The sequence below is a fragment of the Alosa pseudoharengus genome, unplaced genomic scaffold (assembly GCF_046254945.1).
Source record: "Alosa pseudoharengus isolate Yale_2024_CS ecotype anadromous, Long Island Sound unplaced genomic scaffold, YU_APseudo_1.1 YU_APseudo_1.1_scf_5, whole genome shotgun sequence".
Taxonomy (NCBI): Eukaryota; Metazoa; Chordata; class Actinopteri; order Clupeiformes; family Clupeidae; genus Alosa; species Alosa pseudoharengus.
Genome location: NW_027468837.1, coordinates 10,016,939 through 10,077,886, shown reverse-complemented (window position 1 = coordinate 10,077,886; position 60,948 = coordinate 10,016,939). Strand labels below are relative to the sequence as shown.

Sequence of the window (60,948 nt, the reverse complement as noted above, 5' to 3'; positions counted from 1 at the left end):
ATTCCTCTTTCTGCTAAGTTGAAAGAGTTCAGCAACATAGTGTCTCCTTTCTGTCTGTAAGCTCGGTTAGCAATCAGATAAATTTGGCATCTTGCCGTGGGTGGACATGTTCAGGAGCATCACTTCATCTCACATGGCAGATTGCAAACATGATGGTGACTGCACTGATTGATCTTGTTGAAGTTTTGACGCCATGGTCCAGTTGGAACTTGTGCTTTGGTCTTCTTCATATCTTATTCAAGAGACAAAATCCTCTTTTATTGCAGAATGAATATCTGAATGATAAGCTTTAATGGTGTAGGATGTACGTCCAATGTTTCTCGCAGCGACAGTAAAAAAAAAACGTAAACTCAAACAAACAAAAAGCATAATAGCACACTCAAAAGAATCCTGTCAAATCATCTTGTTGCTTTGCCTCAGTTAAGTTTTTACTAGCGTTGACATTCATTGGATTCTTTTTGTCAACTCCCCCATTTCTAAGTTTACTCTGTCATACACGCTCTTGTTTTTAGACTAACAGTTGCAGTTATTATGCCCTGGACACTCAGAACAAATAATGTTTTATGCTGGATGAGTGGAACTAAAGATGAAACGTTAGGTAGCCTTGAGCCAGTTGCTGTATGCAGACAACTCACCCATCAGTGAAAGCTCCCTTTGTGTAGCAAAAGAGCTGACGTCAAATGGACTCCATAAAGACATAAATTCATCGTTTGGGTAGAACAACACAACATGAGGAGAATGATCTCTCCTTCTGGCCCCTAATATGCATAACTAATTAGCCTGTTCTCCACGCCAGTGCCTTATAAGTTCAACTGGCCACGGCTTTTCTCTTGATTGTACATGTAAGCTCTGCAGTCCATAAGGAGTCCAGCTCATAGAAGACCTCATAAAGGGAATATCTGCTGAACACTTAATGCTCTGAGAAAATAAACACATCTCTCTGACAGAATGCTGGAAATGCTTGAGTACAGTCATTACCAGGTGAGCCTTCATGGTTGTGTGTTTGGCACAGTTATTTATTGCAGTTTGGGCAGTGCATATGTTTGAGTTCTGGAGTTATGAATTAAAAATCAGGCTCCCTGATTTGTTTGATGAAGGAGTGTGACGTTTTAGAGAACAGTGGATTTTAGAGTACGCAGCAGGCAATGAAAATGTTTTACCCTTGATGAAAAGATATTTTTGGATGCTTAACGTTACAGAGAAGCGCAGAAAAATGGACCAGGTTTCCATTTGAACATAACCCTACATGTGGATATGATCTTTGAGAAAACAGCAAAATTCTTACATTTGTCTCATTTGGAACTTCACTGAGATGTAACATGGTGGTTGTGGTTTCTGTCCAGGTTCAAAGCCATCTTGAGAGCCCGTCCAAGTACCACCTCCAGCAGTCTCAGCGGCAGCAGGTGAAGCAGTACCTCAGCTCCACTCTGGGTGCCAAGCTTGGAGGGCCGAACGGCAGCGGCCCAGCTTGTGCCAGCCAGACCCCGGAGCACGGGATGCCCCCGGGCCCAGGCACCAGCGCTCCCAACAGCCCCATGGCCCTCCTGACCTTAAACTCCAACTGCGAGAAGGAGGTAAGGACAGACACAGATACGCTATACCTCTGATTTCATAAAATCTATCTGATGATTTAACTGTGAAAAGGAGGTAGGTTAGACACAGAGATAGAATAGCATAGGCTACTGCCATGACATATTTTTGATGATTTGCGGTGTTTCCTGTGTTATCACATTTGTTTTGGTCTGGTTAGCAGCCTTCCCTGATGAAAAGAAAGTTGATGGACACAGTTACTTTGTTAAAATAATTATGAATTACTGCATTTTTGGTTTTGCTAAGTGGTGCCAATTAAGATCAAATCACAATTCTTCCACAACCCCCATAATTGCAGTATTCTACTGTCATTGCAAAATGTCATGTTGTGTGATTCATGTTGATCTCATGCTATGCTATTGTCTTACCAAGGAATTGATTACAAGTTTGGTAAACATAAGTAACTTACAGCCTCTATAATTGGTAAATTGAGCAAATGATTTGGTAGATCATGTTATTAAATGTCAATACTACCTTACAAAAATACAGTGTGTGTCAATTGGTTGACCATACTGAATGCAATTTCAAGTCAATGTATCAGTATTAGTTTTTGTTGACAAATGTGAAAACATTCATAGACAAACAATAATGCAACTCCACAAGGAGATGCCTCAGTACTTACATATATACTAGGCTACTGTAATGTTAGAATAAGAAGTTATAATACATACTTCCTGATACTCACTATAAATAACTGAACAAACAGGGTTCTTTGCGAGCAATTGCTGGGTAGTTCATTAACCCAGATGGCTCAGCACACCCACTCAAATAAACATCAAAGATGTTCAGACATGCTTTTCAGACACAAAGCAAATGTTTTCTCCATGATTGGGCAACATTATGGCAAAGTTATTTCTTCACTTTTTCATTCACTCCCCATATCTGAATACGGTCAGATCAGACTGACATTTAAGCTGATGTTTGCTACAGGGCAGAGTGATATTGAGCACAAATTTAACAGGCAGAGTGACACTGAACACATCCTTGAACCCAAAACACTGATCAATGTGATATTTATAGAAACCCTCTGATCTAACTTTATCAGAAATCCTCTTATATAACTGAGATCTCTAGTGAATCTTGAGTACAACGCTATGCATCTTGAGTCTTCTATAGGGTTATTTAGGGCATTTATTTACATTTGTCTGAATACAGAAAATCTATTTACTCCCCTGGTACGAATAGCCTTGGCCACACAGCTGAGCTTTTCACACCCTGTGACATAACAACAAAAATACGTTGCTCACGTGCACAAAAAACATGGAGGACATTCGTTTTTGCCTCTTTATTCAGAGTGTCTATTACTCAGCTGAGCTATTCACACCTTGTTACGTAACAACAACAAAACATGTTGCTTGTTCTTATTATTATTATTACATTGTGTGATCAATATGCCAGAATAAATGCACAAGGGTGCAAATAGCATACTCTGATATTTGTACCAGACAGGGTATTAATAGAACACATTACTGTGTGCACCGAGGCACAAATAGCATACATTGATATTTGTACCAGACGGGGTATTCATAGAACACATTTCTGTGTGCACCGGGGTACGAATAGCATACATTGATATTTGTACCAGACGGGGTACTAATAGGACACATTGCTGTGTGCACCGGGGTACGAATAGAATTCACTTCCAATTGCACCAGGGTACAAATAGCATACACTGCTAATTGTACCAGGGGTGCAAATAGCCTTACCCTAAAATAAATTGCAAATAAAATTCCCAAACCTGTATATTTACTAACTGCCCAACAGTGCAAAAGTTGTGTAGACACTAACAGCTGAAGCCTAGTATAAGTATAAGTATAGGTATAAGTATAAGTACAAGTATAAGTATATATACTCTTTTGATCCCGTGAAGGAAATTTGGTCTCTGCATTTATCCCAATCTGTGAATTAGTGAAACACGCACAGCACACAGTGTACACACAGTGAGGTGAAGCACACTAACCCGGAGCAGTTAGCTGCCTGCAACAACAGCGGCGCTCGGGGAGCAGTGAGGGGTTAGGTGCCTTGCTCAAGGGCACTTCAGCCGTGGATGTGGGCATGGGAGAGCAGTGCTCCACCACTTCCCCCGCCCACACTGAGTAGTCTTGGGCATTGCCTTAGGGGTGCATAAATGGCTTCAACCACATACTATATAATGTGACCTTATTTTAGTGGTCGGCGCCCAAAAAATGGTCGAATTTCAACATTGTGCTGCATTAATTGCCTTGACAGATGGACGATGTAATTGAAGACATTATTAGCCTGGAGTCAAGCTATAATGATGACATCCTTGGCCTTATGGATGCCGGTCTTCAGATGACCAACACGGTATCCTCGCTTGACATTTCCTTTACCAGAGAACACACATTTTCATTTATTAAGTATTATTTATTTTTTTAATTCATTTGAGGCCTGACGTGAGATGGCTTGTCTTTCGCCAGATTCCGGTGTCTGCTAATCTCCTGGACATGTATAACAACCATGCCATTCCTCCACCCGGCGTGGCCATCAGTAACTCCTGCCCGGCCAGTCTACCTAACGTCAAAAGGGAATTCTCTGGTAAGTCCATCTCCCCACCTCTTTAAGCCTCTCAAGACCGCTGCTTTAGCATCTGAGAAAAGACCCACCTATGGGGTTGTTGAATGAATGGGCTACTTTTCTCCTCACTGCTGAAAGCAGATTTTCTCGGAAAGCCATTAAAGAGCAAACTTGACACATTTAAGGATACATTCGCAGCCTGCACAATCCAAATAAAGAGATTAAGGCAAGCAGTGCTTTGGGCTCTGATGTACAGTGACCCTATAGGGTAAGTCTGTTGTACTGTAGATGCCTGAACAGTCTCGCACACAGTCAGATCCCATTACCCATTGCAAATGTAATGTATAGGATAAATGTATCATAAGGATACATCTTTAGTCTTCTATGCATTTATGTCCATATCCATATTGTGTACAATTTAATATGCACAATATAGGTCACATATGATATTATAATGAAATATAATATTGTACCAAATAGTGGCGCCTGCTGCGGGAATGATGCACATTCTGGACAAACCTGGATCCTGTGGCAAGTTTGAAAGCTTTCAAAGGCAGGAAGGTTTTCCAGTAGGTATGTCACCATCTCCATAAATTATGAATTCTAAGATATGTACACATACTCAAACGTACACACACATAACTAGCATTACGCCTCACACCGAACTGGGCTTTAACCCAGCAGATTTATAATACAGCACCTCAGATTGGGAGGCGCGTTGCTAGCAAGTAAGAACCTTAAAGTGGAGGTTTGTTTACGGCACAGCTCCTGCACCCCGTGGCTACCGTACACACACACACACACACACTCATAACAAAGTTAGAAATTCTCTCTCACACACAAACTCATAAACAAGAGTACTCTTGTTTAGTCTAGTATACAAGGAATACTGAAATCATATGGTCTTTAAAATGATAGGGATCAGGATCTGGCATATTTCAATTGCACATCATATGAACCTTTTAATGTACAAACCATAATATGTCCCAAAATGAAACGTTCAAACAGAAGTTAAGTTGTGTGGCTTGGCATTCAACTTCATGAGATGAAGGTTTCACATGATTTTTTATTGGCCTTGTGCCTCACAAAATGGCTAAACAATTGACTATTCTTCAAGACTGTCTCCATGTGTTGAGAACACATAACAACCTCTAAATCACAACTATCACAATCACTAACTTGGGATTTTGCATTAATGCTTCTAATTTTGCTTAGTCAGTGACTCAATGTTGTCTTACTTATTTCAGAAGCTGAGGTCAGGGCTCTTGCCAAGGAGAGACAAAAGAAGGATAACCACAATTTAAGTATGTCTGACAGCCACACCAGTCAATAATAAGCATGCAATGCTTATAAACAGTTATGGAAAACATTCATTGTTTTTTCTCTTTAGTTGAACGAAGGAGAAGGTTCAACATCAATGATCGCATCAAAGAACTGGGAACTTTAATCCCCAAGTCAAATGATCCGTAAGTACCGGTAATAAACAATTATCAAAGAGAAAAATCCATAGATCTGTATTCATATGAAATAAAAATGCATGACAATTCTGTGTACAATCTACAAAAAAGGAAAAAAAACATTTCCTACACATATCCTATACAGACTGTAGCTGTAAATTAGGTTAACTCAAGTACAATGCATCAAATGGCAACATTTATGTTTAAAAATGTACATGGTCCCTAACAAACAAAATGAATAAAATGAATCTATAAACGATTTTCTCTATCTTAATGATAACTTCCTAGTTTGCTTTCCTCCGTGTTGGTCCTGACACAGAGATCATTGTTTTTTAACTGCTGCTGACAGTGACATGAGATGGAACAAAGGCACCATTTTGAAGGCTTCTGTGGACTACATCCGGAAGCTTCAGCGTGAGCAGCAGCGTGCCAAGGAGCTGGAGACCAGGCAAAAGAGGCTGGAGCATGCCAATCGACACCTGATGCTGCGCATCCAGGTGCACACACTTCTGCTTTGGAGTTTGTCAATGTGGCTGTTTGTGTGGGTTCTGCTCTTCCCATTCGAAAATTAACGAAACCTTAACTGTGTATTGTGTGTGTGTGTGCGTGTGGGCTCTCCATATTCAGAAAGCTACAAACTCTAAGCGTCTGAGACTCAGATTAAGATTAACTGTACATTGTGTGTGTGTGTGTGTGTGTGTGCGTGTGCGTGTGTGTGTGTGTGTGTGTGTGTGTGTGCGTGTGCGTGTGCGTGTGCGTGTGTGTGTGTGTGTGTGTGTGTGTGCGTGTGTGTGTGTGCTCGCCCCCATAAAGGAGCTGGAGATGCAGGCTCGGGCCCACGGTCTGGCCGTGGTGGCCTCCTCCACCCTCTGCTCCTCTGAGCTGGTGGCGCGGGCCATCAAACAGGAACCCGGCCTGGACGACTGTGCCGCGGCCAACCTCTACGCCACTCAGCCGCACTCCTCCCCTGACCTGTCCCGGCCCACCACCCTGGACCTGAACAACGGCACCATCAGCTACAGCGACAGCCACTGCGACGTGGACGACGACTCTGAGGCCTATGGCAGTCCACCCAGGGTCTCGGGCAAGCTGGAGGATATTTTCATGGACAACGGCCTGTCGTCGGTGACCTCTAGCGATCCCCTGCTCTCCTCCATCTCCCCCGGGGCGTCCAACAGCAGTGGCAGTCGCCGTAGCAGCACCAGTATGGAGGAAAATGAGAACGGGCACGGGTGTTAGCGGGGGTGAACCCCCCCCCCCCCCTCTCTCTTGAGGTGATGATGCTAATCTCCGAGCTGAGATGTGTTTAAAAATCGCAAACAAAAGCAACTTTTTGCAACATGGACATTTGCAAACAGTTTTTCATGTTTTGAGTTTGCTGCAAACATTCGTTTGTAAACACTCGCAAATGGCCTAAGGAGGTAGTCCTTTAAGAACATACATGGACATTGCGTGAAAGGTTAGAGTTGAAATTTAGAATGTTTACACAGAAACTAAAATTTAACTGTTCCAAGAAAACATACTGTATGTTCACCACAAACGCTTGTCTCTGTTCAAAGAATTTCAACTCACCCCTAAGGTCAGCTCTCATATCTCAGCAGAGAGAGGCGCCATACGACAATACCAGTTTACTGATGATAAGACATGCACTGGAAGGCTCTCATTCTTAAAATAGATTTTTATATTTTTGTTATTTTGGTAAATGATATGTCAAAGGTTGCATTGAAAAAGTATATTTCATTGGGACCATGAAGTTGTTAGTTTTTCATAGAGTTTATATTGTATGTTACCAATATAGAAATGATTTGTGCGTAAACGTTCAGGAAAGGATATGTGCCAATACATGCTTGCTACATGTTTACAGTGTAGTTGTATTGAAATACGAGTGCATTTTACAACTTGCGGGTAATGCTTTGTGCAATTAACTACTGATTTGATTACATACGGTATATTGCTCTTATTGATTAATATGTTTCAAAACCTTCCAATGCCCTGGAAGGATGACAACATAACTGTATTCTTTTTATTTAGCTGTAACCATGTAACCATGATCTGTTTTTTTTTTTTATGTAAAGACTGTATGAAGGATATCTCCTCTGGTGATTATGGCAATCAAGCATACATCATGCTATTATAGTAAAATGTGTAAAGACCAGACTGTCTGCAGACCCTCTTTTTTATGACTGCCCTCATAAAATGTTTAATTAAACACTTTACAACTTTCTAAACAAAGTCCATGCGGCTGGACTGTTACACAAACTGTTAATTAAGCAAAACCCTAGTGGCCCATGTTTATTCTCCGATAAATGTTATCAAATGAAGATTAGCCTTGTGCAGATATCTCACAGTTTTGATCATTTATTTGGAAATATAGGCTAAATCCCAAAAATTGGAAAACTGGTTAACTGAAGCAGTATCTTAACAGGATAGCCATTTAAGCTTAGAAGCACTGACTTGTATCGATTGTCTTTGCAGTCAGTCCTGTAATAATGATGTGCAAGGTGTTACTGCAGGGGCGTAGCCAGGATTATTTTATAGGGGGGGCCAGCTGGGTCCAGACTTTTTATTGGGGTGGCACAATTTGAAAACTACTCAAAAAGTTTTGAAGATTAGGATAGCCTATTTTAATAATGGCAAGAAATTGTGTAAAGCCAACACTTATACACAGGTCAGTTTGTTGTCCACTCCAACACATTTTCCATAAATAGGGCAATGCTATAAAAAGGTACATTATGATAATGCACCTTACTTAATCATTCTTATTCAAATTATGTTAACTCAAAGAACAATAATAAATACTACAAATATTGTATGCAGATATTTAATCTTATACTGATGGCCAAACTATATTTCTTTCTGATATCCACTCCAAGTACTTGGCTGTAAGTAACATGGCTCTGAATTAAGAAATTAACCCATAGAACCCTAGACTTCAGCAGAGTCTAGGCTACCCAGATTCCATGTATTAATACTTGCATTGATTTTGATTTTTAAATAATAAAAATACAAAAAGTGTATTATAAAAATTCTTATATTTTGACATGTATCTCAGCTGGCACGTGTGTGTGTAGGGCAGACTGTCCTGAATCTGGCAATATCATTGCCATGGTGGAGGGATTCTCTGGGGCTGAGCAAATGTGAAAAATATATGGCGCATGCCTTACGGATATAAATGCCATTTTTTTTATTTAGCCCTATGAGCCCTACTCTATTTTTGGCCATTCTCACTAACTTTAGTTATAAGCATTTATCCTGGTCATTGTAAGTGCCATTTACACATGCTATATTTTTCAGAACAGTCTAGGCTACCCAGATCTGCCACCAATTCATATTAATTTGATTTTTAAATAATACAAAGACAAAAAGTGTATTATACCATTCTTATTTTGAAATGTATCTCTGTCAGCTGGACATGACTTTCATGTATGTAGGGCAGACTGTCCTGAATCTGGCAATCTAAGAACCATGGTGGAGGGGGGCTTTGGGGCTGAGCAATTTACAGACACATGGTGTGCGCCTTACAGAAATAAATGCCATTTTTTTTTAATTTAGCAATGAAAAATGACCTTTCTGCGCTCTGTGAGACGAACTGATCTGACCTGACTGAACCTGAGTTTGTGTGTTCTGTGTGTACACTCATGATGATTCTAGAACAACTTTTTACTGCATTGTCATGAACAAAGTGAAGGCAAAAAGGTATTTCTTTGTCAGATAAATTAGGATGCAATGTGAGTTTCGAATTGGATGCCATGCAGGAATTTTCTAGGATCTCAAAACCTGATTATGAACATGCTTTGCCATAGAGAAACACATGATAGCGTTGGATTATGAACATGCTTTGCCACCACAACACACAAAAACGTGGGGTAAGTTGAGCTATATGAAGTTATTATTTTGATGTCATTTCGTCTGTTTTATAACCTAGGTCCGGAGGATACGTGGTATCAAATGATAGCTCTGTGTCTCCTCTTTCATCTGACATGCGTGGCACATCTATCCGATCACGGGTTCGTGAGTAGGGCCTAATTCAAACGAGAGTAATGGGTGTTGGTTTTTGTACATGATGTTATTTTGCAGTCACGTTGTCTGTTTTTATAGCCCAGAAGCATCGATATACTTGGAACCAATGTATAGCCTAGCCCTGTGTCTCCTCTTTCTTCTGATATGCTTGCCATATCTATGCGATCACGGGTTCGCAAGTAATTCGAAACGAGAGTAGAAACTACTCACGATTTGATCAGAACCGTAGGCTACACTTCCTGACTGGGCCAATGGTCGTAGTCGTAGATAGGGTGCAGTAATTGTTCAGTCAAAGGTTCAGTCCTTGCTTTGAAAAGTGTTGGCAAAGTGCAGTCGAAAACGGCAGCAATTTTTTTTTTACTTTTCACTGAACGGAGCTGGGGGGGGGGGGGGGGGGGGCAGCAGGGTGGCCAAGCTTTGACCAGCTCCGCCCCTGTGTTAGGCTACTGACCCTCTACAGGACCGAAAGGAGCACTCAGGGCCGTTTCAAGGAATTTGGGGGCCCCAAGCAAAATGGACATGGAGCCCCCCCCCCCCCCCCCCCTTACTGCACGCAAAGCCTACAGGAACCACCGCATAGCCATACAGCTTAAGTTCACCCACATTTTGACAGTGCAAATACTGCAGTTGCATATATATACTGTGCATTAGTTTTGAACATTTTGAACATTTGAACATTTGCAAAAACACCACCGTACCATAAAATCCAATATAAATGTAAAAAAGTGCACAATAACTAAATTCAACATACTTAAACACACACACTCACATTAACATTTTTTAGTTCTCACTGCCATCTTATGCAGAAAAAGGATGCATTGTTCAAACTATAAAGAGTGCAGGTTGTATGGCAATTTAAAAATCCAACATGAATACAAATACACACACACACACACACACACACACACACACACACACACACACACACACACACACATATAAGATTAACCTTTCAGGCCATCTTCATCAGTGGAGGTAGCCTATCCTTAGGAAGAGCCTGAGGGCTGAGAAATTTAAACAAAGCACCTTGAGGGAGAAAGAAAAGATATGTTAGCATTTCCATATTTTGATATTTAGAAGGGATGCAGCTGCTTTCACAACTACCAAAAACATCCCAAGCTAATGTTATACATTGACCTAGGCCTACTTGTAGCTTAACATAGCATTTAAGCATTCTGCTGTTTGAGAATTAGACAGATGCACCTGGGGCTTTAAAGACAGTAAACAGCTGGCGTGCATGAATACTACTAGACATGAATGTTCCAGTCTGCTTTGACGCACGGAATTTATCGTGTGGTTTTCCTAACCCCCATTTCGTAAATAGATTATCACGGTCGAATAGTTAGTATAGCAGAGAAGCTATGCCACTTTCATCAAAACATATTACAAAGCTATAGCAATGTTATGTCATTAAATAGATAAACAGTGATTCTGGAACAGATCTGCGTCTTCCTTATCCCGTTAATAAGCATATTACAGTATGTAACCATATTCCGTCCGTTCGAAAAAAAAAGTTGCGCTAACTAGTTTGTTACAAGCAGCATGGGCCGTCAGGCAGGTAGTTAACATAACATTTTTTTGCTAGGCTAGCCTTTTTGCTGCGACATTACACCATTTGTACAAGACAAGTAGAGCTATTTATCCAGTATAATTTATCACTTACCACTATCTTGTTTTTTATTGTCATCCTCTTCCTTTCTCTTCTGGCTTCCGGACTCATAACTCCGCTTCATTATGACTGTCGAGGTTTCATATTTTCGCGGCAGCAGCAGAGACCACAAACCTGGCTGGCTGGCTGCTGTCAGCGACTACTGAGAGGGGCCCCCTTGAGGGGGATCCCGATATTGCCGGTAACAGTGTCGTTGCACTTTACTGCATTGACTATCAAAGGGGCGCTCACAGTTTGTCGTTGCATTTTATTCTTAACCAGTCGTTGTCTTGGGGCCCCTGGCCAGCTCGGGGCCCCAAGCAATTGCTTGGTTTGCTTGCCTTCTAGCGACGGGCCTGGGAGCACTGATGACGCCTTATTGTGTGCTCTATAATATGTATTGTTACCTTGATTAGCCCAAACGATATGTTTGTGTGTTATTATGACCACCGCGCAGCGAAGCGGCGGTCATATAGGTTTAGTCAGATTTTTTTTTTTTTTTTTTTTTTTTTCGCATGTCCAAATTTCCGTCAAGGATTCCCGGGACACTGTAAGACCGGGGTACACGAAACTTGGTGGGCATGTAACCCCACATGGATAGCATAGAACCTCCTGTTTTCGTTTTGATCTGTAGCCCCCCCGCTGGACTGGACCCCCGAAAGGAGGGTAGGGCAGACACAGTTTTCTGTGAATATCTCGAGAACCGTAGGGTTTAGGAGGACCATTTTTTTTTTGTATGTTGATCTCAAAGGGCCATGTCAACCCATTCCATAACCACTCATTTCATGTATAGCGCCACCTAGTTAAACACAAAAAAGTAAAAATGAGGTGTTGTAATCACAGGTATCTGTGACCTAACATAGTCAAAACTGCACGAAATTGGAAGTGTAGGATCATTATGACGCCCTCTGAATGCACGCCAAGTTTCATGGAATTCCGTTCATGGGGGGCCACACAATAAATGAATTTATGTTACTATACACCAACTGGCCTGTAGGTGGCCGGAGACAGTTTTCTGTGAATATCTCGAGAACCGTAGGGCCTAGGAGGTCCACCTTTTTTTTGTATGTTGGTCTTAAGGGGACATGCCAACCTATTACCACTTATTTCATGTATAGCGCCACCTAGTTAAAAATTAAAAAGCAAAACATTAGGTGTTTTCATCACAATATCTCTGGCTGACATGGTCAAAACTGCACGAAATTGAAAGTGTAGGATCATTATGACACCCTCCGAATGCATGCCAAGTTTCGTTCATGGGGGGCCTTACAATAAAATAATTTATGTGTACATTTAGTGACCGTACACCAACAAGGATTCCCGGGACACTGAAAGACCGGGGTACACGAAACTTGGTGGGCATGTAACCCCACATGGATAGCATGGAACCATCGCTTTTCGTTTTGATCTGTAGCCCCCCCCGCTGGACTGGACCCCCCGAAAGGAGGGTAGGGCAGACACAGTTTACTCACACAGTAGACATATACGCATGCATGCACATGCACACACACAGGCACATAAACAGGCAAACACACAAGCACATGCACATGCACGCACACACACACACCCACACACACATAAACATAAACATGTACACGCACACATGCACACAATTCAAGAATTTCTCAGAATTATGAACAGGCAAGATGGGGGTGGGGTTGTATAAAATGTATATTACATGTGAAATCGAAATCGATTATGAAATCGATGAACTAATCATGTTTTGGTACTTGTTGTCTAGCATATACCAGTGAGAATTGAGTGTGCATAATGCAATTCAGTGAGACAGTTAGAATCATATATGCCTTTCAGCGTGACTAATTTTTGTGGAAAACATGTGCTGGACTGGGCGGCGGTCATATTTTGTACCGCTCTGCGGTACATCTAGTTTACAGACTTTTTACCTGTATTCAACACCATTAGGCCTCAAATTATGATGGAGAGGCTATTGCAGTTGGGAGTGCATGACGCCATCAGATGGGTTGAGTCCTTTCTGACTGACCGAGTGCAGTGTGTCAGGGTAATAGTCAGGGGGCCTATGTGGTTTCTGTGGGTTTGAAATGTTAATTTTTGGAGAGTGGTTGGACTGTCTTTAGAGGTCATTAAACATGGAGAAAAATTATGTCTCCATTTTTTTTTACCTGTTTCAACCCTATTTTTCTGAAATTGTATATTTCACTGTAATTAACACCAAAAATGTTGTCTAAATCACTGAGTAAAGTTCACAAAGTAACTAGAAGTTCATAAAGTAACTATAGGCTAGAAGGTCACTAATATCACCAACCATGAAGAACAGAGCACTATGTGCTTCAGGTTATTCAATATTCTAAGTAAGGGATAATGTATAGAACGCCGGTCATTATTGGGAAAATAAGTCCCGACAGGGCGAACCGGACCCTGACGCGCAGCGGAGGGGTCTTGCATAGTGATATGAAAGACGTGAAATAGAAGCACAAAGCCCATTTTCCTGGACAGCGGTCTGTTATACTTAGCAACGATCTGTTATTGAGAATTAGCAGACCACCGAACGTTGGGAAGGCCCATTCAAGTGATTGGAGCATTCTGCAGCATTATGAAGAGCCGTGTAATAAATTCTAATAACTGCCAGCTATCAACAGCCAACTGTCACTGCTAGTGTAGTGTTTCTCTTTCTCTTTCTGTCTCTTACACACACACACACACACACACACACACACACACACACACTCGCCTGTCTGTTTGTCTATCTGATCCTTTTACCCTTTCTTTTCTTCACACTTACATAGGCTACGGAAGGCCCTACAGACTTCAGCTGGTACTAGCTATGTAAAAGTCTATGACTTGATTTAACAGAGATCTCTGCACTTTGTGCTCTGAATGGGTGTAGACAAGAACTGGCAGAGCAGGCTAGGCCTATATTCAAGCACACCAATAGGCATGAATTGATATTATTGATATTGAAGTATTATTTTTTAAGCGGACAATTTTGAGCATTTTAGGCACAATTTCTTGTTAAAGAGATCAATAATCAGCCTAAAAATGTTTTATAATGTTGTATTGTTTATGTGGTCCACTTTTGCACACTACCTTGTAGAATATATTTGCTTTTTGGCACCAAACCCTATGCTATAATACCAGCAATGTGAGGTTTATGGGCAAAACACCAAATTTGACCTTTTCTGAATTTGACCTTTGATTTGGGTCCATCAAATCCTTAAAAAAAATGGAGACATGTTTTTTTTTACTCTTAAGAACCCCTAGAACAAAGATATAATATTCTCCAAAAATGAACATGTGAATCCCACAAGCCCCCAAATTAGACACATAGGTCCCCCTACTATAAATGAAGAAGTGTCTTCTCCCATTATTACAAACACGGAGGCTCCACAAGGAAGTACAATCTCTCCAGTCTTATTTACCCTGGACGCAAATGAATGCAGGAGCAACACATTAGAGCATGTTACAATCAAATTTGCTGATGATACGGCGATTGTAGGTTTGATACGGGACAATGATGAAATCAACTGGGCTTGGGTAGATCATTATAGAATGATGCAGGTCCAAAACTAAAGAAATTGTATTTGACTTTAGAAGTGGGGGTTTGACCCACCAGCAGATAACTATGGAGGGGTAAGAGATTGAACTGGTAGGGGAGTATAAATACTTAAGACCAATAATATACATGTAGATGTTAAGCTATTATGGAATTCCATCACTGATGCCACCTATAAAAAGGCTCTGTAGCGACTGTACTTCATGCGGAAGCTGAGACATTTCAGAGTAGAAAGAGACATGATGGTCCTTTTCTATCGTTCTTTTGTCAGTGGCAAACAAAAACAAATGACACAGGATAGTTAACATGGCCAGCAAGATTGCTGGACATTAGTTAAATTCTCTGACCACGATCTGCGAATCCAGGGTGGTGAGGAAAGGACAATTTGCAATGACAGGTTACATCCCCTATTCCAGGCGTATGAGTTGCTGCCATCAGGCAGAAGATACAGGGTGCCATCCTCACAAACCAACCGAGCTCGCAAATCATTTATTCCTACCAGCATTACACTACTGAATAAGTTAGGGAAAATAACTTGATCCACTTTCTGTGTGATGATACTGCACTTTGGTATAATATTAAAATGTCACTGATGATGTTGCATCTCACTATTGATTAGCACTGGTGCTAATGATACTTCACTGGTGTTGTGTATTGTTGTCTGTTGTCTGTCTATCTGATGCAAGGGCGTTGGTTTGGTCTGAGCTTAGTAGGCCTAGTGTCCATGAATAGAGACAAAGCTGTGTTCTAACACAGGTACCTTACCTCCATGAAGAAGAAACACAATATTGGCCCTCCAACTGAATTGGTTGAGTTTTATTTGGAAAAAGTTCAAGAAACACTATTACTCACCAAAAGTTACAGTACGATAACAACAACCATTAATAATAATAAAACAATGTTGTCTTGAATAATAATAAAACAAAGTCTAAAGCGCATTTGACAATGTTGACTATTGAAGCATATGAGATCAATGTCCGGACCCTAAGTCACACTTTTTTTCATAGTTTGGCTGGTCCTGCGACTCAGGTGCAACATATATTTATATACTGTTTTTTTCCTCTTCATGACACATTTTTTCACTGGTGCGACTTATACTTCGGTGCGACTTATAGTCTGGAAAATACGGTAATATAAAGTAACAGACATCCGATTTCACTGACTGACACCAGTTTTTACAGTCGTTTACTTTACTCTTGCCCTCTTCTACAGAGCTTCTGAAAGGTCAAGGTAGGGAAATTTAATATGAGGCAGGACTTTTGGAACTTTTGTGTTCCCTTGCAATAGTTTTGCATTCCCTTGCCATAGTTTAGTGTTCTCTTGCCATACGTTTTGCATTCCCTTAAAGTTTCCAAGGGAATGCAAAACCTATTGCGAGGGAACACAAAAGTTGCTAACAAAAACCCCCTCCACATCAATGTAAATAAATTTCCACCATGTCTCTTTGGGGCCTTCGTACTCTTCCCACTCCTGAAGATACCTCTTCTACCATCTTTCCATCTCGAAAATGCACTCTAGTTTAAAAAAAAAGCATTCATGTAAAATAGAATGCATGTTATGTCCAATGAAATAAGGGTTTTAAAACACAGCTGATGTATTTGGGTGAGGCAGCCGTGCTAGCATTTCAGACTTGTAACCGGAGGGTTGCCCCGAACCCCGACCAGTAGGAACGGCTGAAGTGCCCTTGAGCAAGGCACCTAACCCCTCACTGCTCCCAGAGCGCCGCTGTTGTTGCAGGCAGCTCACTGCGCCGGGATTAGTGTGTGCTTCACCTCACTGTGTGTTCACTGTGTGCTGAGTGTGTTTCACTAATTCACGGATTGGGATAAATGCAGAGACCAAATTTCCCTCACGGGATCAAAAGAGTATATATACTTATACTTACTTATTGTTCTTGCATGGTCTGTGTGTGGTCTGTTTTTGTGCTTTTAGGAATACCTTCTCACACAAGGCAATACAACTTGTGTGAGTTTTGTAACAAATGCATGTGTTATTCAAACAGAATTGATCAATACAGGGTAAACAGGAGGTCAAACATTAACTCAATATATCACTATTTAAGTCCTGAGCTTAACTCATCACACCACCTCTCATAGGCATGGCACAGGGTTTCATCATCTGTGTCATTGAAGATTTCTGTTGAGGAAAGACAAACAGTAAATATAGTATTATATAGTATTATGATATAGTATATATATATATATATACTGTATATATATATTTATAAAACAAGATGAATTGCACATGGGGCTAATTAGCTCTTGAACTCAACCAACCTCATTTTGCAACTTAACCACAATTCACATGTGAACTGAAATTACAGCAATGCTGCTGCTGTAACTTTAGGCTTTCCATACCTGCACAGCCAAGGCCGGTGGGCAAAGGCATTCTTGTCAGTCCTCCCGAATGCTTAAGGCGTTCGGCCAGCGCCCGCTGCACCAGGGCCAGTGTGAAGTCCCCGTGCCACACGGGCAGCTCCAGCGCCAGCATGCAGTTGACGATCCGCAGCTTCTCATCCTCTGTCAGCAGACCCCGCTCACGGGCCACGTACACCATAAAGGCCATGTCAATGTTCACCGCCTCCCCGTGCAACAGCGCTGGAAGCACTTTCTGCAGAGAATGAAAAAAAAAAGGTTTCACATACAGCATATAGAAAAGTAGTATGAATGGTATTCGCTTCACTTGTCTGCTTGTCTGTCAAAGCACGCAGTTTATGACACTATGAATGATGTGAAAATTGATGTAACTATTTAGTGTGTTTCCCTCAGGCACTGCCATACACACACACACACACACACACACACACACACACCGGAGAAGTCAACAGGGTCAGTCCCTGCTGAGACTTGTTACCTCTCACTCTTAGAAGATTTATAACTCCAATCTTCCACTGGCTTAGGGCCAGGGGTTTCTTCTGGTTTTGTAAGGTGTCGTAGGTTTTGTAATCTAAGAAACAGAGCCCTCACCATCTCAAGCTCAGGACTTATGAGGTGGCCGAAATCCACTAGTCTGTCCAGGTTGTCCTCCCAGAGGTTGGGGGCCAGCTCCTCCAGCATGGTCACAATGGCCACCTTAGTGGTGATAGCAGCCACTGGGGTCGAGTCCACGTTGCTGGACTGAAACCTGGAGTTGAGCAGGTATTGGCCATGCTGCTCCAGCAGCTCAAACAGCCCTTGGTGCTTCATCAGTGCCATCTACAGGATAGAGAAATGATTGCAGTTATATCACACAAATCCCGCTCAACAGCACAACTCAGATGGCATACAACTGAGTGTGGCTGAACTAAAGACTGCTGCAAAATGACATTAGTATTTCCTACTGTGAATCTATCCATTTTTATTTGGTCTTTACAGTCTGTTTTTAACAATAAACATATTGCATATTTCAGTTCTCAGCTGCATGCAGGTGATCTTTCTTTTTACTAATCAAATCCTTTACCTTGAGCATTTCAGCCAGACCATTTGAGATTTGCCTTCGTGGTAATGTTTGAAGGAAGGACCTGTCCAACAGCGCAGCAGCAGGTGGAATGTACGCTCCAAGCTTATTTTTGCAGTTGGCAAAGTTGACCCCAGTCTTGGCCCCCACGCTGGCATCAATGTAGGAGAGGAGAGTGGTTGGTACTCTAATGTAAGGAGTGCGTCTCCTGTACAGGGAAGCAGCAACACCCACTATATCCAGACACACACCGCCTCCGATAGCGATGATCGGCTCTGTGCGCCTGTCGATGCCAAACTTGTGGACCTCATTGAGGATCATAATAACCATCTCCATTGACTTATTTTCTTCTGTGGTGGGCAATGAAAGTATCCTGTGCAGGACATTGCGGCTCTTGAAGTAGTCGGTGACCTGAGAGCCATAGAGCTTGAACACGGTCTCGTCCATGACCACGAAGCGCTTGAGACGCCTGGGGTTGCTCTGCAGGAACTGTAGCTGGTGGGGATCTCTGACGTGGCCAGTCAGAAGGGCATCGTTGCTGGGATCCAACAGGTTTTGGGTCTCAATTACCTGATAGGTGAAAACAATGGGACTGACCACCGTCCAGGTAGTCCCCTTTTCTTCAGTGCACTCATGTCTGTGCAAAAGAGAAAAAAAGACCTTCATCATGGCTATGTTATGGTACAATAATCAGGAACTGAAGTATTGCATGTATTGCATATTTAAAAGTATTGTGTATCAGAATCAGTCAAATCATTATGAATTTCTTAATTTAAAGCATCAATATGCAACAATTTGCTAGCTACCTAACTATAAAAGTCAAGACATGCAACACCTTGTAAACACCACCGAGAGCCTTAGCTGGCACTGCCAGAACAGAAGCTTGCCAACATGCTCACCAGTGTCTTTTGGCAACAGATGTCTGGCAGTCAAACGGTTTCTTTCATTTTTGCACTGTATTCCAGCTCAGAGCACATAATTAGGCACATATTCGGGATTGTATAGTCTAGGCCTATATGTCACTCCCATGCAATCAATCAAAATAAATTTGGTGACACCAAAACGGGTACCCTGATAAAGGCATACCTCAAGAAGTGGTAAATATTTGCATAGTGTTGCTTTAGTTAGTTACAATATTATGGACGTTGTTATTCATTCATAATTAGGGTAATAGCCTACAGATGGTGTAGACTATGTCTACATTTTTAAAGCGATACTTAGCTTGGACACTTGTTTGAATAGGCTACTCTTGATTTTGCACTACTGATTCACTATTCAGTTATTTTACGATGCACTTGTCGAATAATGAATTCACTATCCATAGTTAATGAACGAATTATTAATTATTTTCTGTAAGGGATAGTTCTATTCATTAATGTAGGCTACTTACATTTCGGCAGATGACAACCGTTTATTTTTGTTCTTCAACGGTTTCCGATTATTTCTCGTCCACGCATCCTTTACTTGTACTAGATAATACTGAATAGGTTTAGACTCGCGATGCTGCACTTCCAGACATTCGTCCATGGATGTGGTAGGACTAATTGACATGACCAAAAATTAGTTTGTGGGACAACAAGTCAGGTTATATGATTTTGCAGCTTGTGCTTGTTTCATTTTGCCGTAGCCTATATAGGGAGGGACCGATCGTTCAGGTAGCCTAATAACCTACCTTACAAAACCGTCCCCTACGTCATGTATGCCTAAATTGTTGCACAATGTGTCATCAGTTCCATGATATAACTTGGCCTTCACATACGTTATGAAATGTCTTAGTAGTCTACCTTCTTTGTTAACAGTCTTTTACTTTTGTTACTTTGGTATCCATCTTTGACCACATGGCTTTACCAAAAAAAGAAGAAAAAAAAACTATAGGTATATTTTCATTGACTTGATGTTGTGCAGTGTTAAGCATGCGCAATCTTTGTCTCACAGTTATCCAACCTATTGACATTGAGGCTAAGCCTAGGCTACATTAACATGAAATTACAGCTTATAGCCTAAAATCAAACAGTCTAGAAATAAGAATTAGAAGTAAAAATAATAAAAATAACAATAATAATAATAGGCCAAATAAAAATTGGTCGTGCTTTGGAAGAGCAAAATAAATAGTGTCAGAAAGAGCCAGTAAAACACACGTAACTCATGTAGCGTAACTGTAACTAGTGCAAAACATCTTCATGACGGCGTTCATTGACAGAACTCATCTGAAAACCACAACAGTAATTTATGTTAAATGATTCTGAACTTTACACTTTGGCAAGGGTTTTTTGGAGAAGATTTTACGCAAGTTGTCTGTCACGTGGTTTGACCGCTTACGACAGAGGCATGCATACAGAGGCTACGTAAAAGCTGAGCTGCAGCGAGACTGCGTGCTTGCATATGGAAAGCGGTTTAGGAGCCATAACTTGTTCGCACATTTTTTTAAAATAGGAGATTTCAGCATGCAGGCAACTAAAGGTACGTTTTTACTAACTAGACCGTAAGCAGGTCTGTCGCCTTGGCTAGGCTAGACCACCTGCTTGAAACGTGGGCTGTCAGTCAGTGGGTCCTCACTCAGTAGTTTGTTCTGTAGCAGGGACTTGGACGTTTTCTGTGTATAGGCTACTGTGACTAACACATGATATTCTAGTTGTTTTGCTGTTTGCGAATTGATTTGTTAGGCATCGAAAGCTGAGACTTTTTGCAGACGCGAGTCTGTTGGACTGTCAGCCTACTTTGCGTGTGCATCCAAGATAGGCAGGCTACTTTTTCTTTCTGACAGATCCAGGGGTGCGTCTCTAGAAAGCGTAGTTGGTTAACTTTGTAGTCCGATCCATCGTCCTTGGAGTTGGTGTTAGCCTACTAGAAATCGCAAACAAGGGCGGACAGTTTGGTGCTTTGAACTGTTGCCCCTGATCAGTCGCACTTGTGTTCCGTTCCGGTTGGTGATGTCGTCCGTGTCAGGAGGAGTGCCTAACCAAAAATCACGAGGTGGTTGTTTTTTCTCGCGTCTTAATGATTGATAACTGGAGAGGCTGCCCCTTTAACTACACAGTTCATGGTAGCACAGTAGAACCTCAGAACAATGTATGAATGCAATTTTTGCAGTAAGGTGTTGTTTCATAATTGATGGGCATAGATATATACACTAGATGTCGCCTTCTGCTTCTCAGCATGCGTCAACACCGCCGCCATCTTTGTACAGGGATCTGAATCGCTAAACTAGTTCTCCTGTATTGTCAGCGTTACCTATTTAGCGACGTTTGGCCATCCCCAGCGATAGAAAACCTTTTTAGCGATTAGCGACAAATTTGGGAACTTCTCACAATGATAGCAGATCGGCTTCTTTGTTGTTGAAACGTAAGAAAATCACCTTTCTCATGGCTTTGTCATTTATGAATTCAGCTACATCTCGTTTGCCCATGGCACTGACCCATGATTATAAAAGTAACGACTGGCGTAGCCTATGTAGTAGCAGAGGTAAATGTTCTACAGATCTACAGCAACTTCTGGTGAGATTACAACTTACACGAGTAAACGAGACGAGGGGTATGTGGCCTCAACCAGAGCCTGTCTACGAAGAGCCTGTTTACTTTCATTGTATCGAACCTGGTTGCAGTTTACTCATTGTTCCTCTAGGGGCCGCCGCTAGCTAGTGCAGAATGAATGGGAGTCTATGGGGCTAGACGGGTAAAATGTATCTTTATTATCGTCTTAAGCTTAGTTTTCTGTAGACTCAACCATAAATACATGCCTGTCAGTTGGAACAACCCAAAAAATTAGATAATTGCTTGAGATTTTGACGATTTATGGTGATTTTTATTTTCGCTAGATCTTTGCTTAGATTGACGCTAATGCATTATAGAGGAGTGGATCACTGAAGCAAGATGGCGTCTCGATTGACGCATTCGTTCCAATGAACAGCAGTAGTCAAGGCGACATCTAGTGTATATATCTATGATTGATGGGTGCTTGAGCATAGATAGATATAGGCTAATCATATCCTAAAAAAAACATTCCTTTTTCTATTTCAAGTTTTCAGAAATGTGATGATTTTATATGCTGATGAGGAATTATTGATTTAAATCAACAGAATAAGCAATAATTCTCCAAAATTCTAAAATCGTAATCTAAATATTGGATAAGGTTCAAAACTCTTGCTGTTGACATATTAGAGTCAGATATACAAAACAAATTTGCATCCTATTTTAGTTATGCTTGTAATTCTAACTTCTAGTATATTAGGCACATTAGTTTTTGTTTATTGTTATGATTGATATACAGTAGATATTGGACAGTGGTATTCTACAATACTCACATATGTTTTACTTTGAATTGATTTTTGTCTCCAGTTTCTGATACTCCGCTGGAATTCATTGTGGAGTATCTGTCCAAAGCCAAGGACATTGCTGACAGTAATGCCAATGTCCCAGAAGAGTTGAAGAATAATCTACAGAAGGCACTAGACATGGCCAGTGGCTTAGATAGCTACCTGGAAAGGATGACCAGCCAGGAAAGTGAGCCCCTGTCTGAACTTTATAAGTGAGTAAACTCCTCTTTCTCCTATGATGGCACAACGATGACATGGTTTTGGCAAATTTTAGACAGATAACATCCTTTCGTTCTATGAATGCAGCCAATATATGTGTGTGTGTTGGGGACTACAGATATAAATGAGCCCAAATGTACCTGCACATACAGTAGGCGCCGACATGACTGCAGTGCTTTAGATTCCATTGTTTCCAGTACAACCCTTTCGCTGCTACTGTGTAGTCTACGATTCACTTCACTATTGGTTTGCACCACTCAATAAAATCCATTTCTTATTAAATCCTTGAAATAAGAATTTCAGCGCTCGTGTACATGTCGGCACCTATGTGCGGTGTGCTTTAGGCTAACTCTAGTACAATGCATCAAATATCAACATTTACGCTTAGAATGGTACATGGTCCAAAAAATAATCCAAGAAAGAACAATCTATCTGTTTGTGCACAACTGGTGACTGTAATATAAGATCTGTACACTCATAGTATAAAAAATAATAACTCACAGCTACATGTAACGTAGGCCTATGCACTTTCACCTACACCATCGTTTCCGAGGACCCTATGTGGGGTCGCCTGAGATACTGGGTATCTTACAATTGACTCATACATAACATATAAATATACATACAATAAATAACAAAATATTTAAAATGCCATGTAATTGGATCCTTCCCTACAATCTGGCTACAAAAAGATGAACTTAGACAGCCTGCATGAGATACTTGATTGGCTTGATACTTACTTGAATCTTGATCAACGCTCCAAATAAAGTAGCAAAACAACCACACGTGCAAACATAGCCAAACAAACTAGCTTGCTAGGACATTTGGGAAAAAAACAAAGTACCACCCTCGACTGGGTGTTACAACAGAGATGTTGTGAATGATTGGGGTCGCCAACGTTTTGTGGAGGAGAGATGTAACGCACACCAAGATGAGGTGCTGGCTACCGGTGTGTATATCTAAAGTAAAAGAAGGAAGGTGCCGCACACTCCCGAGTAAATGAAAAAATGTTCATTTACTCGCCAACGTTTTGTGACATCAAAATAGGGTCACCTGCCAAAATAGGTTGGGAACTCCTGACCTCCACCATCATTTTTTTAGGCTGTGGCATCTAATGAGGGCACTGCAGTGTGTGATGTGCTTGTGTTCTTGTGTGCAGAAAGACAATGTGTCATGACTGGGACCAAGCATACAAGGAGGGGAAAACCAAGTTTCGCCTTCCAAAAGAATGCATCACGGGACACGTGGAAGGTGAGCCGGCCATGTGTGGCCGTGCAAAACCTACAATTTTCATATCTGTGTCTTTCATCAGTGTCAGAGAAAAATCAAACGGCCTCACTTGCATCACATAATTGGCTTTCATGTTATTAATCCAAACATAGTAAATATGGTTATAGTATTTAGCAGACACTTTTGTTCAAAGCAACATACAGAATATGAACATTACAATAGTTATGTAAATTGTAAAAAAATTAACATTAAAAAAAAAATATATATATAATAAAGAATCAACTTATCGATTGTGCCCTTTGAAGAGAAGCCTTTCAAAACATTTGTTTAATGCATTTATGACAGGCCAGGTATTGAAAATGTTCGTGCACATGTGCAAAGCGAAGAGAATCCTGGAAATTGGGATGTTCTCTGGCTATGGGGCACTGTCCATGGCTGAGGCCCTGCCAGAAGATGGTACATTAATTGCCTGTGAACTTGAGGCTTACCTGATGGAATTTGTACAGCCCATTTTTGACAAGTCCCCACATGGCAAGAAGATTAGTGTGAAAATAGGGTCTGCAATGGACAGCCTGAAGGTGAATTTTAATGAGATCTTCTACTGTATGTTATTACATATACAACTTACATAACTGACATACATACGTTGATTGTATAAGCTTCCTTTTGTAACTGATATTTGAATTGCAATGACGTTAACGTTGAATTGCAATGACGGTGTTTTGATTTTCTTTTTTTCTTTTCAATACTGTAGGAGTTGGCAGAGGCTGGTGATCAGTTTGACATGGTGTTCATAGATGCTGACAAAGGCAACTATATAAATTACTACAAGTTCCTCCTTGACAACAACCTTCTCCGAGTGGGTGGTGTGATATGTGTGGATAACTCTCTGTACAAAGGACGAGTCTACCTGCAGGACTCAAAAGATGAAAACGGCCTGGCCCTACGAGACTTTAACGAGTTTGTCTCCAAAGATCCACGTGTGGAGCAGGTGGACCAGTTTTAAAAATGATTATTTCATAGTACATTATATCCTAAATTGCTTGCCTGTGTACGATCTTTGAACTGGTCAAGGATACAAGTCTAGGTAGCTTGCTAACTTTGGTTTGGCTAGGGACTATATACATTCTGGAATGTTGTACTGTAAATAAACTGACCTTGTGTACAAAATTACATTCTGAACAGCCTGGGCAACTATTGGGCAACTAGTGGGATCACCAAAAAAACCTACTTCAAAAAGAGTAACAATCTGCATCAGTTTCACCGTGAATATCAAGCTGTTCTGATTTATTTTGTGACCATTGGGATAACCTGTGCTTTTGTTCTAGGTGATGATTCCTCTAAGAGATGGCATCACCATTGTACGCAGACTTTCCCCCTCACTAGCTACATGCACAATGGTAAGATCAGAACCCCATACTGGGCCGAAAGAAATTACTTGCCACAATTGTCCAATTGTTCTGGAGTTTTATAGGTTATAATTGGGTAAAAGAATATTGTTATCAAGGAGTTCTGATTCTCAAGACCAATATGTCTAAGGAGCCTTTGTGCCTGTAACAGAACAGGGTTACCAATGATGATGTTTTCCGGGGCTTGAGAGGGAAGCCCATCCTGGATCGACTGCGTTTGGATGGGAAGGTGGCGTATGTGACGGGGGCAGGCCAGGGCATTGGAAGGGCCTTCGCTCATGCCCTGGGGGAGGCCGGGGCCAAAGTCGCCATCGTGGATATGGACCAGGGGAAAGCAGAGGCCGTAGCAGAGGAGCTTACACATAAAGGTAGTACCGTAAAGACAGTGTTTGATTGGTTGCGTGCACATCACACCTATCTTTAGGCCAGGTGCAGGACAAAGTATCAATAGAGAATGTCTGCACACCGGAGTAACTCCAAAACTTTAATTAAAAAGCGGCAATATTTGGATGTTGAAAGATTGGGAGCTAATCCAGTGGACGGACATTCTCTTTTGTTTTACAATAACGTAAAGATAGGCAGGTCACATGTTATCTGTTGATGTGAAAGACAGAGCCAGGCTTTCACAAAATCTCTGCATTGAGGGTTTGACTCCAGTTATTGGGTATTTTCACCAGCAGAGGGAGCTATACTGGCCAAGACTTGTGCAAGTGTAAACCCGAGTACATTTTATGTTATTTCTCAGTTGTAATATGTGCCTTTGCTTTGCTTTCTAGTAATAGTAAAGTGGCGTCTTTCAAAGATGACTCATTTCGTACAGCACCATACCACCTGTCTAGAACAGCTGCACATAAAGAAAATCCTTTTCTTTCAAAGTGTTGTACATTTTATTCAGCATTACAAGCTGTCCTAAAGTTGTGTTTTGTTAAATGTGCTCTAAGCGATGCCACACGTTTTTAGGCTAAAACATTTTATGCACTTACTGCAAACATCACTTAACTAACCGCTAATCTGTGTCCTAAATACACTGTAAAAAAACTGTGGACAGCCCAGGCTCCAAAAACGGCAACAAAAACAAGCTGGGCAAACCTAGCAAATAAAAACATAACAAACTGTTACAGCAAATCACAGATGAGATGTGTGTTTAGGAGACTTTCAATTGCACAGCACAGGAGCAGCACGGGAGGGAGGGAGGGAGAGGAAGTAGTGAGCTAGCTCTCTGTTTTGTTTGAAAGTCAACAGAAGTGACGTTACCCAGCATCGCATAGAGCACCTTTAACAACTGGATACAAGTGCAAACTGATGCTATTACAGTGGCTGACCAGTAGTGATAGAGTCAACAATGATAGAGTAGTTTACTTACTCACTTATTAGTTAATATAATTAACAAGCCCACAGCATACCATTTACTCATATCTTGATCATAACTTGTTGTTAAAAAAAACTGATTTGAAAACCATGTTTTGAAGACGGCACTTCTATTCAGATGCCCACTGCCCACAACACTGCTTTAGTGTCACTGGAGCCACATTAGACATTTTCCTCTGTGCTTATAATTTTTTGATGTGAAGATTGCAACTGTATCGCAATGGCAATGTCATTCATAATGATGTTCAGTTCATCCATTTGAATAAGCACTGTGGGAAATTCAATATTCCCTTGGCTAAATAAGTTAAACTGTGAGGGCTTGAATAGCTGAAGAAAATGCTTAGGGAGATGCATCAAAGTATGTGAGTGCAATGGTAAATGTAAATGTACTTTTATGCTGTTACCAGCAGAGGGCGCCCTAGCATTAGGTTACAGTTTGTTAGTGGGCATTTCTTTGTGGATCTCAGATTGTTGGGTAGCAATGTTGATATAAACTAGGTAATTAGAAAAATGTCAAATACATTTTAGATATTTTATCTGCATGGATGTCAACAAGTCCTTAAAGTTAATTTATGTAATTTGTCAAAGTTATGTTATTGATTTTCCTTTTTCAACACTATCAGGGATCCCGAGTATGGCCTTCACTGCAGACATCAGCAAACCAGAGGATGTTCAGAAAATGGTGGATGCCATTGTGGCTAAGTGGGCGACTGTCCACATAGCATGCAATAACGCTGGCATCAACATGAATTCGGCCAGCGAAGAGACCAGCCTTGAGGAGTGGGACAAAACATTCAATGTCAACCTGAGGGGAACTTTCATGTGTTGCCAGGTAGGTGATGCTGCCAGGTCCTTTCTCTGCACCACTGACTGTACATTTTTCATCTCTTTGTCTGAATCTCTGGCAACACTGACAGGGTGGTTTTGGCTGTTTCCCACAAACCTGATGTTTGTCTGTGTGAGACAACTCCAGTCTTGACAGTACAGCTTGAACTTTTGGCATTGCGAGAGAGAACCTTGATAGGTGTTCGAAACCGAAAGAAAAATCAAACTGTATCATTGCTGTTATTACACGGGGTTGCTTTTCATCCAGGAATGTAAAGCCAAATTGATTGCATACATAAGCTGAGGGAGAAGAGAGAGGTGTGTTCATATAAACATTATACAATTATGATATGACATTCAATATGGAGGGAGGCTGTCTCTTTGCCATGTTTATTCTGCCCCGCTCTTCCTGTGCAGTTGTTTGGTTAGAAAGCGAGTTGATACTGAGGCGTGTTTGAAAGCGTGTCTCCCTGTGCCGTAGGCTGCAGGTCGGGTTATGCTGAAGCAGGGCTATGGGAAGATCATAAACACAGCCTCCATGGCCAGTCTAATAGGTAAGTCACAAGCTCCCTTGGACTCCTTTTCTCTTTTCTTCTCTTTTCTTAAGAGAGCAGAACAGGATGTTAAAGAATGAAGGTTAGAGGTCTGTTGGAAGTGTCCAGGCACGCCGGTCAATACTGGGTTTCAAAACTGCTGAAAACTGTAATAAAAGGGTCATTTGGGCTGATTTGGCTTAGAGCAAAGTAAACTTCAGGCCATCTGCCAAACACATTATTTTAACACATGTCCAACAGAATACTTAGACAGACATTGGCTGAGTTGTGGAGTGGTGACGTATAATCATTAGACACAGGTGTAGGTTTGGTTGATATTGACAATATTCTCCCTGATTCAAACTCTCTGTTCAGCCATCCGGCTGGTAGTGTCCTGTATCATCATGTAGATACATTACTCCATGCCTTGGACTTATAATCTCTGAACCCACAATGACCTCGGTGGAGATAAACCTTTAAATTCAAACACCTTCCCCCCATACCCTATACATCTATGTCTGTGCCATTGTGTTAGGGGGCATTTATGCCATGGGGGGGGGGGGGTATTATCCTTCGACGGGGGGTTCTGTACATTAGTTCAAAAGCAGGCCATAGGCTCTTGGTCTTTCCCCCACTTTTCCTTTCTTCCATCTGTCAGTGTGTCCAGTGTTTCCTAGCGTCGTGTCTCTGGCAGTGCCCTCTCTGCCTCATCATAAAGCCAGATGACTCTGGCAGGGCTCCCTGGGCCTCTGACTCCGCGCCTCATAACGAGGCTGAGTAAACAGAGTCCCCACTTGGCCCCACTTGTCCTAGTCCCACCAGCCCTTTTGCTTTTTAGCGCGCCTTGTGTACGAGTCATATTTTTCTCTCCTCGACTTTTTTTTTTTTTTTTTACTCGTTGTTGTTACCTCATTTTTTACAAGCAAAACACCGCATTGTTGTAAAGGGAGAGCTATTTGTGGCACTCCATAATTCCTCCAACAGGTTCCTCCAGGAGACCCGCGGCACTTCATCAGCTGTACAGTCAAGTAGCCAATAAACTTACCTACCATATGGGCCGGAGTCCCAACTGTGGGGGCAATCTGTAAAACAGGAGCATGCTGGGAAATTGAGGGCCAGCGTGTACAGAGTGGGCTAGGTGATCAATTACTCGCATTATAAACAGTCCTATAGGAATACGCTTTATTGGTCTGGACATCTGTTATTACATTGTCATAATGTATAATCAGATGGGGCTTGTTGTAGCCAGACTGGGTACAGAAATGGCGACACTGAGGCCTATTAAAATGCACAATGACAGTGTCTAGTCCATCTGCTGAATAATATTTTTTTTTGTAGTTTTTTTTTTTTTTTTACCCCTTCTCCCCCCACCACCCTCTTTATCTTGCGAGAATGCAGGTGTGCTACCTGGTTGCCTGCTGAGATGAAATATTACATTATTAGCAATTCAGAAATGTTAAACAAAGTGGTGTCTGATATGGCTGTGGTAGTGGATGGGAGATGGTTGTTAGTGCGCCGTCATGCCGTGCTCAGAGGAGGGAGAAAATCCCACAGATTCTGCCTCCATGTTTGGGGAGGTTAGAACCAAATGTCAAACGTCAGATCAAAGCTGCCTTACAATGATGAAAAAACCCCTTGATGGCACTGGCCTGTATCAACACTTAAATAATCAGAGCCTTGTTGGCTACACTGCTTGTTTGCCTGCCCTTAAAAAGAGGAATAAATAGCTGGCTGGATGTTAAAGAGGGCTTTAGGAGGCCCTTGAGCTCTCTTCCCTGCCTGTCTCTCCGGGGACTTGGCGGTGCTGGAAGAGGAGAACATCAAGGGGGCTTTATTTGATGGATAAAGGCAGTTTTGAACTACGCAACGCAGCTGGTATCATCAGGTCTTCAACACGGATTATGGCTGCCGGGCTGGTTTAGATGCGGTCTCAGGCACACACACATACACACACACACACACACATACACCTGATAAGGAGGATTTCAAGCCTGTCTCTGTTTGTAAGCCTGGGGCTTGTCTTCTCCTCAGATACAGCCCACTCCAGGTCACTCAATGGCGGCTACCTCTCCTCCCCATCTTCATCATTTACCTCACCAACGGTGCCACCATCATCACCATCATCATCGTCATCATCATCATCATCATCACCTTCCTCAGCGGTTTTCTTCCTCCAGCTGATCAGTGCCTCCCCACCCCCTGCTCCCCCCCCCCCCCCATCTCTAAACAAATGAGGGCCTGGGAAGCACGGGGGCCGGAGCCTCTCCTCTCGGCAGGACCAGCCGCTGCCGCTCTGTGCAGCTGTGTCATATTTATCATCGCGCGCTCGCGGCCCGGGCTATTTGGCAGTGAGATCACCGGGTGACGAGGTTAACTACTAAAGTTGTATGTAACTTGGAGCCCCGCTCGGGATGATTAATCAACGGGCGGAAAATGAGGCCCTTTCCCCCCGCATCGCACGCAGCGCGCAACATCTGTGATGGTCAAGGCAAACAAATGGCGTGTTGCCTTTGTTAGCGGCCGCGGCACACAAGCGAACATCCAGAGTAATTAATTTTACATCGCCTCATCTACAGGGTCCCGGAAAGCTAATGAGGAGCCCATCTCCCCGTCGCTTTTGGTTCAGGTCTGAACGTTGAGTTATGACAGAAGCGGTGGTGGCAATGAAGCAAGTCAAACGCACCTTTTCAATGTCCTCATACATAAAGCCGACTCCTTTGTATGGATTGTTGCAAAAAATATAAAGTAATAGCTTGTGAAAATGGTCAAATCTTTCAAAGTTAGCCATAGGGCTGATGTGATGTGAGAGTCTGCACGATATGAGAAGTGGTTCCTTTGTTTTGTTTATTTAATTATATGAGGAAGTGATGTGACGGCAGACAGAAATTCATTATTTATGCGGCCAGACAGGATGGAAAATGCGGTTCCTTTTCTCACTTCGATTTGTCTTGCCCGCCCCTGCAGTCCCTCACCCTCAGAAGCAGCTGGCCTACAACGCGTCCAAGGTGGGCGTGGTGAAACTCACACAGACCCTGGGCACGGAGTGGATTGACCGAGGGGTCCGAGTCAACTGCATCTCTCCGTAAGTTCCACATATTACACACACCACCAGGGCAGACTTCAGTCTCATAGCTCAGATAGGCCCAGAGCAGTAGAGAACACAGGGTGGTCACTCTCCCATAAGAGACCGTGGAAAACAAATGGCAGCGCTTTTCCATGCAAGTTTCCAGATTATGAAAGTTTTGGAACTTAAAATGGCCAATCACTTGGTCAGTAGTTAATGAGTTAAATGCTCCTTTGACATGCTCCCAGGTCAACAAGATCTTTATGTTCATGTTGATGTTAACTTAGAAGATAATTTTATCCGGCGCAATGTATAACACAGTATACCGCAATAATAAACATGGCAGTGTTTGTGTTAAAGTTAACAATTTAGAATCCTCAGAGTCACTGAGTCACATCATAGAAGTCTGGTACCTTTCACTGTACTGCACTGCCTCCGCTTGACATTAAATAAAGTAAACTCCCTCAATGAAAATGAACTGATGTTGACAGACATTTTACATGGCTCTGTATTAGGTAAGCACTTCCCATGCTATGTTATTTGGAATAATGTACCTCACATGCATGGCTCCATGAAATGCAGTTAGCAGCTATGCTACCTGATCAAGTCCCCCCTGATTGATCGGGCCGACAGCTAAGGAAATCCCGGCTGCACAAACACATTCATGTGTAGACAAAAACCCTTAGTGGTGCTGCCAGCCTTTAAAGTCCTCTGGGCAGCTAAGGCCAGCCATTTATTTTTCACGGCAAACAAGCAATTCGTTTTAATCCTCTTTTATTATTATTTTGCTGGCTTTTGCAAAGCTGTGATGAATGAAGGAGAAGAAGGGACAAAGAGGAGCGCATTGTGAGACGTGTGTGGACTGGGGACACATCAGAGATTGAGGCACTAATTTAAGGGCTGCACACAATACTTTAGTGCTTAATTTGATGACTGCTGGTGGGGCGAGTCAAGCAAAACAGGCTTTTTCCTCCCTTTTAATTGTTATATTCAATTAGGGGATCAAATTAGCCTCTTGAACCGGAGGTGTCGCCACAACAATGGGGGCCCCGTTGTTTGTGTGTATTTTTGTGTGAAGCTCTTTTGCGAGACTTGAGGAAAAAGAGCGGGAGGAAGAGGAGGAGGAAGATGAGGAGGAGAGGAGATGCGTGTGAAGTGGAGCATCCATGAGCCCCTGCGATCCCCGAGCAAATCCGTCCGGCTGCAGGAGCCGGGGCCCCTCTCCGTCGGGCGGTGGGGGTGGCGGCGGGAACAAAGACACTCTCGCCGTGCTCGGCCCCTCATTTTTATTTATCGCCAGCTTGTTTGCTAATTTTAATTTGCAAAGAGAAGCAATTCTCCCCCCTCCCCACACACACACATCCTCCCTTCTCCCCCACCCACTATCAGAGAGCCGTCTCAATGGGCCACTGATTTCTTTGAAGTGACAGTGGGTAAATATGCATAAAAAAGGGGGGACACAATTAGTGTGTGTGAGGTTGACTGCCGCCTGATTTCATTGGCAACTTTAGCCGCCACGGCGATAAGCCACATTATCTAGAAAATTGGCTGAGGGAAAACGGCACCTCTGATTGCCAGGAAGAGTTCCAGATAACAGGGTGCTGAAGAGAAATATAATTGAGGTGGAATGTGTTAACCAAGGTGTCACATGCTCCTTGGAAGCGCTAATTTATCGGAATGGCAGAATTTGTAGCAAGGTAGCGGAATACATTTCGACCTGGCTAAACGGGGGGAGATGGATGTTCGGCTTTTAGTCACTGTCATGCTGATTGTCAGAGAACGTAGGCAGGAATTTCTCATTAGACGTCCTCGTGTAAATACATTTGTAACAATCGCGAGCGGATTGCATGTGAGCTGTGTGTGTGTATGTGTGTGTGTGTGTGTGTATGCAAATGGAGAGGGCGGCGCGATTTGAGCGATTGCTGTCATTACTGTTGAAAAGGATCAGGTCTGGAGGTGTCTCGCTGGCTGTCTCTGTCTCAGGAGCAAGAAGAGGCATCTATAGCGTACTCACAGACCAGCCTCACTTACACGCTATGTCATCCAAAGCATCAGCATGCTGGACTGAGGGAGGACACTGATGGAGGTTTGCCCATGTGCCTTTTGAGCCGCTGAAATCAAATTGCGCTGAGGATCCTACACACACTGGCGGTGGTGCCGGTAACGGGGCAGGGGGCAAGTCATTAAGCGCCGGGAGCCCTGCCGTAAACATTATCAGAAGGCCGCTCCGAAACACCGGGGCTCGCCCTCACTTGAGCGCGGATAATTGGCTTTATTTTCGTCACCCAAGTGGGGGCTGTTGTGAATCGTGGCTGTCACTCTGCCTGTGATGTCTGATGTGCCTAGCTCATCTTGTTTTTCTTTTTTTTTTCTACCCCTCAACCCTACCCCCCCCCCTGTTTTCTACCCCTCCCACCCCCCCCACAACCCTTACTCTCACTTTCATCGCTCCTTGTCCCCCTCCAACACACCCTCCTCTCTCTCTGTCTCTTTCTCTCTCTTTTTTCCCCCTCCCTGTCTCTCCTTCCAGGGGGATTGTTGACACCCCTCTCATCCATTCCGAGTGTCTGAAGCCCCTGGTGCAGCGCTGGCTGTCAGATATCCCGGCAGGACGACTGGCTCATGTGACAGACCTGCAAGCCGCAGTGGTCTACTTGGCATCTGATGCCTCCGACTACATGACAGGGCATAACTTAGTCATAGAGGGTGGGCAAAGTCTGTGGTAGAGAAACTTTGCCTTTGTTCTCTCGAGCCCATCAGAGAGAGAGAGAGAGAGAGAGAGAGCAACACACCTTCACCACCCTCAAGGGACTTTTACAGTATGGCCAGTAAACTGTATCCAAGGGCAACAAACAAATGCATTCAGAGGTGGTGCTCAAGGTTGTCCTCATACAGAGCCATGGGCTCCATGCACACAGTAGTTTTCCTATGGTACCTCTGATGATTCACCTCGAAAGGGACCATTTGTTGAGCCTGTGGCGTGTCTTGACCACTGTCATTGTTTCCTGTGGCGTTTTGTCTGGTTTCTTTGGACCGACACAAATCTTTGAAATAAACTGTTCTGGGACTTGTTTTTGTTATGGTGCTTTATTTGGCAAGGAGATTTTCTGTTCAACAGGCTAACCTCAAACATCACACAACTGAAAAAGAAACTGCCTTCTATATACCTTTTATTTTTATTTTTTTTATCTCTGTCTAAAATTCAGTATGCAGTGCAGCTTATTGGAAGACAAAGACATGGCATACCATACCGATAATTTGGATGACGTGACTTTCCAAACTCCAAACCACATAAAATATCATGAATAGCCTGTGCAAATTTTATGAGTTATTCAAGTGGAACAGCTGTGTCATACTGAATGGAATTAAGCTTTGAAATATGTGCCATGTTTTCATGTGCTGTTGAAGTCCAGTGAAAATATCCTGTTCTGGAGATGACGTGGAAGCCGACTTGATATCTCACATATGACTTCTAATGTTACTGTCCACCGCTGCAATTACTGGACCTGAAGAGTAGGAATGAGTTGGAAAATAAGGGGAACTAAACAGCGTGTTGTCTGCTGTTCTGTAGTGTTCAGTTGTAGTGTTAAGTTAGTGTTCAGTTGTAGAGTTCAGTTCTGTAGTTTTCAGTTGTAGTGTTCAGTTGTGTAGTGTTCAGTTGTAGTGTTCAGTTGTGTAGTGTTCAGGTGTGTAGTGCTCAGTTGTGTAGTTCAGTTGTGTAGTGTTCAGTCCTGTAGTGTTCAGTTGTAGTGTTCAATCCTGTAGTATTCAGTTAGTGTTCAGTTGTGTAGTGTTCAGTTGTAGTGTTCAGTTGTAGTGTTCAGTCCTGTAGTGTTCAGTTGTAGTGTTCAGTCCTGTAGTATTCAGTTAGTGTTCAGTTGTGTAGTGTTCAGTTGTGTAGTGTTCAGTTGTAGTGTTCAGTTGTAGTGTTCAGTTGTGTAGTGTTCAGTTGTAGTGTTCAGTTGATACATACTCTCTTGCTGGCGTTCCTTCCTCTAGTTACATCTCCCCATTTCTAACATCATAATAGGAAAATATGGAGACCCTCAGGATGCATGTTCAGGTTTTTGGCTTAATCTCCAAAACATGCAGATCTTACAGAGGGTCGTGCTCAGTAGCTTGTCATTCAATGGAATTGTGTGTGAATAGACAGCACTTTATCGTTTTGTAAAACTGTGTTCTGTGAATGCAAGTGCCATTTTGTTTTTAACTGATATATGGGATTTATACAGTATGTGAAAGCCGTATCTGTGTATTGTTCTCTGTGGCTTCTAAAGCCACTATGTGTGTGCAGTGTGAATAGTCATCATCGTGTTTATATGCGGAAAAACAATACTTGAGAGAAAGACGGGCAAAGAACTTGACCTTGGTCAACGCAATTATTCCCAAGGAGTGGCCAATTAGGGCCATTACTAATGCAATGGAATGGCGGTTAGGCGTGTGAGCATACACAATTCATTTACAGTACTGACACCAAGAAAGGGGGGATCTATTTACATAATTAGGATAGGCCAATCATGAAAGCCAAGTAGAGGCTTCTATTTAGAGCCAAGACCAATCAGGAAATATCCACTGCCTAATCAAGCGCGATGCATTCCAAAGTCCATCACGACAACAACCGAGGCCTGTGCGTGTTCAGTAACCGTTTTGGGTTTTTATTTTTTGTCATTTTCTGCACACAGATAAACAGTCTAATTTACTAACAAATCAGTCTGGGAAAATAAACTAAGCGTCTGATTGAGGCTGAGCTGATGAAGCTAGCAATCGAGTGAAGCCATTTCTCAAGAGGAAGATATGTTTGGATAGGATGGGGCTGATGTAGTTATTTATTTATTTATTTATTTTTTGGTCCTGCTGTTTTATCAAATGGCCACAGAGGGGCAGTCTGGAGATGATTTGCTGCCTCCCCTCCTGGGGAACTTAAACGAGCGGAGAGTCATCAAGCATATCATTACAATAATCTGCAATGGGTATCGGGGACTGCAGTCAATATGTAATAATCTCATACAATCTTACATCAGCAATTAAATATCCAAGAGTGGAAAGGCACGCACATGGCCGTACATAAGACATAACACAGACGCAGGGCTGAAAACCTGTACCAAGCCCTCGCGTGTGAGGGAGGATGACGTTATTTTCTCAACACTGATAACAATAGCTAAGATTTATTGCTCTCGCTAAGATATTCATTGCAGTCCTGTCTTTTCAGTGACTAAACAAGCATTGGATTGTTAATTGACACAGTGACCCAAAATAATGGAGGTGTGTGTTTTCCAATGTGGCAGAGCTACGTTTTAAAGTAGACATTATGTGGAGAGTTTTGAGCAGTAAGTGGTTCATTCAAATCGCATTTGTACTGGCAGTGCACTCTGCGCTGTTTTGGTGTTATGATGATGTTTGTATTGCTCTAAACTGGAGCGGAGCCCTCTCTGAAGGTCTTATTTTCCCTCGAAAGTGTGGGGGCGAACGAGTGAAATCTTCATCTTTCAGCAGCAAAAAATGGCGATCTCTCTTCAACCCTATGGCATGCTCCATGAGGTGTAAGTGATCTTGAATGCATTATTCACAACCTCCTTGTGCCGCAATTACCTCACGGAGTGTGGGCAGCAGGAGTGTTGTGCTAAACAGTTCTTCAGCCCCGAAAAGGCACTTGTGCCTGCACACACACACACAGACACATAGACACACACACACACTCTCTCACACTCACACTTGAAATGAACTTTGATTAATGTGGACACCGGGCCCCCTGCTCACATGCACCATTTTTACAGTGGAGGCCGTGAACGCACAAAGCTGCTACCTCATGAAGGCAGAGCAGAATACATCAACACACCTACATATGGCAGCAGGGAACCAACTGCAGGTTTTACCAAAAAAAAATAAAACAAGCTGTTTTAATTTCTTTTACTGTCATTTGGGGTGTCATATAAGTGAAATAGTGCCTTATGTGATGTCAGTTTGAATAATACATTGTAGTTAATTATAAGCAAATAGTTTAATGTACATAGATTCGAATTGTGTTGATTTTACTGTCAGCTTGTTTGTAGAGGCAGCAGCAGGTGACTGAAGGGAGACGGAACAAATGTCTCCCCTTGTGTGTTAGCATTCTGGTGTGAGACTTGTCCTTCAAAGTTAAACAACTCCACTTTAATTGGAACAAATTGGAAAAATATGGGACACTCGCAGATGCCACGTAACCTTTTCCAAACTGTAGAGTGGTTGACATTTGTGGGACCTTGATTCAAACTTGGGAATAATAGGACGTTTTAATTATATGCATGTTTAAATGAGCAATTATTGATAAACCCTAGTTGCTCAAGCCCAGGGGATAGAAGTGGCCGTCAAGGCTGTTTAATTTATTTCCTAATGCTCCTTCAAGTACATTTAATTTAATTTTCTGTGTGCATGCGCATGTGTGTGTGTGTGTACTGTATGAGTGTGTGTGTGTTTGGGGGGGGGGGGGGTCTTTTGCAGAAGGGATGTGCCAGGAGGGTTCAGCCTAGCAGGCACGGACAGGTCTTCGAGGTGAAGCGCCACTCACGGCAACCGCATCTCCCCCATCCATCCATCCGTTGCCTGTGAGACGGGGCCTTGTTTACGCCCTGTTTGTGAACTCATGGGTTATTGATGGCGAGCAGGTTGCGCCGTTTGCTTGGATCATGCTCACCTGCTGACTTACACTGCTCACTACCATGTGGCAGCCATGTGCGTCCGCTTATAAAAAGATGTGTTGGCAATAAATAATGAAAGGGAGCGAGCATCTGTGGCACCTGTATTGTGTTGCAGTTATTGTATGTAAATAAAGTCAGCTGCTGAACACAGAGCTGTGCATTATTGATGTAAATTCCAGAGGAGAGAGCCCTTTGAGCTTTTTCGTTCCCTTCAATTACTTCCTTCGCACGTTTTTGATGTGCGAACAGTAAACCTCATGAATTTCTGATTTTTTTTATTATTTCTTTTTTTCCCCTCCCTATTTTATTAATAAAAGCTGGTCCGGTCTGACATGCACACATACACACACAGAGACACATTCACACTTATACAGTACACACACACAAACACACACACACAGATACTATCCCACACGCATACACACAGACTCTATCTCTGTCACATATACACACAGAGACACATCCACACTGATACAGTACACACACACACACACATGCTGAAGCTGGGTTGTGCTGACCGAGCAGTCCCCCGTCATGTCACATTGAAATGGACTTTATTCAATGAAGGAAAACTAAATAATTCACCTTTTAAGTGAATCTCAACATTCCTCCTCCTATTGTTCCCAGTTATTATTTATCAGCTCGGCGCATCCTGGCTTGGGTTCTGTGGACCGCCATGTCCCAGTGATGCCACCCTGAGAATACTGTAAGTTTGAATTCTGGTTCTTACACCATACCAGGGTGGGGGAAAAAAGGATGATGTGGCCGCTGCTTTGCAACACTTGCAATCCTCGTGGTGGAACAACGTACTCTTTGGCCTATTTTCCTAATCACACAACAGCATCATCGCTCTCCATTTCAGGATTACTCTGATCCCTCTGTTAACGTGCGCATTTTGTTTGCTCGTCTCAAATTACAGGCCTCAGATTAAATCGGACCGAGCAAAAAGGCATCGATCATAACCTCCGATAGCGCCACGCTGGCTTTGATTCAATTTTCACTTCCATTAATATCTATGAAACGTCCGATTGTCATTCGGAGCATATTGATGGTATTGTTGAGCCGTGCCCTCATATAACGTGGCCCCAGCGGCAATGAGGAAATGTTACAGGGAATTAGCGTGTGGGAAGCGTGCGCGCACTGAGACTGGCTCACCATTTAGAAATTCATTATCCTAATAAATAGAGGCAAATAAGCCGAGATCTAAGAGAAATATCCATCTCATCCCAAACAGCAGGGGTCTTGGGGGGATGCAGGGAGGGGGGGGGGGGTGCGAGGGGACCCGCAGGATGCTGCTTCGGAGTGTTGTTACTCTCATTACTGAAGCCTCTTTCACCCAAGGGTGCTTCTCACAGCCTCCCTTGCCTCGTGTTGAAGGCCCAGTTGTTGACTTAAAAAGAGCCCCCATTTATCTTTAACCATCAAGAAGCCATTCATCCTACTTGGGTAGGCTTTACACATGATTTTACTCCCATAAATGTGTTCCTTAACTTTCATTTTTATGTACACCCTTTTGCAAAAGAAAAAAGAAAAATCAAAGTTTTAAAAATGTGTCATTTCCAACCAACAATGAGCCTGCTCTAATGGGATTAAGTTTTATCACTGACCCAGCCCTTGAATTTTAAATTAAAGTTTAGCAAAAGCAAACTTCAACCAAAATTACAGATGCTTCCTGTGATTAATGAGAGGGTCCTACATTATGTACTTCTCCCTGCTTATGACTTTGATACGCTTCCTCTGGGGAGTATACTGTTGGGAGGTATTCTGTTACTGTATAATTAATGAAAAAGTTGTTCAGTATTGTATGAGATGTAAACAAGTCATCAACAAGACAGTAAAAAATGATAGCTAAGAATCCCAACACAGCAGACTAGAGTGTATATGAAAACAGCAGGAAGATGGCCAAAACTGTGGCTTTGATAGTGTTTGTGGCAACCACATTCAGTACATTCAGTCATAGGAATCTGTGTCATAAGGCTTCGTCATAAGAGAAAAATAAAACGTAATTTCTCTTCCCAATGACGTGCCCGTAACGGGTAACCAAGGAAATTACGCTGTTAATAGGCAGCAGCAATAAAACCTCTTGATTCATTCAGCCCTCAGTTCTTTATTTCCCTCAGTCCCCTGAAGGTGCATCGCGTAGCCACCGTGAACCTAAGTGTTCCTTGCTATTATTTAGCCTTCTTTTAACAGGCCCCCACCAATGCACAATTAATCCACAGATGCACAACTGGGTGATCAAAGCAGCGGCAGCATTACACGGACGCCTGGCATTAAATCGGGGCTCCATGGCATTAAATTGGGACTCCATTCTCCCGCCGAGGCTCTGGCGTGATTCATTGTCTGTTAATTAAAAGCGGCCTGAACTAATGTGCTGGCCTGCTCAGGTGGCTTGTCCCACGAGTGAGCGAGAGATGTGTGTCGTAAATAAAACTACATTTGGAATTCTATAAATAAGTGTCACCTCAGGACCTTGCATGATTGCCAACATCCAATCGTTTAATTTATGCACGGCTGAAGGGGGAGCTCATTAAGATGCAACCCAGTGTCAGGCTGACTAGCAGAAGCGTTTCAAAGGCAGAATCAGACGGAGGGGATGGCCGGAGCATTGATGACTACTTAACCCCCCTCCCTTCCCCTGTCTGTTTCTCTCCATTTATCCCCCCATTTCTCTCTCTCTTTCTCTCTCACTTTCTGTGTCTCTGGGTGAACTTTGTTTAAATTTTTAAGCTTTGTATCTACAAGGTAAATGTGAAATGGAAAAGAAATATGGCTGCACTGTATTTTCTAATAACGATCTGCAATGATCCGTTACGAATATCTTGTGTGAGTTTCTGGGAAGGAGAAAAAATAAATATGAAATGTGTATCCTTATCTACAGTCATTGTAACCATGCTGAAAAAGTCAAATAACCAGAATACTAAAAGAAATACAATTTGCATGTCACCAAGAATGTAAGATTGTGTATCACATAATTGTCACATATTTGACTAGAAAAAAATATTAACATTAACATTGCATTATGGAACAGAGACCTTATGAGGAAGTGTTTATCTCCTACTATCAGCTTTGCAGGTGTGTTTTTTTCACTTTGACCTACTAACAGTGGAGTTTCTGATACAGAACTATAGTTCATCATGCAAGACAATTTCTCAGTAAAAATATATTTAGCCTTTGATGTATTGTCTGTTGACAGTTGTTGCTATGACTACTATGACATTTGGTTGTATATAATGGAAACATAATACTATATGACTCAGGAAAATGTGTCTCAGCTCTATATGAGAGATTCCCATCACTGTTAGAAATCTACACTACGCACTATGACTAATTAAGTCCGAATCAAATTTTCATCTGATTTAATTTAACACCTACACCTAATTTAACACCTACACTTAATTTAACACCTACACCTAATTTAACACCACACTGTCTTGAAAGCATCTCACAGAATTCCTCACACTGAAACCACCTGATCTAATATGGTGTTCACAACTGGTCAAGTCCCGACCCTATTCCATTGCTTGGTGCATGATACAAGAGCCCTTATCGCAAACAGTCTCATAATATCATAAACTGCACCAAAACAAATGTGCTCTTTTAAAGTGATCTCACTATCAGATTTCATTTCACAGTGGCAATTCTAATTGTGACATTAATACAGTATAGGGCTAATCCTCTCAACAAGGGCCCCACATCGAGAGTTAATGAGGTATTGTTTATGGGTTGAGTGGCCACCTCTGGCCTGAATAATGACAGATGCATGTGAGGAGCCCACTGACGGACGTGAGTGGGCCGAAGCGGGCCGAGAGAAGGATTTACTGGGGTGGAGGGAGAGGTGGAGATGAGGAGTTATGGCATGCTCATCCACAGAGGGCAGAGGCAGAGGAAAAGAAAGAGACAGAGAGAGAGAGAGGAGAGGAGGGGAGAGAGAGGAGAGGAGGGGAGAGAGAGATCGATCTGCGGCTAATGCAGCTCTCATTAGTTCCCCGAATAAATTCTCCAAACAGTGGAAGGGGCCGACACTAAAAGCACCTGGTCAGCCTGGAGAATGTACTTGTCCGGCTTGGGGAGATAAGTCAGCCCCCCTCCCACCACCACCACCACAACCCGTACCCTCTCTTCTCAAGTCCTGAGATCTTTTCTCTTTTTTTTTATCCTACTGGGCCTACATACGGGCATTTGGATGTCTCGAACAAGACCACAATAAATTGTTCCTCATTATTCAGTAATTAACTCCAGTGAACGCTGTCTCTCCCACACCCCCCCCCCCCCCCCTGTGAGCTGCTTTAAATCACCTTACTCCACCTCCTCCTCTTCTTGCAACACGGCTCTTTAATTTCCTCTTCACAGTGGGGAGTGTGTGGGGATGGGATGGTGATCTGTGTGTGTGTGTGTGTGTATGTGTGTTGGAGGGGCAAGGGAGGGGCATTAGTTAGAGAGATAGCTTGATGCACTCCATCATCCTCCTGCCATATGTCACAATCCGCCCCCCCCCCCCCCCCACACACACACACACCTGCACTGTTCTCTCTTGTGCCTTACCCTCACAAGGGGGTGTCCTGGCCCCAACATTTGGAACACCTGGGAGAGTTAGACCTGGTAGTGTGTGTGTGTGTGTGCGCCCGTGTGTTTGTGTGTGTTAGGTGGGGGGGGTGGCGCTCAGGAAGCATGAAAATGAAAAGCACTCTGCGTGGTTTTGGTCTGGGGTCATAACAAGCTAACTAAAGGATAAGCAGGAGGCATGACCATGTGGGTTTTATGAGCAGGCATCTGCTAAGACACCTATCCCCGAGGACCCCACCCCCCACACCCCTGTCCACTGGGGCCTTCACGCCCTCCCCCTCCCTTAATTGTTAAAAACGAGGTTATTAATTGGACATGGGAGAAAATCACCTGTCATTCCAGATGGGAATGAGCCGTTGATTGAAAGGTATCTCTGCAATCAGCCCATAAGTTGGTTAGGAATAACCCAGTGGGACCCAGCCCACAGGCTCTTTCTCCACCCAAGATATTGCCTCTCGTCTCTCTGACACACATTCACACACACATGGCCCAGATTCACTCAGACTATACTGTGGGCTAGACCTCCACTTGTGTGAAGAATGAATACTCTATCTAGAAAATCAGATCAAGTGATATGTTCATTGCGCTGTTTAAAATCTCTAGAAATAACTACAGTTCTCATCTATTTGATATGTTCATTGTGCTGTTAAGAAATCTCTAGAAAAGGCCAGAGTACATGTTCCTTTGATGTGGTCATTGTGCTGGTCAAATCTCAATACTCATCAAGGCCTTTTGACGTGCAACATCTACTGGCAGAAAGCACAAGTAAACAAGCAGAAAACACAAAGACTGGAGTGAGGTTTTTACCCAAGTTGAAACTGTATGCATTCACTGTTTAATATCATGAAACATAAATGATACATGATGTGTTACATGTTCCGAAGTAGACAAAAAATAAACTCCTCCATATACAATACAGCTAAATTGTGCAGTAGAACACAAGAGTAATTCTCTACTACTCCCCTTTCACTAAACACATTTATTCCTTTGTTGTAGAACATACAGAAGTCTGGTGAATGAACTGCCGTGAACTAGTGTTGATGAACTACTGTTCGTACTCAAATAGTTTTTCACAAATAGATGGAACAGGACACAATCATGCATGGTGAAAGAAACAAACCATTTCTGTCAGAAATATTACATGGCATTCCGTCCCATCACCAAAACATTTTAATGGTTTGAGTTTTCAGTGGGAAATGAAAAACACCACCTTATATTTCTCCAAAAGCATGACAGTTAGCTGAGTGCTCCATCTGCCTCAGAAATCACTGTGAAAATGTAGCCAATATTAACACAGAAAGACCATTAGAAAAACATGCCTAAAGGACACGGAACAACAGCATGCATGGGGAGCGTGTCTCCTCCCAGGCCCCGCACTCCTGAGGAGCACGGTACATAAGATGCTGACAAAAGCGCTGTTTCGAAAAGAGGCTCTAAACACATGATGTTAATATTTGATGGTGCCCCCCCCCCCCCCCCCCCTCTCCGACACAGCAGCCACCCCTGGGGAGGCAGCAGCCACGCGCTGGATGGAGAAGCCACTGACGGGGCGGCAGGCCGCCAGCAGCACCGCATGCTCGCGTTAATACGCCGATCGAGAGGCGAACAACAAAGAGGAAGCCATAGTTCCATTAGAGATGGTGAAGAGAAAAAAAAAATCACATTTACACACACACACACACATACACACAAAACAAGCAAGAGTGTTGCATGGGAGCAGGAATGTTGTGTTAACATGAGGCCTACACAGCAATTAAAGATCTGACAGAGAGTGGCTTGCTACTGGACTTCTGATTTCATCTCTTTCCAAACTCCAAACAGACCTTGCTCTGCTGACTCACTGAATACTTTTCTCCAAGCCTGCGCTTGATAACACGGGACATTTGTACAATTAAAAACCCGAGTCAGTCCCAACAGCTCACGCCGCTCCTATATCCAGCAGGTAATTTGACTGGGGGCCAAACATTTTTAGGATGTGCAGATGTTTTCTGTTTAAGCAAGCATCTGTTTGTGCAGATGCAATTTATGTTAAAAACCACAAAGGGCTCCCAATTGCTTTTATGATGTCGTATTAGCTTGGGTTTGTAATTACGCCCCAGCAAGTAATAAGCAAATTGGTCGCAAACTGAGCCCCCACCAACCCCCCTCCACACCCGCTCAATATGGCCAATGACTCTAATGCGTCCCGTGTAGCCACGTTGTGTGTGCCTAGGAGGGCCTTTCGGAAGGCCTTTTTTCTGAGGAAGCAATAAAACATAAGGACGGTACTGTGTGCTCCGCGGTGTGTGTGTGTGTGTGTGTGTGTGTGTGTGTGTGTGTGTACCGCTTTACTGACTTCTGAACCTTTAAACTCTGCCCGAGTGAGACGGTGAGGCCTGTCCACAGGATACAGATGGTTTTCATTCACTCGTCGTGCACACGCCGGGGGTCTGCTCTGCAACTGAAGAGCTTTTCCAGGGCACGGCTATCTCCACTGGAGGAGACACACGCTGAAAATGAGCAGCAGCCCTGCGACGTGGCGAGCCTATTATTTGCTCGGCGAGGTTGCTCTGTTGGTGTCCGTGTCGGATAGCAGAAAAACAAATGTTTAGCAATCACAGACAATACGGCAACACTTGAGTGAAGAGCGTGGGTATCAATGCCCCATTTTGGACTGACCTCCATTTGAGACAGATGCTGAATTGCCAGTTTGATTTTATTTACTCGGGCGACACATGCACGCGACTTGGGGATGTTACTGGTGTCATTACACATCAAGGGCCCAATCTCACATGGGAAGGATGATCCACAATGTTGATGGGCTGTACACTTGAGAGGAAGAACACTTGGTTCAAGGGTTGAAGGGTTCTACAAGGACAAGTGTCCTACAGATGCAACCTCTGAAGTGTCCTACAGATGCCACCTCTGAATGCTCCCATGTTAACAATCACACTTGAACTCAAATAGGCAAGCTGTGCAGATAGAGGTGTAGGTTTCACTCTTTTTTCTAAAAGAAAAAAAAATCGATCAGGTAGCCTGAAGTACCTTTTTTTTGTGCAAGCCTCGAAACAAACAATTATCCTCTAGTCAAGTTTCAGACCATGTATCGGAGCTAGAACCCACACTCAGGTTATTTCCAGTGCAGTAACACTGAAATATATTGGGATGACATCATTCACACACAGCCATTTGAAGTTTCATTGTGCTTGGAACAAGCATGTTCAAGTTGCTCTTTCCCCCATTATAGCAGTAAGCAGGTTAGCTTGATACCCTCGTTTATAGCCAGTGTAATTGCATCAGTGCATAATAGCGTCATATGCAGTTTTGGTATAATACATCATGCTTTCCCCTGCTGCTGTGCTGTGCTGCTGTCTGTATGTGCTCTCTGTTGGAGGACTGCCCTGTCTGTCCACTTCAGTGGTAGCACACCTCGGAGATCTCCATAGCCAATTCCAGGCATTCCCCACTCTCGTGGCAGGCGTCGAACAGGCCACAGTCGAAGTCGCATTTGCAGTTGCAGTCGCCGTTGCCGCCGCTGTGGCCGGCCTCGCGGGTCTTGGCGAAGTGCTGGTAGGACGGGCACAGGCGCTGGGCCGCCCAGTCGCAGGAGTTGGGCAGCATAAGGCAGAGGTCATAGAAGCGACAGAAGAGGCAGGCCAACACGACCCCAGCGCAGTCGTCTGTCAAGAGGATCAGGAGACAGTCAGGGACACGGAGAATGGGAGTGTGACATGGAGAAGCTCGAGAGCTCTTCAAATATGAAGGTGAACAGATCCACTTACCGTTAATCACCACAGCTATCCACCTCAACACATACTGACGTGCACTTGGGGAAAAATGTCCCACTATGATGCAATGCTGAATAGTTACAGTTCTCTGTGGGTTTTTGGCAAGTAAAAAACAACAACACAGATTGCTCTCCCTCTCACTGCATTATCAGCACAGATGTAAATTACATAGACTATGAAACTGAATGGGCTCATTTGAAATGACAAATAAAGTGTTATGTGTATTTTTTATTAAGATTATGATGTGTTGTGTGAATTTGTCAGCGTGCAGATGTAAAGACCCAGATGTTCCCATGAGGGGGTGCTTGAGCAGAACTGCTGTGGATGGAAAATTATTGGAGCTGCATGATGCTTCCCATCCTTTACTGGGCCATTTAAATGCCACTAATGCCCCAATAAAAAAACGAGGGGAGTTATGGTCAAAACGGCTCCTCTCAGAGCAGAGCCCAGCGCTTGGCCGTACCAAAGCAAAGTCAGCCTTCAACGGGGCGGATGAGCAACGGCCGACCAGCCAGAGGTCCCAGTGCCCATTAGATGGCTAAATATTTATTGTCTTTGCATTCTTTACTGACTTCACACTCCTGAGGAGAAACAGACTTCCTGTGCTGTATCTCTGTAAGAGTGGTTTTAGGGCCATAAATGTACATTCATTCATGCAATCATGATCTAGAAGTCCAAATTGTCTAGATTTAGGTAAAGAAAATATATGTTTGGCAATTTCAGTTAAAGCCCCAGCTAATCAGTCATATGTATGCATTATGAAAAGGGGGGGGGGGGGGGGTCTGGTCCTCTTGGGGCTCTTTCATCAAATAAAAAAAAACATATTGCCATCTCTGGTCTACCTCCTGCGGTACAGTTGTTGGATGCTTAGAGATGTCATACCAATCATTGTGAATGTACTTTGTGTAGTCCCTAAAACCTTTTTTCTAATTCCATTCAATAGGTTTCTTCATTGTATTCCTGTCATTCAGATCATGTGAAGAGCATCCACTCAATGGTCAACCATCAGAGACAGAGAGATGACAACCTTTAGACATTTGGGCCTTTGCATGCAGACTAACGTACATTTTCAGGGGAAACAAATAAAAAAAAACGGAGGTACTGTATCAGCAAAGATAGAAAGGACACAAGAGAATATTGTATCAGCAAACCTCTAGACAACTCTAACTGTTTATTTTATATTCCAGCACTCACTAAAAATGTGTTTTTTGTCCAACATGACATACACATCTTTGCTTATTGACCACAGTATCATACATTGTACTATGTCTCATTCTGGTTTACTGAGTTCTGATGAAAATCTTTATGTTGTGTGAGAAGAGGTTTGGTTGCATCATGAACATCAAGCACCTGAAGTTAGTACATCTCCTCAGAGCAGGCACAAGTGTCTTAGTGAGTTGGACCTGTGTGAGAAGCACACCTACACCTAAATCAACACTCACTGTGGCACTTTTGGACTTCACAGGGGCGGATCGTCTGTGCCTTTTAACTTTTGGACTTCACAGGGGCGGATCGTCTGTGCCTTTTAACTTTTGGACTTCACAGGGGCGGATCGTCTGTGCCTTTTAACTTTTGGACTTCACAGGGGCGGATCGTCTGTGCCTTTTAACTTTTGGACTTCACAGGGGCGGATCGTCTGTGCCTTTTAACTTTTGGACTTCACAGGGGCGGATCGTCTGTGCCTTTTAACTTTTGGACTTCACAGGGGCGGATCGTCTGTGCCTTTTAACTTTTGGACTTCACAGGGGCGGATCGTCTGTGCCTTTTAACTTTTGGACTTCACAGGGGCGGATCGTCTGTGCCTTTTAACTTTTGGACTTCACAGGGGCGGATCGTCTGTGCCTTTTAACTTTTGGACTTCACAGGGGCGGATCGTCTGTGCCTTTTAACTTTTGGACTTCACAGGGGCGGATCGTCTGTGCCTTTTAACTTTTGGACTTCACAGGGGCGGATCGTCTGTGCCTTTTAACTTTTGGACTTCACAGGGGCGGATCGTCTGTGCCTTTTAACTTTTGGACTTCACAGGGGCGGATCGTCTGTGCCTTTTAACTTTTGGACTTCACGGGGGCGGATCGTCTGTGCCTTTTAACTTTTGGACTTCACGGGGGCGGATCGTCTGTGCCTTTTAACTTTTGGACTTCACAGGGGCGGATCGTCTGTGCCTTTTAACTTTTGGACTTCACGGGGGCGGATCGTCTGTGCCTTTTAACAGCCCACGATCTCTCCTCACTTATACGTTTAGAACATTTTAAAAGCCTCCTCCTCCTACTCCTCCTCCTACTCCTCCTCCTACTCCTCCTCCTCCCTCTCCTCCTCCCTCTCCTCTTCCTCCTCCTCCTCCTCTCCTCTCCCCTGGCATTTCTTTACACATGCATAATTTACGAAATCACCCTCTCGCTCGCTCACTGAAAGACAAGTGAGGAAGCTGTTCGGAGACATAATCAATTACCATCAGCCTTAAAAGTTTTTTCAAAACATGCATTTCAAATGGATGCGTTGCCATTCTGCGCAGGCATGGGACCAATGCTCTCACCATTGGCTGCTACTGCAAACCCCTGGCCCTCAGGGGTGCAATACAGTGTGAGATCATAAGCCTGAAACAATGACAGCAAGAGGCAACAGCAACGGGGGGACTTCCAGGAGGTCCATAACGAATACTTCCTATGCCACAAATAAGACTGGACATTCGCAATTACATGCATGATTTCAAACATCTTCTGCTCAGTGGAGGAATACTATTTTTGAGAGCCTGGTTCGCCATTATACAATGTACAGCAAAGCTCAGTGCTTTTTGTCCTTAATAATTCATGATCCTCAGAATTTAAGTTTAATCGGATGGGCTGCTTAATTTACTTAAAAGTATTTCCAGTATGGTGTCCAGCTTTTAAATATGACTTTTATTCTGGTTTCTGATTCTAAATAATGTACAAGTTTCAATTATTCATGTGATAAAACTGCATAAATGCATTCTCATGGACATGAAATATATCATGTGTCAGCCTGTAAATTCCTCACATTCCAGAAGCTTCAGAAAACCACAAAATGATAGCCTGAGCTCCGCGCTACATAGTCACAGAGGCGTTTATTTGATTGTTAGGTTGTATACTCTGTTAATTAGACGGCGAAATGGGGACCACACACATGTACACACAGCAGAGCTTTCACAAGCACGAGCAGTCTGCAGACGATGAGGCCATTTTCTGCCCAGCTTCACTAAAGACTTGTCGACCCCTGCTTGGTGGGGGAAAAAATGGCTTTGTGGCTACGTGCACAGCTCAGTGGGCCTGCTTCATTGCAGATGCGTTCAGCCTCTTCAAGCCATCCCCATTACGAGGGTATCAGACAGGGATCGCTTGGCCCAGAGTGAGAGAGAGAGAGAGAGAGAGAGAGAGAGAGAGGGGTATAACTCAGGCACTAACCTCCGGTGTCAGGTGGTAGGGTGGTGTAGGACTCTGCAGTGGAGGAGAGGCGGCTGCTGCTGTACTTGTCCACAGAGCAGAGGGAGTACGAGGAGTCGGTGGGTTGTCTGGTGGCAGTGGTGGTGTTGGTGGCAGTGTTGGTGGTGGCAGTGGTAGTGGTGTGGTGCCAGGCCTGGCTCGGCTCATGCTCGTGCTCAGCTATGGGGCTGAGCTTCAGCTGCAGCAGCCGGCCTGGGGCTTTACTGGTCACTGCTGCCATGGGCAGGGGCCAACACAGAGGGACAATCGGTCAGCATCTGTCTGACATGCACTTGAGTCAGTTACACACGCATATGCATGCATGCACAAATAAAAACAGTCAGTGTTACACACACACACACACACACTCATACACACACATGCACACACATACACACACACGTGTGCATATGCATGCATGCACAAATAAAAACAGTCAGTGTTATACTGTTACGTATACACACACATGCACACACATACACACATATACTGTACACCTCAAACACACACATCGAATACAGACGAAAGACTGACACAGCTAACTTAGGCGACCCATGTAACCATTTATCGTAAAGCACTCTCGACTGATGACAAAGGCAATAATGAAACGGTGCAGAAGCATCCCCCAACTAGGAGGCACTTTCTCATAATCTTCCATTGCCCAAGCCTCCACCCTCAGGTGGAGTTTTCTCTGCGCAGCACTGCACAACATGCTGCGATCTGCTCCGTTAATCACAGCACTCCAACCGAGTTTAATAATATATCTGGTTTTCATGGAAAGATTTCAATGCTAACTATTAATGAATTATTGCTTTGGCACAGCAATCCTGTTTATTTTTCTACCACCTATCCCAAATGAATAATTCACTGATGCCTTTCTTTCCCTTATATTTAACATTTAATGTCTTATGATTAATTAACTCATGGGACATATTTTTCTGAGCAGAAATAAGCATTGTTAGTCCACACACAAAAGGAGACACACAGAGAGAAAATGAAAATGGCTTTAGGCTGTATTGGCTAACTTTCCAATTGAATAATTAGGAAAAGAGGGCAAAAAGTGAGAGTGTTTTTTCTTCTCCTTCTTCAAAATATAGGAGCACTGTTTGTAATGATAGAATTGAACTGACAGAGAGCAATGCCTTGCTTACATAAGAGCAAAGTACATTGTTGACTTCCTGGCAACAAGGTTTCAAGTCATTAATTACACTTAATGTAGACATCTAAGATTGTGGAGCTCTTGCAGTGCAACACAGTTTAAATAAATACAACCCACCATATGGTGCACAGTTTCCTGGCTGAAAGGATGTGCAGGGAACTATTTTGATTTAAAACATTAACATAAACTCGATACTATATATCATCAGTTTCAATGAAGAACTGGTGTCTGTGATCATGTTGCAGCATAGTTGCATAGTTAGTTTTAGTGGGGTTTTCTACACAAACGGACATCCACTACTACACTACATCCAAGATGTGCTGGCCTCGTTATCTAAAGTTTAGTACAGTTCTGTGAAAACATTAGCCTACTGGGATAGCCTACCTCTCAATGGAAAGCTTTGTTCTAGATGCCGCTTATCATATTGAATTTGTCAGGTACTAAAAGCATTTCAATAGAGTTTTCCACGACATTGGATACCAGCAGTGTTTCATAACGAAAACATAATGGTTTAACTCTATGCAGAAAACGTGTAACATTTCAGTTACCTGTAACTGCGGTCTGGCCGCTCTTATCACCATGCAACTCACCGTCATCCTCATCCGCACATGTAACCGCTTGCGCTATACTTATAACGTCAAGTTCCGTTTCCTCGAATGGTCTTGGTTTTTGCCCTGCCATCTGTTACAAATCGCATCATAAATAAATGATAAGAGAGTAAATTAAATTATATTGATTAGATGTTCGCCATCTAAGGGGAAGTTTCATTGGGCATGCTACTGATGAACGCAACATTGTCATTCAAAACTTTACCCTAAATAAATAGTCTACAGTTAATACGATTAGGCTATGTGCAATGGCAGTGATTATCCGTAAACACGAATGTTTGTAACCACGAAAGGACATTTCATCGGTTGCCAGATTGTCAACAGATTGAAAGACAATGTACAGTACCTGTCGAAACTTCACCAAATACACGGGCAGTCTTTTCCTCCGTATGTGAGTTCCATCAGCACCCCATCGCTGCATCCCCATTGATCCGGACGACCCACCCGTTCCGATGACGTCTGTCCATGGAGTCTGATCCCCGGTTTATGGCTGTAAAAAGTTTGGCCTGTTTGGGTTGTTTCCTTATGTATCGGAAACTGTACTTTATTGATTAACCTAAGTTACATAAATGTTTTTCATGCAGGGAGCTTCAGATATGCCTATGCATGGCATTTTAAACTGAGTTAAATATTTAATGGGGAATCTTGAAGAGCCTTAACATATTTCCATGATCTAGCAGCATTTTTAAGGTTTGTGCTCAGATAAATTGATGTGAAGCAGTGTTCACTTTTCCCAGTTTACAAGCCTGCCAGTTTCGCCTAATTAGACCTCACATCAGTGCTCCATTTAAAAAGAAGGCCTGCTGTGCTTGCATATGTTTGGAGAACAAGAGGCTTGGTAATTGAAAAATTAAGATCAGAGAATGTTTGTCTTTGTGGACCATAACATATGCCTCTTTCAAAAGATGCAACCTGTAAACCAAATCTCACACACACACACACACACACACACACACACACACACACACACACACACACACACACACATTCATCTACTGGGCCTCTGAAAGGAAGCCGCATATTACCCTCATCATGAAATGACAGCTGGATTTGTTTTCCTGTGATCTGTCAGAACAGCGCAGCAGTGGTGGATGAGATGAGTGACTGTTTTAAAGGTGACTGTTTTGAGCTGTACCTGAAGGCTCTGATCTAGACTTCTCATTCTCTGTGATGACTGACACCCCTTCCATTTAGTACACTCTGAAATGATTGACAAGCCACATGAGATGCAATTACAATGTAGTACACTAGATACAAAATGGCCTTAACTACTGCAACTAATGCATTCGTTATCCTCTGTGCATGTGTGTGTGTGTGTGTGTGTGTGTAAGAGAGAGAGAGAGAGAGAGAGAAAACATTATCTTATTATTTAGCCTCAAGTCGTCATCATACATGGAGCAAACTAACTTGTCTGCATAATATCTGTTCATTTATGTTTATGTTGACTCAAGTTTTTGGAAGCAAATATAGAGCCATCTTTAAAGATTCAGTGTGCAGTTTTTAGTCATTAAAGACAGCATCTACACTTATTTAATGATTTATTTTGACAGATTCTCAATATTCCTGAACATTGTTTTGGCATCATCTACCCAGCCCCCCGGGCATTATTGCATTGTATTTTTGCTGGTTATATTTTATCTGTAGGCTACTGATTTTATTCAAATGGAGAACTAAGAAACTAATACTGAAAAGTGATCATTGTCTGACAACATCTGTGCTTGAGTTACTTTTGGTGAGTAAAAGTTTGAAATTACTGTCTATTAACAGTCCTTTACTTGTTCACGTTTCACCTTACTTCATCTTGCTCTTCCTAAGCCGTTCTGCTGTTCCACTTTGGCTTCACTCATTCTGTGTCTCTCGCTCTTAATAGTCTCTCTCTCTCACTCTCTCTCTCTCTCTCTCTCTCAGTATGTCTCAGTATGTGCTTCAGGGAGTCTTTGAGCTCAACTCATTAAGTGCTCAATAATGCCATTTCATTCTAATTGCGCACTTCTGTGCAATTCAATTTCTTTCGGCAGCTTCAACATGTTTGAGGACACCTGCCTGGCTACCCTTCTTCACCTGCCTGCCAATCTAATATGCACAGCAAATGACAGTGAGGGGAGAAAAAAATATTGCAGATTGACAATGGAAATAGATGTCCATATGACCAAATTAAGACTGTGGATAAATGACCTCACCATATAAAATATATCAAAGAAATATGAGAGAGGGGGGAAATTGGTTTTGGCGGAGCCTGGCGCTATATGACTTCCGTCACCTGGGAATTCTTTAAATAGCCTAGGAAGCAGGGCTTTCCTTAGGCAACAGTCCCACCTGGGACTTGCCAGGATGATCCGCAGGGGACCTGAAAACCGCTTGAAGTTATTCAACTCAGTAAATGGCTAAATAGATTTTTTTTTCTATTAACTCAGTGATTTCTATTGTTCTTTTCCATCCACTTTGGGGTTCTGTATTATTGTATGTTCTTTATTTAATTAGCCATCAGAGAGAGAAAAAATGGCTGTCTTTAATGAATGCCGGCTGAATTCTAAGAAGGGTCGTCATTGTCCTATATTGATGAGCCTGTGTTTAGCAGTGCTTTACTAAAGGTGTGTGGTCAAGTGCTCATATTCCCTAACATTTACACCTCAGGTATACAGGCAGTCTTCGCTCTCATTAGAGGAGCATTTCTCATCATGTTAGGATTTTCTTGAAAATATACATAATATATAATTGTCATAAGATGAGTTTCTGTTAGGATTATTTATTTGGCTTTGAAAGAGATGGTAGTGGGTTCGGGGAAAGGGTAGAGAGGGGGGTGGGGTGGTGGTGTGTGTGTGTGTGTGTGGGCGGGGGGGTGATGGTGTGAGAGCATCAGTGGCTGTGATTGCACTGTGCAATCATGTGACTTATATGTTGAAATGGATCTTTACACACTCAGAAGCAGTTTAAAATGACTAATTGGAACGTGCTGGAAATAGCCGAGGCTTTTACCATTAGTGCAATTATGAAATGACATCAGGCATTTTCAGTAAAGTATTGTCTTGTTGTTATTGCACAAGACAGATTATGATTGGGTTTAAGGCGGTGGACATTGTCTAGCACTCCTTAAGTAGCGTTCATGAAGAAAATGTCCCAGTCCAAGTCAAGCAGAGAAGTATAAGTATATGATTCATACATACTCTTGGAGTCAAAGGTAACACAATACCATTTTGTTGTGTGTGGCCTACTGCTATTAACAGTCCAGGAGTTGGGTCTATTGCACCATTTTAGGACGTTTAGTCTGATGCATGCCATCTCATTAAAATGCTTTAACTGTTTCTACACATTGTCAATTTATCTCTCTCATTGCTTTCATTAATAAAGACTTTGATACATCTCATTACAAGGTTAATTGGGACAAATTCTGAACCTCTCTCCTGACTTGAAATGATACCTCTTAAGCAGCAATTTCTGCAGGCAGATTGCATGTAGTGATGATGAGAGTATGAGATTCTTTAGATGAATTGTAAAGGATTTTAAGCGCTGTCATTAATGTTGTACCAATGGCCTCTTTTATTAACCTGCTATTACAGAACCACTGTATGGGTTCAGTACGGTGTTGGTATCATGCAGCATTTAGGTGCAAAGGGAGACCCATCCAATTGTGTTTACACTGGATTAGCCATCCACAGAATTACGCATAGCATCTTTTTACATATATTTATCTTATCAATAATTACTAATACCGTGTTTAATCCACATTTTTATTGATTTTGAAGAACTTTGTTCATTGAACATAATACTGATGTAAGTGAAAAATATATCTGTATTATTATTCGTGTGATAGCATTAAGCACCTTCTCCACCCACAACTTACGCGAAAGTCTCTTCCAAAATAGTGACTTTGGGATCTGATTATTAAGCAATTTCCTCCCAACTTCAAATTAGCCGCTGAACAATTATTTTAGGGACGTTATAAGACCCAGAAGACCCCCAAGGTCTTGAAACTGATTATGCAAAGAGATAATTGCTATGAAGATTTAAAAAAGAATTAAATTGGTTTGACAAACCTATAAGTTCTTAACTACTCCTCAATGCTAAAGAATACATTTGCTGACTAGGCCACAAAGATCCAGAGAGCTAGGAGACACTTCCTATGTGCGCAGGTGGGCGGGAGGCAGTCTTCCCCTTTATTATCTGAGCTAATAGCATTCCAGATCTTTGTTCAATTATGAGGGATGGGATGAATGATTAATTAATAATTTGTGTGATAGGTAAATTCTGCCACATTCAGCAAATGTGTGTGTCGCGTGTTTGAGGAAATGAATGAAAAGACATGCAGATATTGACTAAAACAGAGAGAGAGAGACGGATATCGAGGCTTTGCACAGGACAGGCCATAGCTGTGGCATGGAGTCTTTTAACTGCCTGGGCTTCACGGTCCTCTCTGATTTAGTGTGTGTAAACCTAGTGTTAAGGGGAAAATGTGAACATGGAGAATTTAATGGATTTCTTTTGCACTTTTTTTTCTTTGGTAGGTAGGGTAGGTTAAATGTTCATTCTATGAAAAATGACGCATTAACAAAGTACTTTTGGAGCAAAGCCTGCAATTGTATAATTTTCCCATAAAATGAGGACATTTAAGAGTGGAAAGCAGGCCTCGCACGTCAATGAATGGTCCTCCTAATAGTGGCATCACCTCTACGAACAAAAGAGTGCAGCAAGACGATGGAGCTCGCAGTACCACTTTGGTTCCATTGGCCACTTGTACAACCCCACCCCACCCTAACCCCCCCTGAACTTCACCTTACCCACCCCCCCTCCACACGGCCCCCTCCCCACCCCATACAGGTCATGGCCCGACCGCACCAAGCAAGAACATCCTTGACTGACAACACAGCCAAGATGAATGGGCCACTGTCCCCTCCAACACACACACACACACACACACACACACATACAAACCTTGTGAAGACTGAAATCACTGGAAAAATAATAGTTATTAAATTAATTGCAGTCATAATCTCGTAAAATATGTGTCAAAAAATTATATGCGGTTCGATTAACACATAACATGGGTGTCAGATCCGTAATAAAACCTTGATCAATAAAACAATAACCATGTTGTTAAAAGCAGTCATTGAGAGGTGTTGCCGGCAGTGTGTTTCAGAGGTGAACAACCCTTTTAATATAAACGGATTTCATCTTTCCACTGTGTCACCTAAATCACCACAATGTTTGTGTATACAATTATAATAAGATAATAAATTGTACCAATGGATGGATTAGGAACGCTCGGTTCGACCCCATATATCAGGCTTTGTCACGGCCCCAGAAAATGCATGTCTAACAATCTGTTGATTGCAGGGTGGTGTGAGGGAGGCCGGTGAGACAGGGATGATGACTGTTGCAGGATACATTATTTTAACATATTGCAACACTCAAATCGATAAGTCTCAAGTGGGCATTAACGTCGGCAAATTAATGAGACTTTTAAAAAATCTTTTATTTGAAAAAAGATCCGTAGCGTCTCTGGATTTAATTAAATAGGTTTATTATTTCATCTTGCTGGCTCAGGCGGTAATGCCAGCGATTATTTAGTCTGTTGGTCCTTTGTCTTTCTGAGGGATTAAGCCGTGAAGTACTGTATTAAAATGCTTTATGCTAAAACCACCACGCTGCAATTATTGGGAAAGGATATGAGATCCAAGGTGATCCTCTGTATTATGCCAGGTGGTCATTTGTACATCTGTATGTATACACAGTAAAGCACAGCAAAGAACACAGGCCACCTGCTTGTTATCCACTTCTGGGTCTCAAGTGTTAAAGGGAACAGAGACTGTAGTAATTCTTGCGGTACATAATTTCTCTTGCCTCCAAACCACATTAAAACCATTTTCATGCTTCATTACTTCCCCTGAAAATATTAGTATATTTATCAGTGTTTATATGAGATGATTTGAGAGGAAGCTGTTCATTTTCAAATGATATTTTCCCCTGCCAGGGACTCCTTCATTGGAGCAAATTAATCGTATGGCAATTAAAACTAGGATATTTGGTAACAATTATGATAATAGCATTAGCTGGAGGTGTGAATTTTGTAGAGAGGGTTATTAACATTGGTTCACTACTTCCAGTGAGACTCTCGTTGGATTTTTTAGTAGCGTCAATGGAATAAGACTCGCCTTGATAACTCACATGTTACCTTACCTACACCAAGATAAGGTCAGAGAATGTGCAAAAGACTGGAATTTTTTTCCAGTATTTCCTCTGTTCTCAAGTCTTCTAAATCGAGGACAGCTGCTGTCGGCTAAAAAATGTTGTCTGTTCATTTCAATTATTTGATATTTTCAGTTTATTCTCGAGGCGAAGAATAACGATAAAACCAACTCTAACGAACTGATCTATGTCAGAAAATATGTGTTAACAGTGCAGGCTGGCTTGCTTGAAGGGCTGGAAGCTATTATTAACACATTGGCCAGAGTTTCAGCAATTCAAACCATACAGTGTGTAAGGGCCTAGACTGAAAGATCTGCTTTTAAATGAGACTTTTCCCTACTTTTCCACTCAGACCAGACATACAAGTGTTTATACATGTACGTGTGTCTGGATATTTCAAAGTCACTGACAGATTCCTTGCATCTTTCCCTACTTTCAGCCACATTAGGCTCCTTCCTCTCAGCTGTAAGTGATGTTTGTCGGTCCTTCCAAAACAACATTGAGTATCATCAGCTGCAAAGACTGATGCTATTGGTGGTTGTTTAACATACTTGAGCCCAAGTGTGTAGAAACCCATTGGGATAAATGACACTCTTCCCACAACAACTGCAGCTGGTTTAGGAAGCGGGCCAATCATAACACCGCATGTCATCCCCGTGAAGTGGATAAAAAGTGGCTCTAAAAGCACCGATCGGGTCTGCGCACTGAATATGTATGATATGTATTTATTTGTTTTGGCTGTGGCCTTTTCAGAGCTGACATTGCCGTAGCTCAGTAGTCGTAGTTATATATCATGCAGCAGCCTGACGGCTCATTGAGGAATGGGGCGTAATGGTAATGACATGCACGGCCAGACGTTGCGGCTTCTCACTTCCTCCAAGTGGCTTCGACACGAGCCCCTTCAAGTCAGTCCGTGGAAGAGCAGAAAATTGCACATCACTGTTTTAACTGTTTCAGTGGTCAATAATTGAATGAGCAAAAGCCCATTGTCCAATTACACGGATTATCTATGAAGACTCGTCTCATTGAGGGCCAAGGCGGGGGGAATAATTAAAAAAGATTTGCGGTGCGGGCACTTAATGATGGTCCCTGCCTTTGCCCGATACACACTTGAGGAGGCAGTCGGATCGGAGTTATTCATATCAGGGGGAGCCCACAGAGAAATGTCTGCCCATCTCATTGCCTCCCAGACAAGGCAATAAAAAAACAACAACCAAGAGACAAAAACCAAAAACCGCTCACTGCATTAAAAGGAAACACCAGTAGCTGACATCCATCATTCATCTGATGGCACGAGGTGGAGAGTGAGGCCTGTGGTTTGGGGCCTTCAGCAGCGCAGAATGGTTAGCTCTAAGCTACTATTGTTCGCTTCCCAGAGCTCTTGGCAACCGGTTCCGCATACCTGTGGCGGAGATGCCATGCCTGTGTCAGGTAGATGTTTCTGAGCACCTTGAGGTATGTTAGTAGCGCTCCAAGGCACCCTCGCTCTCTCTCTCTCTCTCTCTCTCTCCTTCCCCCGCTCCCCCACTGCCGTAGTGAAGTCGGGCTTAAATGAAGGCAATCAGAGCGAGTAAACTACGGCACATGTCCTACGCAAACAGCAGCATGCTTGTGTTGAGATCCCCCCCCCCCTCTTACAGATGGCTTCATGCAGCTTGAGCTATTCTTGTAAAGTAGGGAAGAAAACAGAGCAGATGCTGGCAATGGGGATTTCAGTGTGAGGCCACAGACACATCGAGAATGGCCTCTACGTGTGGACACGGAGCGAACGGAAAGCCGAGCCGACTGAGGCTGTCCACATGTGGCGGCGGTGGCCACGCAAAGCTTCAGGGCTCAGCAGAGCCGGCCTGCTGCTTGTTTGTGTAGAGGTGGACGCTCGCACGGAGCGAATAGAACGGCTAAATGAATGCGGACAGCTGGCAGCCTTCCACCTGCTGCTGTGGGGAGCAGAGGGGGAGTCGTTAGCGGCGGTTAGCAGGTACAGCCAATCTAAACGCCACGCGGACAAGGAAGGAAGACAGCCGCGCATGCTAACGAATGTCCACCAGCAGAAGAACTCCAGTTCAGCTCAGTGTGGGTAGGGAAATGAGTATAGTGGTTTGTTGTTTTTTCCCCCCTTTTTTGTGGAAAATATGGAGCTGAGAGACACCAAAAAAAAAAAGAGATAGAGGCTCTTCGCTCATCATCTTGAGTTGTGCTGTCTGCCATACAGCCCGCTCCACTCATTTCCTTTTTCCGTTTTTCAAACGTGGGATTAACCAAGACGCACTGCTCAGTGATGCAAGGGCGAGCGCCAGATAAAAGTGACATTTGACAGACTGTATAGGTGACGGTTCCCCTTTGTTTGTCAAATCCAGTCATTTGTTTGCTAATGCAATTTTCCATCTGGGTAATTCCGTCAGCGTACTCCACAGAACCATCTGCAAGTCATTATTTTAAGTGAAAATCTTATTCCCTTGCCAACTCCGAAAACAAAATAAATATTTATCAGACAATGGAGCACAAACAGAGTTTAATTTTGCCACAATCAGCGCTGCCTTGGGTAATTTTGACACCACGGAAGAAAAAAGAAATTGTTCTCTGATGAAGCGTATCTTAGCCATATTGTTTTGTTCGCCCAAACACCTCAATTATAACAATGGGTTAAACATGAGGGGAGTGAGACAGCAGCAGAAGCATCATCGAGAGACATCAAGATGTGCTCTTAAAAAATGGCACGAAAACCACTTTTGGCCTGGTGAAGACCACCCTTAATCTTGCTGTTTTTTTTTTTTTTTATAGAGCAAGGCAGTAGGGTATGCCCTCTTTCCGTGGTTTGATATATTGGACTTTGCTTTTGGACGGTGAACTTTTAACAAAGCCTTCCGGAGTTGTGCCTCAAAGTTGAGAGGTTCAGGCCAAGGATTTTCCTTAACCTCTTTAGAGAACTGTACCGGGGGGTGAATTCATAAAAAAGCGGGCTGTTGAACAATTTGTCTTTTGACAGGAGAGAACATGGGGGCGGGAAGGGGGGTTGGTGATGTGGGGGGATGGGGGGGGGGGGGGTTGCAGGGCGGGGTGGGGGATGGGGGGTTTGTCACCAGAGGCTGGTCAGCAGTGAGTGGCATAGGCTTGCCTGCGGCGATACTTCTCCGGGGGGACAGCGAAAATGCCGGCACTTGATTCATGCCGGATGTATAGGTAAGGGTGGGAGCGCTGGGCTGGTGCTGCCATCTGGACCCGACGTGGGAATTGGGAGCTGGAGCGCGGGCGGACATGCGGGCGCGTGGGGGCCCGGTGTCAGGGAGCGCCAGGCAGCGAGGGCGGTGTGCGAACAGATGTTCTGCGGCGCTCGCTCGCCCAACAGGCCCAGGAGGGACGACGTGTCCATCAATGGC

At 43.0% G+C, this 60,948-nt stretch overlaps 4 protein-coding genes across 9 annotated transcripts; 2 read left to right on the top strand and 2 right to left on the bottom strand.

Moving 5' to 3' along the window:
* The first annotated feature begins 948 nt into the window (after positions 1-948).
* mitfa (melanocyte inducing transcription factor a) lies at positions 949-6,821 on the top strand. 5 transcript variants are annotated; one of them, XM_076267435.1, is made up of 9 exons: positions 949-981; positions 1,344-1,574; positions 3,820-3,915; positions 4,029-4,098; positions 4,606-4,698; positions 5,373-5,429; positions 5,516-5,591; positions 5,932-6,079; positions 6,396-6,821. In XM_076267435.1, exons 1-9 carry the CDS (start codon positions 949-951, stop codon positions 6,819-6,821), a joined length of 1,230 nt encoding a protein of 409 aa, XP_076123550.1. The 5 variants fall into 5 exon arrangements, with proteins under 5 accessions (XP_076123550.1, XP_076123549.1, XP_076123548.1 ...); XM_076267434.1 differs by having other exon boundaries at positions 4,029-4,146; positions 5,376-5,429; XM_076267433.1 differs by having other exon boundaries at positions 4,029-4,146.
* A 10,014-nt stretch (positions 6,822-16,835) lies between these two features.
* eevs (2-epi-5-epi-valiolone synthase) lies at positions 16,836-18,883 on the bottom strand. Its single transcript, XM_076268642.1, has 4 exons — positions 18,221-18,883; positions 17,749-17,976; positions 17,140-17,392; positions 16,836-16,918 (listed from the first exon to the last, which is right to left on the bottom strand). Exons 1-4 carry the CDS (start codon positions 18,881-18,883, stop codon positions 16,836-16,838), a joined length of 1,227 nt encoding a protein of 408 aa, XP_076124757.1.
* Positions 18,884-20,552: 1,669 nt separating this feature from the next.
* Positions 20,553-34,244, top strand: LOC143103834 (uncharacterized). Of its 2 annotated transcripts, none has more exons than XM_076267673.1 (11): positions 20,553-20,677; positions 22,552-22,741; positions 23,908-23,999; positions 24,324-24,556; positions 24,733-24,969; positions 25,307-25,378; positions 25,539-25,755; positions 27,379-27,587; positions 28,062-28,134; positions 31,078-31,195; positions 33,708-34,244. In XM_076267673.1, the coding sequence occupies exons 1-11, from the start codon at positions 20,662-20,664 to the stop codon at positions 33,901-33,903; spliced, it is 1,653 nt and encodes a 550-aa protein (XP_076123788.1). In that variant the 5' UTR covers positions 20,553-20,661; the 3' UTR covers positions 33,904-34,244. The 2 variants fall into 2 exon arrangements, with proteins under 2 accessions (XP_076123788.1, XP_076123787.1); XM_076267672.1 differs by lacking the exon at positions 20,553-20,677 and adding an exon at positions 21,087-21,190.
* An 11,566-nt stretch (positions 34,245-45,810) lies between these two features.
* On the bottom strand, positions 45,811-49,862 carry mdfic2 (MyoD family inhibitor domain containing 2). Its single transcript, XM_076268641.1, has 3 exons — positions 49,636-49,862; positions 48,575-48,585; positions 45,811-46,076 (listed from the first exon to the last, which is right to left on the bottom strand). Exons 1-3 carry the CDS (start codon positions 49,860-49,862, stop codon positions 45,811-45,813), a joined length of 504 nt encoding a protein of 167 aa, XP_076124756.1.
* Positions 49,863-60,948: the final 11,086 nt, after the last annotated feature.

Excerpts from the sequence above, each read along its gene's own strand:
- mitfa (XM_076267432.1), top strand. The coding sequence starts at position 949 with ATGCTGGAAATGCTTGAGTACAGTCATTACCAG. Across the intron at positions 3,916-4,028 it reads GTCTTCAGATGACCAACACG|ATTCCGGTGTCTGCTAATCT; the intron begins GTATCCTCGCTT and ends GTCTTTCGCCAG. Across the intron at positions 6,080-6,395 it reads ACCTGATGCTGCGCATCCAG|GAGCTGGAGATGCAGGCTCG; the intron begins GTGCACACACTT and ends GCCCCCATAAAG.
- eevs (XM_076268642.1), bottom strand. The coding sequence starts at position 18,883 with ATGAAGGTCTTTTTTTCTCTTTTGCACAGACATGAGTGCACTGAAGAA. Across the intron at positions 17,977-18,220 it reads GTCTGGCTGAAATGCTCAAG|ATGGCACTGATGAAGCACCA; the intron begins GTAAAGGATTTG and ends TCTATCCTGTAG. Across the intron at positions 16,919-17,139 it reads CACCGGCCTTGGCTGTGCAG|AAATCTTCAATGACACAGAT; the intron begins GTATGGAAAGCC and ends TTTCCTCAACAG.
- LOC143103834 (XM_076267672.1), top strand. The coding sequence starts at position 21,148 with ATGTCGTCCGTGTCAGGAGGAGTGCCTAACCAAAAATCACGAG. Across the intron at positions 24,557-24,732 it reads CTGCAATGGACAGCCTGAAG|GAGTTGGCAGAGGCTGGTGA; the intron begins GTGAATTTTAAT and ends TCAATACTGTAG. Across the intron at positions 31,196-33,707 it reads CGAGTCAACTGCATCTCTCC|GGGGATTGTTGACACCCCTC; the intron begins GTAAGTTCCACA and ends CTCTCCTTCCAG.
- mdfic2 (XM_076268641.1), bottom strand. The coding sequence starts at position 49,862 with ATGGCAGCAGTGACCAGTAAAGCCCCAGGCCGGCTGCTGCAGCTGAAG.